General features: G+C 41.5%; 3 protein-coding genes across 4 annotated transcripts in view; all 3 read right to left on the bottom strand.

The window, feature by feature from the left end:
- Positions 1 to 11,955, bottom strand: part of LOC115205114 (leucine-rich repeat, immunoglobulin-like domain and transmembrane domain-containing protein 3) — a 24,338-nt gene extending 12,383 nt beyond the window's left edge. Inside the window, exons 1-2 of the mRNA XM_029770781.1 lie at positions 11,590 to 11,955; positions 9,546 to 10,012 (exon numbers count right to left, since the gene is read on the bottom strand). Of these exons, the coding sequence (XP_029626641.1) occupies positions 9,546 to 10,012; positions 11,590 to 11,705 (583 nt within the window). The 5' untranslated portion in view covers positions 11,706 to 11,955. The remainder of the gene's footprint in view (positions 1 to 9,545; positions 10,013 to 11,589) is intronic.
- An 8,346-nt stretch (positions 11,956 to 20,301) lies between these two features.
- On the bottom strand, positions 20,302 to 46,215 carry LOC115205113 (neuronal membrane glycoprotein M6-a). Its single transcript, XM_029770779.1, has 7 exons — positions 45,887 to 46,215; positions 30,585 to 30,777; positions 25,189 to 25,345; positions 24,568 to 24,721; positions 24,220 to 24,296; positions 23,879 to 23,944; positions 20,302 to 22,445 (listed from the first exon to the last, which is right to left on the bottom strand). Exons 1-7 carry the CDS (start codon positions 45,921 to 45,923, stop codon positions 22,293 to 22,295), a joined length of 837 nt encoding a protein of 278 aa, XP_029626639.1. The 5' UTR covers positions 45,924 to 46,215; the 3' UTR covers positions 20,302 to 22,292.
- Positions 46,216 to 63,658: 17,443 nt separating this feature from the next.
- On the bottom strand, positions 63,659 to 68,331 carry asb5a (ankyrin repeat and SOCS box containing 5a). Of its 2 annotated transcripts, XM_029770777.1 has the most exons (7): positions 67,990 to 68,329; positions 66,171 to 66,250; positions 65,972 to 66,079; positions 65,608 to 65,758; positions 65,141 to 65,275; positions 64,604 to 64,795; positions 63,659 to 64,448 (listed from the first exon to the last, which is right to left on the bottom strand). In XM_029770777.1, exons 1-7 carry the CDS (start codon positions 68,204 to 68,206, stop codon positions 64,321 to 64,323), a joined length of 1,011 nt encoding a protein of 336 aa, XP_029626637.1. In that variant the 5' UTR covers positions 68,207 to 68,329; the 3' UTR covers positions 63,659 to 64,320. The 2 variants fall into 2 exon arrangements, with proteins under 2 accessions (XP_029626637.1, XP_029626638.1); XM_029770778.1 differs by lacking the exon at positions 65,972 to 66,079 and having other exon boundaries at positions 67,990 to 68,331.
- Positions 68,332 to 72,089: the final 3,758 nt, after the last annotated feature.

Here is a 72,089-nt window from a genome sequence, read left to right as displayed (position 1 = left end):
ATTGGATTCCACGCTACAAGATTGCTTCGATCATGTGGGCTGGGATATGTTCCGGATAGCCTCAGACAACAACATTGATGTATATGCTGACTGGGTGAGCGAGTTTATTAGCAAGTGAATCGGAGATGTCGAATGCACAGTGACAATTAAAGCCTTTCCTAACCAGAAACCGTGGATTGACGGCAGCATTCACGCAAAACTGAAAGCGCTAACCATCGCTTTTAATCAAGGCAAGGCGACTGGAAGCAGCTATTCCAACCCAGGGCAATCAAACAAGCAAAGAGTCAGTATAGAGACAAAAGAGTCGCAATTCAATGGCTCAAACACGAGACGTATGTGGCAGGGTCTGCAGTCAATCACAGATTACAAAAAGAAAACAAGCCCCATCGCGGACATCGACGTCTTGCTACCACGTACCCTTTTGGGGCCCCAGTGTTGAGGATCAGCAGGGTGGAGATGTTGTTTCCTACCTTCACCACCTGGTGGAGACCCTGGGTCTCGACCCCGCCCTGTGCAACTGGGTCCTGGACTTTCTGACGAGCCACCCCCAGGTGGTGAAAGTAAGAAACAACATCTCCACCCTGCTGATCATCAACACTGCGGCCCCACAAGGGTGCGTTCTCAGCCCTCTCCTGTACTCCCTGTTCACCCATGACTGTGTGGCCAAGCACGGTTCCAACTCAATCATCAAGTTTGCAGACGACACTACAGTGGTAGGCTTGATTACCAACAACAACGAGACGGTCTACAGGGAGGAGGTGAGGGCCCTCGGAGTGTGGTGTCAGGAAAAAAACCTCTCACTCAACGTCAATAAAACAAAGGAGATGATAGTGGACTTCAGGAAACAGCAGAGGGAGCACATCGATGGGACAGTAGCAGAGAAGGTGGGACGTTTTAAGTACCTCGACATACACATCACGGACAAACTGAAATGGTCCACTCACACAGACAGCGTGGTGAAGAAGGCGCAACAGCGACCTCTTCAACCTCAGCAGGCTGAAGAAATGTGGCTTGCCCACCTAAAACTCTCACTAACTTTTACGGATGCACAATCAAGAGCATCCTGTTGGGCTGTATCACCACCTGGTACGGTAACTGCACCGCCCTCAACCGCAAGGCTCTCCAGAGGGTAGTGCGGTCTGCACAACGCATCAAACTACCTGTCCTCCAGGACACCTACAGCACTGATGTCACAGAAAGGCCAAAAAGATCATCAAGGACAACAACCACCCGAGCCACTGCTTGTTCACTCCACTATCATCAAGAAGGCGAGGTCAGTACAGGTACATCAAAGCTGGGACCGAGAGACTGAAAAACAGCTTCTATCGCAAGGCCATCAGACTGCTAAACAGCAATCACTAACTCAGAGAGGCTGCTGCCTACATTGAGACCCAATCACTCGCCACTTTAATAAATGGATCACTAGTCACTTTATACAATGCACTCTAAATAATGGCACTTTAATAACGTTTACATATCTTACATTACTCATATCCCATGTATATACTGTATTTTATACCATCTATTGCTCATCCATATACTTACATGTACATATTCTCATTCACCCCTTTAGATTTGTGTGTATTAGGTAGTTGTTGGGGAATTGTTAGATTACTTGTTAGATATTACTGCATTGTCGGAACTAGAAGCACAAGCTTTTCCCTACACTCGTATTAACATCTGCTAACCATGTGTATGTGACAAATAACATTTGATTTGATTTGCAATATCTTAGGTCAATAAGTGTTCAACCCCTTTGGAATGGCAAGCCTAAATCATTTCAAGAGTAAAAAATGTGCTTAACAAGTCACATAATAAATTGCATGGAATCACTCCGTGTGCAATAATAGTGTTAAACATGATTTTTGAATGACTACCTTACAGTATGTCTGTGCCCCACACATACATTATCTGTAAGGTCCCTCAGTCGCGCAGTGAGCTTCAAACACAGATTCAACCACAAACACCAGTGAGTTTTTCCAATGCCTCTCAAAGAAGGGCACCTTTTGGTAGATGAGTAAAAATAAAAAAAGCAGACATTGAATTTCCATTTGAGCATGGTGAAATTATTAATTACACTTTTGGATGGTGTATCACTAACATAGAGAGGCTGCTGCCAATATACAGACTGAAATCTCTGGCCACATTAATTAATGGACTTAATAAAGGTATCACTAGTCACTTTAAATAACGTCACTTTAATAATGTTTAAATATCCTACATTACTCATCTCATATGTATATACTGTGTTCTATACCATCTACTGCATCTTGCCTATGCCCCGCGGCCATCGCTCATCCATATATTTATATGTACATATTCGTATTCATCCCTTTACATTTGTGTGCAAGGTAGTTGTTGTGAATTTGTTAGATTACTTGTTAGATATTACTGCATTGTCGGAACTAGAAGCACAAGCATTTCGCATTAACACCCGCTAACCATGTGACCAATAAAATGTTATTTGATTTGGAAACCTTTCAGGTAATTTGCATGTCTAGACGGCCTCTTTGTTTTGATTAAAGTAGTCTTAATAAAGTTAAGCGTCACGGAAATCCCCAATGATTGCAGCATCTAGTTAGCTATCTATCTATAATTAATTGCAAATGCACACCAGCCAGCGAGTTAGTTGACCGTCCAGACAGCTGGGTGGGTGTACAGGTGTACAGTCAACCAACCAGACGGCCGGGGTGTGATAACTGATAGGCTATAAAAATGCAATACCGTACCCAATTACTTTATAATCAGTAAAATTGTTATTTATGCATGTTTGTAATGAGCACAATGTGAGACAGAGCTGGTTTAAAGTGCAGGGCGCAGCAGGTGTTTATTTGTAAAGGACCACAGGAGGAGGCAGGTAGCTGGGTCCAGGAGCAGGCAGGTCATACACAGGGGGTCCAAAAAGGCAACAATACGGTCAGGGAAAAGACTAGTAACGTCGTCCGGAAGATCAGGCAATAGGTTGATAACAGGAAATCCCAATAGGCTAAAGTACAGGCAGGGAATAGGTAAAAGACGTTGTTAGTGAGGCAGGAAAAAACTATTATCCACGGGAGGATCAAAACTACGGGGAAAAACAATACCTCACAATGATGGGGGGCAAAGAACGGAACTAAATAGTGTGTGATAATGACATACAGGTGTGGGAACAGGTGATCAGAATTCAGGTGATTGGGATCTAGAGCGTGAGCTGCGTTCAGGGGATCTATGTGTTTGAGATTGTGGGCTGGAAAGTGAGCTGCGTTAAGGGGATCTACGTATTTGAGAGTGTGTTGGAAGCAGACGTTACAACGTTATACAGTAAGTACTGTATATTATTTATAAGGCCCCTTATCTATCAACACTTGCCACAAAGGGCACATAATTCAAATGTAGCCTACATTGTGAACAGTAAGACTATAATGAACAATAGATAATTGTATCATTAATAATTGCCTCTGTGTTACAGTGGTGAAGGACAAAACACTAATATGACAGAATCCAATTTTGTTTTGTTTTTCAGATATTGTGTCTGTAGGATTGAAGCCTGTAGGATCGCATGTTGGCCTTTCTGTGGCTGTTGGCCAAACAGCAGAGTTTTTGTGGTGTTTCCGACCTCTTTGCAAAGGGATTTTGCTCCAGTAACTGCTCCAAATAGTAGATGGCCTGAACCAGCTGAAGACCACCTACATAAAGTGACAAACACCCACCCAGTTTCTAGTTCTGGAGGCTCAGAGGGTTCCCTGGTGTGATTGGGTGCATACATGTTGATGGCACTCACATTCCCATCAGGGGACCTTCCGAAATACGGGATGCCTACATAAATCGTGAAGGCCAGCCCAGCTTCCAGCTGCAAGCTGTGTGCGGCATGGCTATGCGGGCAACGCTGGTTCTGTGCATGATGCATGCTTGTATAGAACCAGCGACGTAAAGGCCCACCCTCTGCCAGAGCAGTACCAACTCTTGGGCTACTGCTTATCCCCTAAGCCTGGATCTAAATGTGCCATTCAGGGACAATGGTCAACTATTGGACGAGCATAAGAGATTGAAGCAGATCCACAGCTCCACCCGAGTTCAAATTGAGACGTCCTTTGGGCTCTTAAAGTGCAAATGGAGGAGGCTCCAACTTCTGAACACGCTGCTGCTGGAGAAAATCACAGATACCATCGCCAATGCTTGAGTCCTCCACAACATTTTTAAATGTTTTTATTTAGCCTTTATTTAACTGGTTCACATTCAACATGGTCCTCATCCATTAGGGCAGTACCAGTCTTACAGTACCAGTCAAAAGTTTGGACACACCTACTCATTTAAGTGTTTTTTCTATTTTTACAATTTCCGACATTGTAGAATAATAATGAAGACATCAAAACTATGCAATAACACATATGAAATCATGTAGCAACCAAAATAAGTGTTAAACAATTCAAAATATATTTTAGATTCTTCAAGGTACTGTAGCCACCCTTTGCCTTAATGACAACTTTGCACATGTTTGGCATTCTCTCAACCAGCATCACCTGGAATGCTTTTCCAACAGTCTTGAAAGAGTTCCCACATATGTTGAGCACTTGTTGGCTGCTTTTCCTTCACTCTGCGGTCCAACTCATCCAAAACCATCTTTTTGGGTTGAGGTCATCTGATGCAGCACTCCATCCCACGTCTTCTTGGTCAAATAGCCCTTACACAGTCTGGAAGTGTGTTGGGTTATTGTCCTGTTGAAAAACAATTGATAGTCCCACTAAGCGCAAACTAGATGGGAGGGTGTATCGCTGCAGAACGCTGTGGTAGCCATGCTGGTTAAGTGTGCCTTGAATTCTAAATAAATCACTGACAGTGTCACCTGCAAAGCACCCCCACAACATCGCACCTCCTCCTCCATGCTTCATGCTGGGTACCACACATGCAGAGATCATCCATTCACCTACTCTGCATCTCACAAAGACACTGCGGTTGAAACCAAAAATCTCAAATATGGACTCATCAGACCAAAGGACAGACTTCCACCGGTCTAATGTCCATTGCTCGTGTTTGTTGGCCCAAGCAAGTCTCGTCTTCTTATTGGTGTGGTTTCTTTGCTGCAATTTGACCACAAAGGGCTGATTCACGCAGTCTCCTCTGAACAGTTGATGTTGAGGTGTCTGTTACTTGAACTCTGTGAAGCATTTATTTGGGCTGCAAATTCTGAGGCTGGTAACTCTAATGAACTTATCCTCTGCAGCAGAGGTAACTCTGGGTCTTCCTTTCCTGTGGCGGTCTTCATGAGAGTCAGTTTCAATATAGCTCTTGATGGTTTTTGCGACTGCATTTGAAGAAACTTTTAATGTTCCGCATTGACTGACCTTCATATCTTAAAGTAATGACAGAATGTCATTTCTCTTTGCTTATTTGAGCTGTTCTTACGGACTTGGTGTTTTACCAAATACGGCTATCTTCTGTATACCACCCCTACCTTGTCACAACACAACTGATTGGCTCAAACGCATTAAGAAGGAAAGAAATTCCACAAATTAACTTTTAACAAGGCTCACCTGTTAATTAAAATTCATTACTGGTGACTACCTCATGAAGCTGTTTGAGAGAAAGCCAAGAGTGTGCAACGCTGTCATCAAGGCAAAGGGTGGCTACTTTGAAGAATCTAAAATATACTTAGATTTGTTTAACACGTTTTTGGTTACTACATGATTACATATGTGTTATTTCATAGTTTTGATGTCTTCACTATTATTCTATAACGTGGAAAATAGTAAAAATAATAGGTGTGTCCAAACTTTTACTGGTTCTGTAGACGAAGACCATGTTGTGGCATATAACATTGAGCCAGTCCCTGATCCTGCAGACAACAGAGTGGCCCTCCGGAACCAGGCTGTCCAGAAGAGGGACAACATAATGCACCTGCTCTACAAAAATGTATAATTGTTGTTACATTTTTTCTGGTGTCTATGTTTAAAGAAATAGCACTTTCAATGGTTGAGGTGCTTGGCATCCTGTAGAATGTAATGGAATATAATAACTTTTACAGAAATAACTCTATTTTGCAGAGGGAGCAAGATAAGAACTGACAGGGAAAACAGACAAACATTTTCTATGAGATTGCATACATAAAATTGAAAAACTATCAAATTGAAAAACATAAAATAATTGATTTAATTGACTATAAAATTGAGAAACAATGATCGACTTCAATTAACAATCACTGCTCATAAAAAAAAATACGTATTTACTTCAATTTCACAAACACTGTTTCAGGCCTACAATAGATACTTCTATAATCTAACAATATAATGCTTATCTTTATACAAAATATTCGTATAGAAAATTTACAAATTAGCCTCCTTCTGTACATCTACATCTGTATGACAGATGCAGTAGCCATCTGACATAAATAAATGCATGTCGGTGTCGTAGCATGCCACCAGCATATCTCTCTCTCTTTCCTTAACTCTCTGGGGTTAGGCCTAAGCTTCTCTTCCTTTATATAGGCTATATATAATACATGACCAAAAGTATGTGGACACCTGCTCGTCAAACATCTAATTTCAAAATCATGGACAGTAATATGGAGTTGGTCCCCCCTTTGCTCCTATAATAGCCTCCACTCTTCTGGGAATACTTTCCACTAGATGTTGGAACATTGCTGCAGGGACTTGCTTCCATTCAGCCACAAGAACATTAGTGAGGTCAGGCACTGATTTTGAGCGATAAGGCCTGGCTCGCAGTCGGCGGTCCAATTCCTCCTAAAGGTGTTCTATGGGGTCCAAGGTCAGGGCTCTGTGCAGGTGTCACGTCCTGACCAGTAATATTTTTTTATTTTTTATTATAGTTTGGTCAGAACGTGGCAGGGGGTGTTTGTTTCATGTGGTTTGGGCTATGTATTTAGGTAGAGGGGTATTTGTTTTATATGGTTTGGGGTGTGTGTGTATGTAGAGGGGTGTTGGATTTATGTGTTCCGGGGTTTTTGGTTTATGTTCTTGTTTTGTATTCTAGGGTTTCTATGTTGTGTATTTCTTTGTTGGCCTGGTGTGGCTCTCAATCAGGAACAGCTGTACATCGTTGTTTCTGATTGAGAGTCATACTTAGGGAGCCTGTTTTCCACCTGTCCCTTTGTGGGAGATTGTTTTTGCACTGCTGTGTATAGCCTGCGACACTGTCGTTCTTTGTTTATTGTTTTTTCGTGTTCACCTATAAATAAAATAATGATGAGCACGCAACCCGCTGCGACTTGGTCTTTAACCTACGACAACCGTGACAGCAGGCCAGTTATCCCACACCAATCTCGACAAACCATTTCTGTATGGACCTCACTTTGTACAGCCGATTTTTATGCGCTATGCTCTTCAGCACTGGGAGGTCCCGTTCTGTGAGCTTGTGTAGCCTACCACTTCGCTGCTGAGCCGTTGTTGCTCCTAGACGTTTCCACTTCACAATAACAGCACTTAGATTTGACTGGGGCAGCTCTAGTAGGGCAGAAATTTGACGAACTGACTTGTTGGAAAGGTGGCATCGAATGCCATCATTGTAAATAAGATTTTGTTTTTAACTAACTTGCCTAGTTAAATAAAGGTTAAATTACAATAAAAATGACGGTGCCACGTTGAAAGTCACTGAGCGCTTCAGTACGGGCCATTCGAATAACAATGTTTGTCTATAGAGATTGCATGGCTGTGTGCTTGATTTTATACACTTTTGGCTGAAACAGCCAATACACCAATTTTAAGGGGTGTCCACATACTTTTGTACATATATTCTTTAAAATGTAACACTCCGCTTGAGCCCCCCCCCCCCAATACTTAACTAAATACAAATCTATAAATTGTATAGTTAACACTGCCCAATAATTGTGGGATGTGTTCCTGTTATTAGTGGTCTGTGTTGGACATAGGGACTGGTCTGAGACCTGTGTGCCTGGACAGGTTCAGACCTGAGGAGGTCCAAGTCTCCCCTAACCACTGATACAGGATCAAATTTATTCAACTTTCTAATGGTTAACCTTAGGATTGTGTGAATGTTTCTAATAATTGTGGGAGTAGTTACATGTGTCCTTACGAAACAAGATTGCAATTAGAGTGCAGTATAACTGCGGTATGGTGCAAATACTGTGTCCAAAATAACATTAAAAAAATAAATAAAATAAAAATTAGTTTTTTTTTTACTGCAGTAATTTTGCTGTGTAACTGAAGTTGGAGTGCAGTATAACTTATTCCACAATTACTGCATCCAAAATGCCAAAGTCGACTGCAGTTAATGCACTTGTACTGTAGTTTCAAAACTTCGCTTTTTTTGAAAGGGATCCCCCTTTCAAAGGGGTGCAAGGTAACTGAGATGATAAATACTGTGTTGAAGACAGATAAAGTCATTCATGTTTCCTACTAGCTAACTATGGTGTCTGTCTCCTCACTTCATAACAATAATAACTAGGATTATCTTGTAACACCTAACCACAGATTAAATGGGAAACCATTAGCTAGCTAGGTTAACTTTTACTGTTAGCTAGCTAGCGTTAGCTAGATCACATAACGTTGAATGGCTAACTTTATCTTCAGCTAGGCTATCTCATTACCAATATCCATATTTGTTGATCAACTAGAAAATGAACAGATGGGTATCTAGATAGCTAGCTAAGTAATTACACACTATACTGTTACTGTTTTGTGATAGTTAGCTACAAGTTGGCTTACCTTTTTCTCCAGTAGCCCCAAAACCTTGTTGTACATCTCTCTCACCTGTAATGTTACAACAAGTCAAGAGGGTCAAAACGATGGAAAACCTAAACAAAATAATATGAAAGATCAATAGACGCAAAGTAGAAAAGCCATACATGTTGAATATAATGTCTATAACATTTAGTTCTTTAATAGATATGTAAATAATATCGACTTACTTGAATCCATCTCGGCGAAGTCCATTTTCTCTTCGTCGCCCGCTACCTTTTTGAGCTTCATTTACACAAACTGTATATATTCATTTTACGTCCGCGAGCATTTGCTAACGTTAGCGAATGTTCGCAAACTATTCTCCTTGTTGAACACGCCTCCGGTAACCTGTAGGTACTGGACATTAAAGTCCACTTCCAAAAGTTGTAGACATGATATTGATAGTCTCTTGATAGTTTTTTGAGTATCTATAGTAGGACTTTCCAAATAAAGAGTTACCCAAATAGGTATTGGAACCTCAATGTGAAGATTGAAATATGCCTTTGGGTTAAAGTTAGGAGTCACCAAGTATACACAATGCATTTATGGGCTACGTAACAACCAAAAACTCTACACACTCCTATGCAGGTAAATCCCATCTTCTGTTATCTCTGAATACCTGCTTTGCTGTAGGGTTGGCCAACCCACCTCCTAGAGAACCACTGGGAGTGCAGGGTTTTGCTCCAGCCCTGCTCTAATACAACTGAGTCAGCTAATCAAAGTCTTCCTGAAGAGCAGCTGATCAGTAGAAGCAAGTTTGCTAGAGATGGGCAAAAGCATGCATAACCAGTAGCTAGTGAGGGTGTGTTAAGTCCTAACCTTAAACCCTCATCTCCATGTCACCCATTCACACCCTATTCTCAGTTCTCTTACCTAGCACCACTTTCTGGGACAAGTTGGAGGAGACGGGCATTCCGTTGAAAGGCGGCCAGATATCCACGAAGTCCGAAGACAGAGTGGTCAGCTTGTTGCTGGAGATATCCAGATAGGTGATGTTGACCAGGTATGGGGTAGCCTCCACGGCCACAGTGGTCAAGCGGTTGTTGTGAAGATCCAGCGTCCTCAGACTGGGCATCTCCTTCAGGGACTTCCAGGGGAAGATGGAAATCAGGTTCCCGTCCAGACGCAGTTCGTGTAGGACCTTGAGGTTGTAGAAGGCAGCGGCGTCCACAGAGGAGATAGAGTTATAGGTGATCCACAGGTAGCGCAGGTCGTTCAGGTAGTAGAAGGCCTCTGTGGGGATGCGCCGCACAGCCGTCTTCTCCACCCGCAGTTTGACCGTATCCACAGGGACGTTGACGGGGATGTCGGACATGTCTGGGTCATTGCAGAGCACCGATCTGAGAGGAACAGAAAACATGGACTTGGTTACATATGTTTGTTTATGTGTAACTCTGTGTTGTTGATTTGTTGCACTGCTTTGCTTTATCTTGGCCAGGTCGCAGTTGAAAATGAGATCTTGTTCTCAACTGGCCTACCTGGTTATATAAAGGTGAAATAAATAAAATACTAAAATTATGCATTCAAAAGAATGTGGACAACCCTTTAAATTTGTGGATTTGGCTATTTCAGCCACACACATTGCTGACAGGTGTATGAAATCGAGCACATAGCCATGCAATCTTCATAGACAAACATTGGCAGTAGAATGGCCTTACTGAATAACTCAGTGACTTTCAACAGAGTGGAGGCTCTTATAGCATCAAAAGGGGGGACCAACTCCATATTAATGCCCATGATTTTGGAATGAGATGTTCGACGAGCAGCTGTCCACATCCTTTGGTCATGTAGTTTGCATCACAAATCTTTCCTCTCTCCGTTCCATGGAGTTATCATTTTTATGGATTGGTCAAATCTATGGATCCATTACATAGCTTCGGCCTATCCAGTCTAGTCAGATAAGTGATTACAATCCCGGGGGGGGGTTCAGTCTGTGTCCTTGAGAACCACAGGGTGTGCAGGATTTTGTTTCAGCCCAGTAGCCTAATAAACTACCTGATTCATCTGATAATCTAGCACTTAATATGTTGAGTCATGTGTGTTAGTGCTGGGCTGGAACAGAAGCCCAGACAACGGACCAGGATTATAGACCTCTGAGCTGGATGGCGTGTAGGCTTATACTTTGTGCTTCCACCTGCACAGTTAATTTCTTACTTACTTGTGGAACTTTAGAAAAGTTGTTCTATCATCCTTTTCCTTTATCTACTTGCAAACAGACTGTTTTTCAAGACTCCAAAAATGTTCCGAACTCTTGAATTCCGGTCATCCTAAACGTGTGATAGGTATTGAGAGAAAAAAAAGTACTCCGCTATTGAACTCCCCTATTGAACTAAGTCTAAGAGGGGCATTATGTGAATTATTAGAGAGCTTTGGATCATATGTTCTAATACTGTATATCTGTGTATTCAATCAAACCTACAATTCAGTTTCCAGGGGAAAACAAACAGCAAACCTCCTACACGTCTGCTAGAATGAATTTGATAAAAATTTAAATAAATACTGAGAAGGACCCACTGTCTTGACATAATAATTAATCAAAATGTACATGTTTCGTAGTTGCCAGATGGCAAAACAGGTAAAATAATCATGATAAAACTCAATATGAATTATGATCATTATTATACATACATGGACCATTTAAAAAGATAGTGATGCTGTATATCTGTGGAAAAGGGCCCAGATAAATTCCCAATCTGGCACTCATACCATCACGGCTGTCTAATCATCCCCAGCTTACAATTGGCTCATTCATCCCCCTCCTCTCCCCTGAAACTATTCCCCAGGTCGTTGCTGTAAATGAGAATGTGTTCTCAGTCAACTTACCTGGTAAAATAACGGTAAAATAAAATAAATAAATAAAAATTACACTATAATAAATATCTATAGACACCGTCCTCTATGAAACAATTGTAAATACCTGGTCCCCGTTCCATCACTCCGTCCGTGGTAAACACAAGTGCACTGGGAAGGACAGAAGGAATGGGCCACACTGAAGCAGCACAGGAAGACATGGGCGTAGAGAAGACGATGCATGGTTCACCAAATCAACCCAAAGTGCTCACATCACAAGGTCAGGAGAAAGAGGAGAGGAAAACACATCCGAATTCATTTCGAAAGGTCAAAAATAACTCATCTTAGAAAGGGAAAAATATGAATAGTCACGGAGTCCTGAACACATAAGAAGTGCTTACAGGTGATCCATTATTAGGATGGGAGAAGGGGGAGGGGGAGGACAGTGAGACCAGATTAGCGTAGGATTTTACGGGGCCGACTAGGTCACGCAAGCCAGGACAGGGAGGATGGAAATTAGCCTTGGGGTCATGAGCGCTAATCGGCTACCACACTTCTGCAAGGGGAGATCCCCCCCCAACACACACACACACACACACACACACACACACACACACACACACACACACACACACACAGCCTTTGTCGCCCCAGTCTATCCAGCCCTGGCCTGCCGCTATGCCTTTACACTGCTGACTCCTCCCTTACAGCTCTTCTAACCTACACTGTTACGGCACTAGCCGTGCTCGTGCTGACACTGGGCTGGGCCTTTTCCTAAAGGTTGCGTGAGGGAGCTCCAAGTGACACAAAGGTGCAAGCTGTAGTCTGGGGAGTGATTTATCTCCCTGGAGGGGATGATGGGGGTGGCTTGGGAGGCCAGACTGTACTGGGCATGGACTGACAGCTCAACAACATGGCCTCCAAGAGCACACACACACACACACATACACACACACACAGGAAACTATAACATAAGTAGTGCTTGAGGTTCCATATTCAACTCAGTCTAGACTTAATTTTACACTGTTAAGTAATGTAGTTGATGGACCACAGGAGACAATTTAAGTTTGTATTTGATGTAATTGCATGTTAGATGCATGGTAGAATTGGTTGGTTGGGTAGTACTTTTGCCTACCTGTGTGGGTAATACATACATACATACATACATACATACATACATACATACAGTGCATTCGGAAAGTATTCAGACCCCTTGACTTTTTCCACATTTTGTTACTTTACAGCCTTATTATAAAACTGATTAAATAATTGATTTCTCTCATCAATCTACGCACAATACCCCATAATGATAAAGTAAAAACATACATTTTTTTATAAAAAAAATGAAATATCATATTGATATATGTTTTCAGACCCTTTACACAGTACTTTGTTGAAGAACCTTTGGCAGCGATTACAGCCTCAAGTCGTCTTGGGTATGACGCTACAAGCTTGGCACACCTATATTTGGGGAGTTTCTCCCATTCTTCTCTACAGATCCTCTCAAACTCTGTCAGGTTGGATAGAGTGTAGCTGCACAGCTATTTTCAGGTCTCTCCAGAGATGATAGATCGGGTTGAAGTCCGGGCTCTGGCTGGGCCACTCAAGGACATTCAGAAACTTGTCCCGAAGCCACTTGTCATAATCGTGTATGTAGGTGGCAGGGAAGTCAAGCGCAGGAGAAACCAAATTGGTTAGACTGGAGTATTTAATGACAAAATAAACTCCAAATCCAAAGTACAAAATAACATGGGTAAACATAACCCGTCACACACCGATACAAAAAACACACGTAACATAACATCACAAATAATCACCGACAAGGACATGAGGGGAAACAGAGGGTTAAATACACAACATGTAATTAATGGGATTGGAAACGGGTGTGTAGGAAGACAAGACAAAACCAATGGAAAATGAAAAACTGATCAATGATGGCTAGAAGACTGGTGACGTCGACCGCCGAGTACCACCCGAGCAAGGAGGGGCATCAACTTCGGCAGAAGTCGTGACACCACTCCTATGTTTTCTTGGCTGTGTGCTTAGGGTCGTTGTCCTTCACACTAGTCTGAGGTCCTGAGCACTCAGGAGCAGGTTTTAATCAAGGATCTCTCTGTACTTTGCTTCGTTAATCTTTCCCTCGATCCTGACTAGTCTCCCAGTCCCTGCCACTGAAAAACCTACCCACAGCATGATGCTGCTACCACCATGCTTCACCATAGGGATGGTGCCAGGTTTCCTTAAGACGTAAAGCTTGGCATTCAGGCCAAAGAGTTCAATCTTGGTTTCATCAGATCAGAGAATCTTGTTTCTCATGGTCTCAGTACTTTAGGTGCCTTTTGGCAAACTCCAAGCAGGCTGTCATGTGCCTTTTGCTGAGGAGTGGCATCCGTCTGCCCACTCTACCATAAAGGCCTAATTGGTGGAGTGCTACAGAGATGGTTGTCCTTCTGGAAGGTGCTCCCATCTACACAGAGGAACTCTGGAGCTCTGTCAGAGTGACCATCACGTTCTTGGCCACCTCCCTGACCAAGGCCCTTCTCTGCCTATTGCTCAGTTTGGCTGGGCGGCCAGCTCAAGGAAGAATCTTGGTGGTTCCAAACTTTTTCCACTTAAAAATGATGGAGGCCACTCTGTTCTTGGGGGGGGGGGGGGGGGGGGGGTTTGGTACCATTCTCCAGATCTGTGCCTCGACACACTGGTTTTTGCTCTGAAATGCACTGTCAACTGTGGGACCTTATATTGACAGGTGTGTGCCTTTCCAAATCATGTCCAATCAATTGAATTTACCACAGGTGGACTCCAATCAAGTTGTAGAAACATCTCAAGGATGATAAATGGAAACAGGATGCACCTGAGCTCAATTTCGGGTCTCATAGCAAAGGTTCTGATTACTTATGTAAATAAGGTATTTCCATTTAACACGTTTTTGTCATTATGGGGTATTGTGTGTATATTGATGAGGAAAAACATGTATTTAATACATTTTAGAATAAGACTGTAACGTAACAAAATGTGGGAAAAGGGAAGGGGCCTGAATACTTTCCAAATTAACTGTACATGCTTGCTCAATAATAATACATTTTATCTGTAAAAAGCTTTTCAAAAACCCAAAGTGCCACAAAAATGTAAATAATAAAACATCAAATCAATAAAAACACATATGGCAGCTCTGCTTCTAGCTCCTAAGCAACTTTGCAGTATTTGATTTTTTTGTGAGTTATTTCTTACATTATTAGCCCAGAATTGTTATTGTGTTAATACATACAGCCGGAAATAACTTTGGATCCTTTGCTCGTACCCCCCAGGGTAATTTAATCTATTCCAGAGGCTGCTCCAAAACACTGCTGGCGGAGAAGTGGTATTCGGAGTGGACTTCTAGTCTGACTCAGGAGGCGTGCACACCATCCACCGCTTCAGAGTAAATGACTCGCTAAATGTTAATTATCTGGATAATAAAGTAGACGAGCTCAGAGCGATGATCTCCTTTCAGATAGTCATCAGGGATTGTAACATACTCTGTTTTACGGGAAACATGGCTCTCTCTGGATATACTGTCCCCATCCATACAGCCAGCTGGGTTCTCAGAACATCGCACAGACAGGAATAAAGAACTCTCCGGGAAGAAGAAAGGTGGGGGTGTATGTTTCATGATTAACTACTCATGGTGTGATTGTGATAACACGCAGAAACTCAAGTCCTGTTCACCCATCCTGTCCCCATACTTGCTCATAATCAAATGCCGACCGTATTACCTCCCTAGAGAATTCTCTTCGGTTATAGTCACAGCCATGTACAGTATATTCCCCTGAAACCGATACCATAACGGCACTCAAAGAACTACACTGGACTGGAAACCCCATATCCTGAGGCTCAATATATTGTAGCTGGGGATTTTTAAAAAGCTAATTTGAGGAAAACGCAACCAAAGTTCTACCAACACATTGACTATAATACTCGCGCAAGGAAAACATTGGACAACTGCTACTCAAATTTTCGAAATGCCTACAAGGCTCTCCCCCGCCCTCCCTTCAGCAAATCTGATCACGACTCCATTTTCTCCTCCCTTTCTATTGGCAGAAACTCAAAACAGGAAGTACCCGTGCTAAGGTCTTTCAATGTTGGTTTGACCAATCGGAATCCATGCTTCAAGATTGTTTTGATCATGTGGTCCGGGATATGTTCTGGGTAGCCTCTGAGAATAACATCCGACCAATACACGGATGCAGTGACTGAGTTCATCAGGAAGTGTATAGGAGATATTGTACCCACTGTGACTGTTAAAGCCTAGCCAAACCAGAAACCATGGATAGATGGCAGCATTTGCACAAATCTGAAAGTGCGAACCACCGCATTTAACCATGGTAAGGTGACTGGGAACATGGCCGAATACAAACAGTGTAGTTATTCCCTCCGCAAGGTAATCAAACAGGCAAACCATCAGTACAGAGAGAAAGCGAAGTCGCAATTCAACGGCTCAGACACGAGACGTATGTGGCAGGGTCTACAGACAATCATGGACCACAAAGGGAAAAGCATCCGCGTCGCAGAGACCGACGTCTTGCTTCATGACAAGCTTAACACCTTCTTCTCCTGCTTTGAGGATAACACAGTGCCAACGACGCGGCCCACTACCAAGGACTGTGGGCTCTCCTTCTCCGTGGCCGACGTGAGTAAGACATGTAAGCGTGTTAACCTTCGCAAGGCTGCCGGCTCAGGCAGCATCCCTAGCCGTGTCCTCAGAGCATTCACAGACCAGCTGGCTGGAGTGTTTACGGACATATTCAATCTCTCCCTATCCCAGTCTGCTGTCCCCACTTGCTTCAAGATGTCCACCATTGTTCCTGTACCCATGAAAGCAAAGGTAATTGTACTAAATGACTATCGCACCGTAGCACTCACTTCTGTCACCATGAAGTCCTTTGAGAGGCTAGCTAAGGATCACCGCCTTACCTGACAACCTAGACCCACTTCAATTTGCTTTCCACTCCAATAGATCCACAGACGATGCAATCGCCATCACACTGCATACTGCCCTATCCCATCTGGACAAGAAGAATACCTATGTAAGAATGCTGTTCATTGACTATAGCTCAGCATTAAACACCACTGTACCCTCCAAGCTCATCATTAAGCTCGGGGCCCTAGGTCTGAACCCTGCCCTGTACAATTGGGTCCTGGACTTCCCGACAGGTCGCCCCCAGGTGGTGAAGGTAGGAAAGAACACCTCCACTTCGCTGATTCTCAATACAGGGGCCCCACAGGGGTGCGTCCTGAGCCCCCTCCTGTACTCTCTGTTCACCCAAGACTTCGTGGTCACGCACATCTCCAACTCAATCATCAAGTTTGCAGACGACACAACAGTAGTATGCCTGATTACAAACAATGACGAGACGGCCTACAGGGAGGAGGTGAGGGCCCTGGGAGAGTGGTGCCAGGGAAATAACCTCTCACTCGACATCAACAAAACAAAGGAGCTAATCTTGAACTTCAGGAAACAGCAAAGGGAGCAAGCCCCTATCCACATCGACGGGACCACAGTGGAGAAGGTGGAAAGCTTCAAGTTCCTTGGCGAACACATCACTGACAACCTTAAATGGTCAACCCTATCATCCAGAAGGCGAGGTCAGTACAGGTGTATCAAAGCTGGGATTGAGAGACAAAAACAGCTTTAATCTCAAGGCCATCAGACTGTTAAACAGCCATCACTAGCTGGCTTCCACCCAGTTACTAATTAAACTAAAGTAAAAAAAAATAAAAAAATAACACAATAAAATTACAATAATGTGGCTATGTGCACGGGGTAACGGTTTTGAGTCAATGTGTGGGGGAGCAAGGTAGTAGTGGTCATTTGTACATGTACATGTACAGTTGAAGTCAGAAGTTTACATACACTTAGGTTGGAGTCATTAAAACTCGTTTTTCAAGCACTCCACAAATTTCTTGTTAATAACAAACTACAGTTTTGGCAAGTCGGTTAGGACATCTACTTTGTGCATGACACAAGTAATTTTTCCAACAACTGTTTACAGACAGATTATTTCATTTATAACTCACTGTATCACAATTCCAGTGGGTCAGAAGTTAACATACACTAAGTTGACTGTGCCTTTAAACAGCTTGGAAAATTCCAGAAAATGATGTCATGGCTTTAGAATCTTCTGATAGGCTAATTGACATCATCATCGTAGTGTACCTGTGGATGTATTTCAAGGCCTTCCTTTAAACTCAGTGCCTCTTTGCTTGACGTCATGGGAAAATTCTAAGAAATCAGCCAAGACCTCAGAAAAAAAATTGTAGCCCTCCACAAGTCTGGTTCATCCTTGGGAGCAATTTCCAAATGCCTTAAGGTCTCACGTTCATCTGTATAAACACCATGGAACCACGCAGCCGTCATACCGCTCAGGAAGGAGACGCGTTCTGTCTCTTAGAGATGAACGTACTTTGGTGCAAAATGTTAAAATCAATCCCAGAACAACAGCAAAGGACCTTGTGAAGATGCTGGAGGAAACAGGTACAAAAGTATCTATATCCACAGTAAAACGAGTTCTATATCGACATTACCTGAAAGGCCGCTCAGCAAGGAAGAAACCACTGCTCCAAAACTGCCATAAAAAAGCCAGACTACGGTTTGCAACTGCACATGGGGACAAAGATCATACTTTTTGGAGGAACGTTCTCTGGTCTGATGAAACAAAAATAGAACTGTTTGGCCATAATGACCATCATTATGTTTGGAGGAATAAGGGGGAGGCTTGCAAGCCGAAGAACTCCATCCCAACCGTGAAGCACAGGGGTGGCAGCATCATGTTGTGGGGGTGCTTTGCTGCAGGAGGTACTGGTGCACTTCACAAAATAGATGGCATCATGAGGTAGGAAAATTATGTGGATATATTGAAGCAACATCTCAAGACATCAGTCAGGAAGATAAAGCTTGGTCGCAAATGGGTCTTCCAAATGAACATTGACCTCAAGCATACTTCCAAAATTGTGGCAAAATGGCTTAAGGACAAGAAAGTCAAGGCATTGGAGTTGCCATCACAAAGCCCTGACCTCAATCCTATAGAACATTTGTGGGCAGAACTGGAAAAACACATGCGAACAAAGAGGCCTACAACCTGACTCAGTTACATCAGCTCTGTCAGGAGGAATGGACCAACATTCACCCAACTTATTGGGGGAGCTTGTGGAAGGCTACACGAAATGTTTTACCCAAGTTAAACAATTTAAAGGCAATGCTACCAAATACAAATTGAGTGTGTGAACTTCTGACCCACTGGGAATGTGATGAAAGAAATTAAATCTGAAATAAATCATTCTCTCTACTATTTTTCTGATGTTTCACATTCTTAAAATAAAGTGGTGATCCTAACTGACCTAAGACAGGGAATTTTTACTAGGATTAAATGTCAGGAATTGTGAAAAACTGAGTTTAAATGTATTTGGCTAAGGTGTATGTAAACTTCCGACTTCAACTGTAGGTAGGGGTAAAGTGACTATACATAGATAATTAACAAGTAACAGCAGTTTAAAAACAAAGCATCTGTACTTAAATCGAGACATGTTACCTTTCGTATAGTATTCATTTGTGGATGTCCATCATCCGTTTAGTATGCTATGTTACAAATTACAATTCGCATGATATGTTACAAATTGCAATTCGTACAATATGTTACGGATATGGAAAATGCACAACATGTTACAAATTTGCAAAACGTATGATATGTTACGAATTCCAATTTGTTGTGGCTAACGTTAGCTAGGTGGCTAGGTGGCTTATGATCATTTTAGGTAGCTGGTTAATGTTAGCTCTAGGGGTTAGCGTTAGTGGTTAGAGTTGAGGTTAGGGTTAGCTAAAAGGGTTAAGGTTAGGGTTAGGATTAGCTAAAATGCTTAGTTTCAAAGAAGCTAAACAGTAGTAAGTAGTTGCATAGTTGCTAATTAGCTCAAATGCTAAAGTTGTCCGTGGCATTCACATTATATGCCCACCCCGCCCGACCAACCGCCCTCTGTTCCTTTTTTATTTAACCTTCCATCTTATGTATCCATACCAAACGTAACATACATTATCATACAAATATGAGTGTCCCCGATTTACATTTTTTATAGTCTATCAGACCAGTCTGGATGATTTGACCAGAGGGAGGGGATGTAGCCAGTCTGCCGGGAGGTGTTTGTGGTTGATATTGGGAGGTGTTTGTGGTTAATATTTGCTGGGGTTGAGTGGGAAAACTCTCTGCCAAGGTCCCTGACCAAACAGGTGTGTGCAGAGCAGACTGAGCAATAGTTGTATTTCCCTCAAGTTGGATGCAGGGGGTAGGTTCAGCAGTGTTGGTAATTAATGTTTCTGGGTCTGCACACCACTTGAGCATATGTCAACCTGCATCGGTGAGGCTCCTGTTGCAGGGTTGGGGCTGTCATGGAGGGCAGCAGTGGCCCAGGCTTGTCCTGTAGATAGGCCTGGGCCAAATGATACCTCGGGTCATTGATATACACAAAATACTCTATAATGTTAAATTGAAAAGAACGTCTGACAAATATTAGCAGATAAAAAAATATTCAAAAGTAAAATATATTTAAAAAATGTAGCCTCCGTCTGTCACCAGGCCTCGACGAGTCTCCCCCTGGTGGCTTCTCTGCCACAATACATACTATTTTTTGTTGTAATTACTCAGTGTTACACTGTACTGTACTTACTGCATTAACCCTAACTCTTACCCCAACCCAATTGGACTTTGGATATTACAATACTTGTTACATTGTACTTACATGAATAGTTACAGAGTATTACCAACACTGCAAAGTGTTAACAGGGAATAAACACACAAGACCCACAAAGTATTTATTAACAAGTACACAAGTGATTTTTATTTATGCAAGCACATTTTTTCAATTGAAATCCTGATACTATGTAAGTAAGCATTCTTGTGAAAGTACAAAAGACTAATACGAGGATAAAGCCGAAAGCATTGTCAAGTCATTTACTGTAGAAGCAACGTTGGCACAAGAATAAGTTTAAGACATGGTTGATAGCTCATCACAAACTAAACAGAGACAACTCAAACAATACAGTCTAATATCAGTAGTATAATGCTGTTAGCGTGGGGGGTTTAGTACTGCACATAAAGGGTTGACACAGCAAGACAGGCAAAGTGTAAATAAAATGACTTTTGAGTTAATAATTCTATACCATTAACGCATGTCCATGCCACGAAAAACATCTAAATTCACAGTCTTTACCTAACATTACAGTTATCCAACTCTGAGTTGAACATCAATGCGCTTACACATAGAGAGAGCACAGAAATGGTCAAATAAGTTCCCAAAACTAGCTCTTAGAAATACTGATAAAACAAATATTGCCAGGCAATGAAATGGTAGGCCACCTTCGGAGTACTATGGCATAAGAATGTGTAAGCAAGACAATCAAACTTTTAATGTCATAAACAAAATAACTTACTGTGTGACACACACTTTTCTTACATCTGATGAATCCACCAAAAAGTGACATGTTACACCAACAACTTTATTTAGCATCAAGATTTTTGTAAGACTGAGAGATCAGTAGTGGATTCAACCACAGCAACTTATTTTTATTATCTTCTGAATTGTCCTGAATTTGTAGTGCTAAACATATAAGTATGCATTTATATCTCAATATATACAGCGCAGAATCTGCAAAAACTTGTTTTATACTAGTATTTATAAAGTTCAACTTTATGAAATAAAAAAAGAGGGTATGAGAACATATTTGCATGTGCTTGTGTGGCGTATGATTAAAGACAATCGAATCATTCCGAGTCCTTGGAACAGGGTTCTCCAACCCTGTTCCTGGAGAGCTACCCTCCTGTAGGTTTTTTTTTCAACCCCAGTTGTAACTAATCTGATGCAGCTGATCAACTAGCTAATTATTAAAATCAGGTGTGCTAGATTAAGGTTGGAGTGAAAACCTACAGGACGTTAGCTCTCCAGGAGCAGGGTTGGAGAGCCCTGCATTACAGTGGATACACAGCTTTAAATTCGCAAGATGCCTCATATAGTGACAAAATAATTAATTGTTTATTATTTTGGGGACTAATTTCTTCTTTGAAATTGACCTAAGTGTTTCCTGTTTAACAGGCTTGGCACAGCTATTAAATAATATTTTTTTAAATAAAAATTTGGTAACACTATCGTGTAACAGGAGTAAAAAATAAAAATAAATTATAATAGGATTCAAATTTCTTTCACTTCAAAGTTATTATTTAGATCCCTGGCAGTACTGGTATGTAAAGGCTTCAGGAGCTTTAAAAGTTCCCCTTGTGTGATTGAAAATATTGAAGTCTTCAAAACTGATCACCCACCATCTACATAGCTCTTTTAAATGAGATCTAAATAGACACACAAACACGAGAAATGTGCTTGAAACCCTTTTAAGCCCCAACTGACCACCTCAAAAATGAAGAGAAATAAATAATACAAGGCGAAAAAATAATGACACTTGATAAAATCCAAATAAAAGTTCTCCAAGTAAAAACGTATACGAAAAATACTGCTGCTAGCTACTTCTAATTCTACTACGTACTAAACTACCAAATACTATAAAAAACACAATAATACAGGTGATGATAATAATAATAATAATAATAATAATAATGCAGTCCATGAGAGTGATAATGGGGCTTGTCATCTGAAATGCTGTTTGGGGGGGTTATATGAGGGTCCCCCGGACCACTTTGTCATATGATGCACCAGTGACATCAGAGGGGGCGAGGACCCCGGTCGCCACCCACCCCCCTTTTTAGGAGGGGAGGGGGGGGCAGGGTGGCAGGGCCAGGCCTCATGCTGGCCTTATGTGTAGGCGTTGAGACGCTCCTTGGAGCGGGTGGAGTGGATGTCGTGGAGCTCCTGCTCTTCTTTGGACTTGATGTCCTCATACTTCTGCATCCTGCACGCGTCCTTCACGTAGGCCCAGTTGGCCGACAGCACCATCAGGTAGTGGATCTGAAACAGAGATAAGTCACCCATAAGTTCATTCAGGGAGAAAATAAAAAATGCAGAAAATTATTGGTCTTTCAATTCTCCACTGTCATTTATTTGGGAAAGAAGAATGCCTGCCATGAAATGGAAGAAAGTGTACCCTATTTTCACCATGTACTTAATTGGAATTTTGGGTCCATTTCTCTTTCAAATATGGAAAAGTCTTCATGAATGAATATACCCCTCTAATCAAGCTCCATACTCTATCAGAAGAGAGATTTTCACATCATGACATCAGCAGAAATATAAAGCGCTATAATTGTGGCCCACAGCTTTTTTTCAAGCTGAAAAAAAAGAGTTACAATAGGTCTTCTCGAGGCGAAAAACAATGTATTGATTATATATTTTCTTTTTTTTTATGTACAATTGTGTAATTTCACTGACATGCCAGCAGGTGGCAGTACATTAGAAAAAGTGGGCGGTATGCAGGGTTTCCGTGGCAGCAAAGGATCCTTTGAGACACTGCCATTGTGAATGTATTGTGCTTAAATGACTGTGGTTGTTACATTGCCACACCTTTCGAATTGAATCATGGACATTATTAGCAGCATGCTAATGGTTTTAAGTCTACACAAAGACCAACTGGTCTCTAAAGGATTCAAACAAAAGCTGCAGTCCTCAGCTGTGAGGACTGGAATAGTGGAAACACTCTACATTTACATTTACATTTAAGTCATTTAGCAGACGCTTTTATCCAGAGCGACTTACAGCCATTCCGTTTATCATCTCGTCTTAGTATTTTGTTTTATTAATCATTTAAATAATCATTGATCGGTGTCTGTATCTGTGTGCCACCACTATTTAATTTTCCCAGCAATTTGTTTAGTTAAATGTTACGCTGCACTTTGCACCATCATCATTGTCTAACGACCACATTCCCTTTCTTAGAAAATGGCTCCTCACAAATTACTGAGTGATGTTTTCACCAAGCTCTGGGCCTTTCTTCTCCCAGTTTCCATGACAACGAGGTGACATGCCTTGCATCTCTGAGAGAGCGAAAAATCTTCTCTCTCTACTCCGCCAAATACAGCCTCACTAGCCATTCCCACAGGCACATAGCAAAACATAGATTTTTACTGTAGCTATAGAAATCAACCCAGTTAACGCTTGTACTTGACCTATTATTGTCATATATAAAATGGCCACGTCAAATCAAAACCTTGTACTTCCATTTGTAAGCCTATAGACTAGTTCAATAAAACAGACATGTCTGATTCATATTTTCTCACATGAGGAACATGAGATATAATCTACACAGCGGCTTGTACAGATGTCAGCGGTTCATACAAATGACATGGTCCATTAGATGTGATATTGCCTTCAAATGGATATGAATCAACGCTGTAATGTCAGATATATCAACAGAGATAGAAAAGTAATTGGTTTTTGTGTCTCACCATAGCAATGACAGCTGCTCCAGCACCAGCCAGGGCACAAATGAACAGGTGGAATGTCATGTCCAGCTGTATTAAAGACAAAGGAGAGGACATGCTAGTCAGGCTTCCCCATGAAACTCACCTTTTACGTTGTGGTCAAATGAATTACTTGAAAAACAAAAGCCTTCATGTAAATGGGAATGTTTTTAAATGCATGGTTATTATGGCTTTCAAACATCAATATTTCAATATTACTTGAGATGTTTTATTACTTTGGAAGCAAGAATCACATATTGCATAAACAAACATATACTGTACTCACATGGTATGTCAATGTTTGTCAAGTGTTTTATTTGATATACCTCATTTGATTCACACATTTTGTAAAACTTCTCAGAACCAGCGCATACAGTTTTCCCCTCCCCAATTGGCACAATACCTGAAATGAGAGGAGAACAAAGGCCACTTAGATATTTGCACCTGTTATTTCTACTGTGGCAAATACAAGACCAAAATCAAACTAAACCATGAAGCTGTCCTTTACACATCATGCCTCCCCAAAGCTGTATTTCACCTTTACAACCCATTTATGTGCAACAGTAACAACACTTAGTAAATCTGTCCATCAGTAGCTCACCCCATGGACAATACTGTATGTAGGAAAAACCCCAGAGAGAAGCATCAGACCAAGTTATGTCCTGATTCTTTACCATACTGGCGCGGGTCCAAGCACAGTGTGGCTCCCTCCAGGATGGTGGTGTTTTGGCAAATGGTCCAGATGTTGAAGTACATGAAGACGGGGAGGGAGGTGAACGCTGTCACCCCGAGCCAAGCCAGCATGAAGATGTACGTCAGCATGATAAACTAAGACAGATAGAGGAGACTCATTAGATTCCAGGTTGCAATTGTTATACCGTGCTCCAAAGAACGATTTAGGAATAACATTAGCGTCCCACCAATTTCCTATCAGGATTTATTGAGACCGAGTCTATATCGGTGTTTCCCAAATCTCTCCTCGAGTACTCCCCATTCCACTTATTTGATCTATTCCAGTACTAGCAAACCTACTTAATTTCATCATGGACTTGATGATTGACCACTTGAAACAGGTGTGCCAGTACTGGAATAGAAAGTGGTATGGATGGGGCTACTCGGGAGACGTTTGGGAAACATTATGCCCGTTAACCTCTAAAATATGACAATAATTGTGATATATGGCAATACAATTTTAAAAGCTACTTTGCCCCTAAGGGCCATCGCATTACATACAGGTCATTCATATAAAACATTACGAGATACTCTTTAATGTCAATAAACCAGTTATCCCTTACCCAAGCACTGACGCAACGTCCACAGGTGGTGATCTTAAAGTCTCCATACAGGTCCTTGATGGCTCCGCTGGTAAAGAAGCCCTCCACCATCAAGAGAATGCCGTAGACAAAGAACGCTGAGGCGATGCCATAGATCACGTACTTGATTATGTCAATCCTAGAGGGAAAAAGGCACATGTGTACTTTTTTCAATCTCTGAAACTTCTGCTTAGTCAAACTTATCATGAAGTTGTATAGATAACATGTACTTACATTGAATAGTGTATTTATACAGTAATTATACAAGTGACTTATTCTTCCCCACAATGAAATCGGGGAGGGGACAGTGGATCTGTTCTCCGTCTGTTAGTACATTAGTACGGTCGTACATTTGTCACACGATATATCTCAGACAGCACTGGACGGATTTTTACGAAACTTGGGTGAATGACTTGGGTGTCTTGCCATAGAGATTCGTAATCTACAAAATTTCGCTGATTGGAATAAGATGGGTGCTATAGTATTCAACTGAAATTCCAAAATTACACCAATTGGCCCAAGGGAGGGTGCTATAGTAATCAACGGAAATATCAAACTTTGAACAAACATGTCTCCTGTCATGTTTGAGCTATTGTCATGGAAATTGGTTCATATACAATACAATTCAAAGTTTGGACACATCTATTCATTCAAGGGTTTTCCTTTATTTGTACTATTTTCAACATTGTAGAATAATAGTAAAGACATCAAAACTATTAAATAACACATATGGAATCAGTTAGTAACCCAAAAATTGTTAAGCAGATCAAAAGATATTTTAGATTTTTCAAAGTAGCCACCATTTGCCTTGATGACCACTTTGCACACTCTAGGCATTCTCTCAACCAGCTTCATCTAGAATGCTTTTCAAACAGTCTTGAAGGAGTTCCCACATATGTGACCCGTTTCAGGAAACTAGGCGTATGTCGCGGGTCACTACTTTGCAGGAGAGGCATTTTTTTTTTAATCAAAATATCTTTTTGGGCAGAAATGCCTTCTCGAAACGTGAACTTTCATGTGTTTAAAAACAAACTTGTATGCCATCGGTAAATATGAATAAAATGGTTAAATTACAAGCCTAGATCGTTAAACCACAGAAAAAGTTAGCAACCTTCACGCTAGCCATGATTGGCTGAGATAATGAGTGGGCTGGACATGCCGAGAGATGAGTTTGGGTTGGTCTGCCATATAGCACGCTTCTGTCTATTTGAGCTGGTCAGTATATGTAATTACTCCTGTCTAACGCAGCTTTTTTTATGTATCGTGTAGTAAAACTTAACAAAAGACTCCCCTATGCAAGTATCCATTGCAATAGAATGTCACTGCAACAACTGTTTCAGAGCACTCTCGTCTGAGTGTGCCAGAGCGCAGAATAACTGATGAATTTATGTTGGAATGTACAGTACCAGTCAAAAGTTTGCACACACCTACTCATTCACGGGTTTTTCTTTATTTGTACTATTTTCAATATCCTTCCAGGATAGCCGGGCCAGGTCGATTAGAAAGGCCTGTTCGCTGAAGTGTTTTAGGGAGCGTTTGACAGTGCTGAGGGGTGGTCGTTTGACAGCGGACCCATCACGCACGCAGGCAATAAGGCACTGATCGCTGAGATCCTGGTTGAAGACAGCAGAGGTGTATTTAGAGGGCAAGTTGGTCAGGATGATATCTAAGAGGGTGCCCATGGTTACAGATTTGGGGTTGTATCTGGTAGGTTCCTTAATCATTTGATTGAGATTGAGGGCATTTAGCTTAGATTGTAGGATGGCTGGGGTGTGAAGCATGTTCCAGTTTAGGTCACCTAGCAGCACGAACTCTGAAGATAGATGGGGGCAATCACTTCACATATGGTGTCCAGGGCACAGCTGGGGGCTGAAGGGGGTCTATGACAAGCGGCAACAGTGAGAGACTTGTTTCTGGAAAGGTGGATTTTTAAAAGTAGAAGCTCGAAATGTTTGGGCACGGACATGGATAGTATGACAGAACTCTGCAGGCTATCTCTGCAGTAGATTGCAACTCTGTGCCCTTTGACAGATCTATCTTGTCGGAAGATGTTATAGTTAGGGATGGAAATATCAGGATTTTTGGTGGCCTCTCTAAGCCATGATTCAGACACGGCTAGGACATCAGGGTTGGCGGAATGTGTGCTAAAGCAGTGAAAAAATCTAACTTAGGAAAGAGGCTTCTAATGTTAACATGCATGAAACCAAGACTTTTAAAGTTACAGAAGTCAACAAATGAGAGCGCCTGGGTTATGGGAGTGGTGCTGGGGGCAGAATAGATTCAAGGCATGATGTACAGACAAGAGTATGGTAGGATGTGAGTACAGTGGAGGTAAACCTAGGCATTGAGTGACGATGAGAGAGGTTTTGTCTCAAGAGGCAACAGTTAAGCTAGGTGAGGTCACCGCATGTGTGGGGGGTGGAATAAAAGGGATATCTAAGGCACATTGGACAGCGCTAGGGGCTCTACAGTGAAATAAGACAATAATCACTAACCAAAACAGCAATAGACAAGGCATATAGACATTAGGGAGAGGCATGTGTAGCCGAGTGATCATAGAGTGCAAAGAGTAGCACTAGATGAGTCAGGGAGCCAATTTCGTAGTCGCTGCTTCGCTAGGCGAGCTGGAGACACGGCGATTCAGACAGCTAGCAGGCCGGGGCTAGCAGATGGACATCCGGCAACATCGCAATGGAAGAGCCTGTTGAAACCACCTCGGACGGTTACGTTGGCAGAACAGTCGTGTTGGATTGGCGGGGCTCCATGTCGGCAGTAAAGGGTTCAGGCCAATTGGCAAAAGAGGTGTTGTAGCCAAAGAATTGGCTGGTGGACCTATTTGGCTAGCTGGGAGATGGGCCTAGCTCCAGGCTAGCTCCAGGCTAACTGGTGCTTGCTTCGGGACAGAGACGTTAGCCAGGAGTAGCCACTCGGATAGCAGCTAGCTAGCTGCGATGATCCGGTGTAAAGGTTCAGAGCTTGCAGTTGGAAGATGTGGTAGAGAAAAAGCAGTCCGATATACTCTGGGTTGATATCGCGTTGTGCAGACTGGCAGGAATTGACCGGGTTGAGGCTGGCTGATGTCCGAGTTAACAGTGAGGACCGCTAGCAGTGGCTAACTGAATACTAGCTAGTAGCTAAACTCAGCAAAAAAAGAAACATCCTCTCACTGTCAACCAGTTACTATTTTCAGCAAACTTAACATGTGAAAATATTTGTATGAACATAACAAGACTCAACAACTGAGACATAAACTGAACAAGTTCCAAAGACATGTGACTAACAGAAATGTAATAATGTCTCCCTGAACAAAGGGAGGGGGCAAAATCAAAAGTAACAGTCAGTATCTGGTGTGGCCACCAGCTGCATTAAGTACTGCAGTGCATCTCCTCCTCATAGACTGCACCAGATTTGGCAGTTCTTGCTGTGAGATGTTACCCCACTCTTCCACCAAGGCACCTGCAAGTTCCCAGACATTTCTGGGGGGATGGCCCTAGCCCTCACCCTCCGATCCAACAGGTCCCAGACGTGCTCAATGGGATTGAGATCTTCGCTGGCCATGGCAGAACACTGACATTCCTGTCTTGCAGGAAATCACGCACAGAACGAGCAGTATGGCTGGTGGAATTGTCATGCTCATCTTGACATGACCCTGCAGGAAGGGTACCACATGAGGGAGGAGGATGTCTTCCCTGTAATGCACAGAGTTGAGATTGCCTGCAATGACAAAAAGCTCAGTCCAATGATGCTGTGACACACTGCCCCAGACCATGACGGACCCTCCACCTCCAAATTGATCCCGCTCCAGAGTACAGGCATCGGTGTAACGCTCATTCCTTTGAGGATAAACCCGAATCCGACCAACACCCCTGGTGAAACAGAACCGCAACTCGTCAGTGAAGAGTACTTTTTGCCAGTCCTGTCTGGTCCAGCGATGGTGGGTTCGTGCCCATAGGCGACGTTGTTGCCGGTGATGTCTGGTGAGGACCTGCCTTACAACAGGCCTACAAGCCCCCAGTCCAGCCATTCTCAGCCTATTGCGGACAGTCTGAGCACTGATGGAGGGATTGTGTGTTCCTGGTGTAACTCGGGCAGTTGTTGTTGCCATCCTGTACCTGTCCCACAGGTGTGATGTTTGGATGTACCGATCCTGTGCAGGTGTTGTTACACGTGGTCTGCCACTGCGAGGATGATCAGCTGTCCATCCTGTCTCCCTGTAGCGCTGTCTTAAGCGTCTCACAGTACAGACATTAAAATGTATTTCCCTGGCCACATCTGCAGTCCTCATGCCTCCTTGCAGCATGCCTAAGGCACATTCGCGCAGATGAGCAGGGACCCTGGGCATCTTTCTTTTGGTGTTTTACAGATTCAGTAGAAAGGCCTCTTTAGTGTCCTAAGTTTTCATAACTGTGACCTTAATTGCTTACAGTCTGTAACCTGTTAGTGTCTTAACGACCGTTCCACAGGTTCATTAATTGTTTATGGTTCATTGACAAGCATGGGAAACAGTGTTTAAACCCTTTACAATGAAGATCTGTGAAGTTATTTGGATTTTTACGAATTATCTTTGAAAGACAGGGTCCTGAAAAAGGACGTTTCTTCGTTGCTGAGTTTAGTTAGCTGGCTAGCTTCTGATGGGGTCTCGGTTCTAAAGTATTAAAATAGCGGATCCGTACCTCATTGGGTGAGGCGGGTTGCAGGAGAGTATATTCAGTCCGTAGATGGATAGTGACATTAAAATAGATACATAAGAAATTGAAACATATATGATGAAAACAATGTAAACACAGAACAGGACGGGACAAGACAAATACACACGTCTGACTCCTACGCCATCTTGGAAGTTATCAATGTAATGATGTCACAGTCAATTCTTTGAGATCAACCATTATGTTACTATCAGTATAGTCCGGCAAGACTACTATCAGTATAAATGTCTGCCCATAAAATCAAATCCTCTTTTATATCAATGCATCTCCCTTTCAAGCAGTCTAGTCCATTCTCTAACATACCGCCCATAGTCAGCTATCAACTTTACATTTCCAGCAAGGGGAAAAAAATCTAATACTTTTTTCTCTCTCTCATTAATCCATTAATCCACACAACATACGTTGGAATAATTGTCACTAATTGGAACAAGAAGGAGCGCTACATCATTTGTGGGGGACATGTTTGTAGACTTGTTTGAGACAGTGTTCTTTTACCAGAATACAATGTTTGTCTTTTCTACCCCGTCTGCAATTACTGTACATTTAGGTTCCTTAATGTCAGGTTCCTCAAAGTACATAGCAGCTACTTGGTATAAGAGTAACTTTCAGTTGGTACACAGCCGTATATCTTGAATGTTTCCAGTGTAGCTCCTAGGTGTGTAGCCTACTCACATGGTGAACACGTCCAAGGAATCCACGGGTCCCCGGACCACCTCAAAGTAGTTCTGTAGGATGGTGACGGTCCCGGAGAGGGCCTCGTGACCGCAGCCGCAGAACAGTGCCACCCCAGCGTACAGCAGGATGGTAGCGATGAGCGACGGGTATGGGATGCCACCTAGGCATTTGATGCAGCACTCCAGGCATCCTGAGCACCCACAGCGAAGAGAGACAGAGAAGGTCAGACATCACTCATGAAAGATAAAAGGGAATTGTCACTATATGCAGGAAATCACAGCCATGGGACAACAAAGGGTTGGAGAAAAACATGATTGAGAGTATTGGTTGAGAGTGCTGGACAATAATCTTGAGAGGAATCAATCAGACTAAGCTGGGGTCAGTTCAAGGCCTTTTTTTGACCACGACAACCACTAAAATGTTATGATAGTTGGTAACCATAGTAGTAGTTATCATAATCAATATGGTAACTGTTTCTAAACATTAATATTATGTGACTGGGTGGCACACCTCATGGGGTTTCGACACAGGAGATTCTTCACCTAACAACGTGGTACAGTATGGTATCTTTATACACAGTGGTCATCCTCTACACATTGGTGGTGAACTGCAGTCTAGGTCCAGAAATTTATATACAGCTTAGTATGAGGAATGAGATGAACTCAACTGAACCCCTACTGAACCCAGCAAAGCCCTGGTGCAGTTGACCCTTTCAGCCTTAGCCCTAGGTGAAGTCTGACCTCTAGGCATTCAGGCCATCCACTCTGTCTGGCCACACATCCCAGGGGATCAGGGGGAATAGTTAATAGAATTCACCGTTCCTCAGTCTGTGTCTTTGTGTCTGTGAATGGAATGTAAGGATGTAATTGACTGGATTATTGTGTTTCGTATGTGTTTCGTAGGAAAGCATCACACACCCATGGAAATGTTCCTGTATGTTAGTGCTTGTGTATGTATCTGGACAGTGAGTTAATCCTATGAGTAATGGCTGCTATGCCAACATACTCTACAAATACATTTTGTACATGCATAGCTTTCTTTCAGGCTAACGCAATATGCATCAGGTTTGTCCCCTTTCAATTTTATTAGTGAACCTCACTCTTCCACGGTCAGATATAAACTGATATTGAGTCAAATAGTATTTCATCTCCTCCCACTGCACTCTGAAATATGCTCCCCAAATCAATGAACAGTGCTATTGAAATGCACAAATGTAATTTCACGCTCATACGACTGGAGAATTTCCTCCAGTGCATCTACATAACTTGATGAATTCTTCCCCATTCATCCTTATTCAATCCCTGCTCTCGATTCCCATTCAAAAAGAAAAAGTCTATAAACCAAGCCGAGTCCATTTTTATTGTAATTCTCAAAGATACAAATCAATTACATCTCCATCATCGCAGCCAGGCAGTCATTTCCTCTATCACGCCTTGTGTTGATCTTCCCTTTCTCTGCGATGCGAAAGCAATAGCCCTCTTCTTCCTCCCTCCTCCACGCTCTGCTTATGTTTCTATACAGACTGTGAATGGAATACCAAGTAGTCTAGCTAGCTATCTCCGCCACAGCCTGCTAGGTTGGGGAGGGCTGAGAGTTTCAGACTGATCCTCATCCTAGGCTAGACTTTCTGCATCCTCACAGTTGTAATCCAATGCCAGCCTGTATCGTCTTGTCGTCATGGCCGATTCACATCATTTCCCAGCTATGACATGTCTATTTAGGGGCTCTCTTCACTTTCAGTGGGAATTGGTGACAATAAGAGAGTGTCAAGTGTGCCTAGCTGTAACAGAGAACTCTCTGTTGTATTGAGGGCATGTGACTTAATTGCCCATTGATGTTAATGACTCATGTCATGTTCGTTAAAATGGTTTTATTAGTCTTGTGCATTATTCAGATATGTCACCCATAACTGGAGGACACATTTATTTGAGTTGTATTTTAAAAGGGTAATCTGAAACTTTGTAATGCTTTACACTAAGTTGTGTCTATTTATCATTACAAACCATTAGTGTGTAACAACACATGTAAACTACACAGGTTTAAAATAGGAACCTAAGGTAAACATATATATATATAGTATATATAAATGTTTGTCTTCTTTTCATAACTACATTTTTTGGCATAGCTTGGCTTCCACACTTCCATTGCAGAAACGCTGCAGGAACTCACATTAGTGTAGATGTCTGCCATTGGACTCAATAATGAAACACTGTGGCTGCTTATGACTGGACAGAGTTAATAGGCGGTGGTGGGATTTATGGATCACTAGCCACGACAAATACTGTTATAATATCCCTGGGACCTGACAATGAAGACTAAAGCTATATGGGATAGTGTTGCCATGGCAACTGGGACAGACATGGGTTGATCACACCAAACTCTGTCTCGAGGGATAGGGAATTCATGATTGGCATGTAATTGAGGTTACGGTATGCTTTGTCAGTATAAAGGAAATTGATGGTATCATATAATGACAAGGTTCGGTAGCAAATTAGCATTAGACCAATAGGCCGATAATATACATTATGTCATCAATATATTGTATAAATAATTTCAACGACCGTATGTATGACCAAAAGATAATATGGCCATATTTTCATTACTCATTCATTATAAGAGAAGGAGACCATATATTGACATTAACACAGATTTACATGGCACTTTTGTCTTCTAACAAGTTTTCAATCTCAACAACTCTCCACTGGAAAACCACAGCTACTCCTCCCATCATCACAGTCTAATTTCACAGCACTACATTGATCTTGAGATTCCTGACTCAATCTTTGTGTGTTGATGTTATGTTAGGGAAAATAACAACTAGTGTGAATAGCAAATAGTCTGGGTAGCCATTTGATTACATGTTCAGGAGTCTTATGACTTGAGGGTAGAAGCTGTTTAGAAGCCTCTTGGACCTAGACTTGGCACTTGTCATGAAGTAACAGAGAGAATAGTCTATGACTAGGGTGGCTGGAGTCTTTGACAATTTTTAGGGCCTTCCTAGGATACCGCCTTGTATAGAGAGGTCCAGGATGGCAGGAAGCTTGGCCCCAGTGATGTACTGGGCTGTACGCACTGCCCTCTGAAGTGCCTTGCGTACGGAGCCCGAGCAGTTGCCATACCAGCCAGTGATGCAACCAGTCAGGATGCTCTTGATGGTACAGCTGCATAACATTTGGACAATGTAAGTTTGTCGGTGATGTGGACACCAAGGAACTTGAAGCTCTCAACCTGCTCCACTACAGCCCTGTCAATGAGAATGGGGGCGTGCTCAGTCCTCCTTTTCCTGTAGTCCACAATCAACTCCTTTGTCTTGATCACGTTGAAGGAGAGGTTGTTGTCCTGGCACCACACGGCCAGGTCTCTGACCTCCTCCCTATAGGCTGTCTCATCGCTGTCGGTAATCAGGCCTACCACTGTTGTGTCATCGACAAACTTGATGATGGTGTTGGAGTCATGCCTGGCCGTGCAGTCATGAGTGAACAGGGAGTACAGGAGGTGTGTTGTTACAGCGTGCAGATGTGTTGTTACCTACCCTTACCACCTGGGTGCGGCCCGTCAGGAAGTCCAGGATCCAGTTGCAGAGGGAGGTGTTTAGTCCCAGAGTCCATAGATTAGTGATGAGCTTTGAGGGCAATATGGTGTTGAACGCTGAGCTGTAGTCAATGAATAACATTCTCACATAGGTGTTCCTTTTGCCCAGGTGGGAAAGGGCAGTGTGGAGTGCAATAGAGATTGCATCATCTGTGGATCTGTTAGTGAAGTATGCAAATTGGAGTGGGTCTAGGGTTTCTGGGATAATGATGTTGATGTGAGCCATCCTTTCAAAGCACTTCATGGCTACAGACGTATTACATCTGGAATCCTGGTGAAACTGCCATGTCATATTACAACAACAAAGAAGTTAATGCTAACAACAAAAACCTTTTTTGTCCCTCTGACATCAATGCATGCGGATAGAACAGCAGCCTATGTAGGGGAGAGTGGTGGAAATAAAACAAGAAGGGTTTGTAGGAAACCATACACAAAATGTAGAATTTTACCAAATATTTAGGAAGAGGTGAAGTAAGAAAGGAGAAAGTTAGGTAAAAAAAAAAAGATTTTCACAAAGTCAAATTCATTTGTGTTAAAGGTTTCATAATGCTTGTATCTAAACCAAAGTAGATACTTTTAAGATTGTTCTATACATCAGTTGGGGTCTCAATGATCTTCGATATGAGGTCCAAACCTAGCATGAAAGTGCATCCTTGTGTGGGATAATATAATCAAAATATTTGCCTTGGGGTAAGTTGAGCCAATGGTTGAGACAATGGAAAGCTGAGACAAAAAGTTTTCTTCCCAGGCATAATGCAAGGCGTCGCTGGGATAGGAGGTAACAACAGGCCTGGCCTATGTTAAAAGTGTTAAAAAAAAGTATAAAGTGTTTGTTAGGCGTTAAGCCTGTGTTAAAAGATGCTTAAAAAGAGCAACTGCCCCTAAAAAACAACTAATCCCTTTGAAAACGGCCTAAGTGGCATCGATATGAGTCAAAAACGTTTATTCTACCGTCAAAATTGGCTACAAAGTGTAAATAGGATAATTTTGGTCATAAAGTCAGTCTCGTCTAAAACAAAGTTTGGAACAGTGCGTCCAAATGAGTAATTGAAGGTTGGGTTTGGATTATAATTATCTCAACAAATCATGCCCCCACGCCCACTTTGCTTCCCTTCGTTGAATGGGGAACTGTTGTTTCATCACCCCCAACCAACGTGTACAAAGGACCACTGCCGTTTGAGACTGAAAAGCCCTATATGGATTGAACATGCAATGTATGCTTCCAGCAGGATGCACAGCCAACAACTATGGTTGGAGCCTGTCATGATGCGGAATAGGTGGTTGGAGTTTGTTGGTCCACCACATACCAGCAGCTAGACCATAGACTGCTGGTTATGTATTTGGAAATTGTATACACCTGTCAGCAACGGGTGTAGCTGAACTAGCCAAATTCACTAATTAGAAGGGGTGTCCACATACTTGTGTATATATGATGTTTTTTTTTACGAATTCTGCCAGTAACAGTAATGGCAACATTGCCAGTTAATGTAAATTTGACCACATTATATGGCAAAGTTGTTTCCTACTAATTATTTGCCTACTTTAGCAATGTCATCATATTTCCATGCCACTGTAACTTAGTGTAATTTAGACTAAACAGTCACCAGCATCTGAGGTGCAACCCATGTCTATGGCACAAATAAATATTGGATGCAGCTATGGTGGTACTAGCTAACTCATGTCTGACTACTGTTGAACAGTGTACTAACCAGCAGCAACAAACTCAAACCAACCCAGGGCTATAGCAAAACATGTCACAGTTGGTTGCATACTGTAACGTATTCACTGGCCTGAATCAAATTCAATCTGGAGCCAGCCAGTCTACATCTGGCAATATGGTCAAATTTGCCAAATGGAGGGTGAGGGACAGCTTTGTATCCGTCTCTGTGTGAAGAGAAATGGTGGTCTAAAGTTTTTTTTCCTCTGCTTGCACATGTGACATGCTGGTAGAAATGAGGTAAAACTGATTTAAGTTTGCCTGCATTAAAGTCCCTGGCCACTAATTGTGCCGCTTCTGAATGAGCATTTTCTTGTTTGCTTATGGGCTTATTCATCTCGTTGAGTGCGGTCTTCGTGCCAGCATCGGTTTGTGGTGGTAAATAGATGGCTATGAATAATATAGATGAGAACTCTTTTGGTAGAAAATGTGGTCTACAGCTTATCATGAGGTATTTTAACTCAGGCGAGCAATACCTCAAGACTTCTTTAATTTTAGACATCGCACACCAGCAGTTATTGACAAATAGACACACACCCCCGCCCCTCGTCTTACCAGACATAGCTGCTCTGTCCTGACGAAGCACATAAGATGTTACAGTTTTTAATGTCCCGTCGGTAGGACAGTCTTAATCGTAAATCGTCCAGTTTGTTTTCCAATGATTGCATGTTGGCCAATAATATGGAGGGTGGTGGTGGTTTACCTCCTTGTTGGCAAATTCTTACAAGGCACTCCCCCTTTTTCTCCATCTTTTCTTCACGCGGGTGACTGGGATTTGGGCCTTGTCTTGACAAAGCAGTATATCCTTTGCGTCGGACTCATTAAAGAAAAAATCTTTGTGAAGTTTGAGGTGAGTAATTGCTGTTCTGATCTCTTTTCGGTCATAAGATACGGTAGCAGCAACATTATGTACAAAATTAGTTACAAACAACCGGAAAAAACAAACAAAATAGCACAGTTGGTTAGGAGCCCATAAAAAATATGGGACACCACACAGGAAGGTATGACCATTCTGACATGTTTCCAAGGTAGCCCTATTACCACAAGACAAAATGCCGATAGTCTTTGTATCGGCTGGGAATGACAATGAAAGATGAAATGTGCACATTGTTATATTAGCAGAACACTGCTTCTATGGCATTATGTAAGGGTTGTTTATTCTACATGGACCTGTTACTACATTTGACAGTTATCAAAACTATAGTAAATAGTAAAAATAAAGAAAAACCCTTTAATGAGTAGGTGTGTCCAAACTTTTGACTGGTACCATATATACTGCTCAAAAAAATAAAGGGAACACTTAAATAACACATCCTAGATCTGAATGAAAGAAATAATCTTATTAAATACTTTTTTTCTTTACATAGTTGAATGTGCTGACAACAAAATCACACAAAAATAATCAATGGAAATCCAATTTATCAACCCATGGAGGTCTGGATTTGGAGTCACTCAAGATTAAAGTGGAAAACCACACTACAGGCTGATCCAATTTTGATGTAATGTCCTTAAAACAAGTCAAAATGAGGCTCAGTAGTGTGTGTGGCCTCCACGTGCCTGTATGACCTCCCTACAACGCCTGGGCATGCTCCTGATGAGGTGGCGGATGGTCTCCTGAGGGATCTCCTCCCAGACCTGAACTAAAGCATTTGCCAGTTCTTGCTGTGAGATGTTACCCCACTCGTCCACCAAGACACCTGCAAGTTCCCGGATATTTCTGGGGGGAATGGACCTAGCCCTCACTCTCCGATCCAACAAGTCTCATACGTGCTCAATGAGATTGAAATCCGGGCTCTTCGCTGCCCATGGCAGAACACTGACATTCCTGTCTTGCAGGAAATCACTCACAGAGCGAGTAGTATGGCTGGTGGCATTGTCATGCTGGAGGGTCATGTCAGGATGAGCCTGCAGGAAGGGTACCACATGAGGGAGGAGGATGTCTTCCCTGTAACGCACAGCATTGAGATTGCCTGCAATGACAACAAGCTCAGTCCGATGATGTTGTGACACACTGCCCCAGACCATGACGGACCCTCTACCTCCAAATCGATCCCGCTCCAGAGTACAGGCCTCGGTGTAACGCTCATTCCTTTCACGATAAATGCGAATCCGACCATCACCCCTGGTGAGACAAAGCCGTGACTCGTCAGTGAAGAGCACTTTTTGCCAGTCCTGTCTGGTCCAGCGACGGTGGGTTTGTGCCCATAGGCGACGTTGTTGCCGGTGATGCCTGGTGAGGAACTGCCTTACAACAGACCTACAAGCCTCAGTCCAGCCTCTCTCATCCTATTGTGGACAGTCTGAGCACTGATGGAGGGATTGTGTGTTCCTGGTGTAACTCGGGCAGTTGTTGTTGCCATCCTGTAACTGTCCCACAGGTGTGATGTTCGGATGTACCGATCCTGTGCAGGTGTTGTTACACGTGGTCTGCCACTGCGAGGACGATAAGCTGTCGGTCCTGTCTCCCTGTAGCGCTGTCTTAGGCGTCTCACAGTACGAACATTGCAATTTATTTCCCTGGCCACATCTGCAGTCCTCATGCCTCCTTGCAGCATGCCTAAGGCACATTCAAATCAAATCAAATCAAATTTATTTATATAGCCCTTCTTACATCAGTTGATATCTCAAAGTGCTGTACAGAAACCCAGCCTAAAACCCCAAACATCAAGCAATGCAGGTGTAGAAGCACGGTGGCTAGGAAAAACTCCCTAGAAAGGCCAAAACCTAGGAAGAAACCTAGAGAGGAACCAGGCTGTGAGGGGTGGCCAGTCCTCTTCTGGCTGTGCCGGGTGGAGATTATAACAGCACATGGCCTAGATGTTCAAATGTTCATAAATGACCAGCATTGTCAAATAATAATAATCATAGTAGTTGTCGAGGGTGCAACAAGTCAGTAACACAAGAGTAAGTGTCAGTTGGCTGTTTCATAGACGATCTTTGAGAGTATCTCTACCGCTCCTGAGAGTTGAAAACAGCAGGTCTGGGACAGGTAGCACGTCCGGTGAATAGGTCAGGGTTCCAGCAGGTCTGGGACAACAGGTCTGGGACAGGTAGCACGTCCGGTGAACAGGTCAGATGAGCAGGGACACTGGGCATCTTTCTTTTGGTGTTTTTCAGATTCAGCAGAAAGGCCTCTTTAGTGTCCTAAGTTTTCATAACTGTGATCTTAATTGCCTACCGTCTGTAAGCTGTTAGTGTCTTAACGACCTTTCCACAGGTGCATGTTCATTAATTGTTCATGGTTCATTGAACAAGAATGGGAAACTGTGTTTAAACCCTTTACAAATGAAGATCTGTGAAGTTATTTTGATTTTTACGAATTATCCTTGAACGACAGGGTCCTGAAAAAGGGACGTTTCTTGTTTTGCTGAGTTTAAATTATGAATACAACTCTCATCTGCTGTCAACATCAGGATACGATTTGAGAGCAAATTAACTCCAAAGTGGTTAATAGCTTTGACTGTATGCTTACAGTGCAATTGTAATAACAGTCCACCACAACATACCCAAGAATCTTCTGATTAGCAAGGGGTAGTCCGTGTTTCATTTCACTGTGTAATACAACCACAATTTGAGATCATTGAAGAGGGGTTTTCTCTCATAGTTTTAATGAGGAATTGGGTTTCAGAGAGAAATGTTGTCTGATGTTGCAACAGTAACCAAGGGGGGCGGGCTTAGAGAAGGATCAATTGTCCCCCGCACAAAAAGCCCCTCTTCAAAAGTGTAAGCCTGTAATTTGGTCGTGACCCGTCTCTCCAGTCCAATCAACAGAAGGCGTCTCTCTCTAATACAAAGAGAAAGGACACCCCCTTCCCATGCCCCCTCCCCATTCCCACCTCTCTCCCATCTGTCTGCATCATGTCCGACAGGCAAAAGGGGTACACAGACACACACACAAATGCACATAAGCACACAAACGTGCACGCATGCACAAACCCTCAGCAACCCATGACTCATATAAATGGCTGAGGTTGCCATCATATAATAGTCACCTCTCATAAAACATTGATGATGGAAAGTTTGATGATGAAGAGGTGAGGGGGAGACAGAGGGAGATCTTGAGAGAGAAGGAAAGAGAATACATGAGAGAAAGCAAATGAGTGCGGTTGGAGTGGCTTGTGGTGTACATAAAGTACATTTGCACATTTATTTTTCACTAGATCTGGAAGCCTGGAGACTTCCGCTAAGCAGTGGGGGGGTATGGTTGGATGTTTTAGTCTGTGAATGTCGGAAGAGTACGTGTCTTGATGCTGACGCTCGCTTTCCATATACCGTTCGTTCGGCCTCTTCCCCTGCCTGGAGCAAGCAGGTTTTCAGAGCTCTCCACGCCCCTTATTACTCTGCGCAAGTTTAATCAACCAGTATGGTTGCCATGTCAACCACGGTGCAAAATCTGAGAATAGACAGGGTACTTCAGAGCTGTGACCCAGTTACTGTGTGTCAACAAATTCACTAGGACAATGGGTGAATGAGACTCATTACACAGATAACCCTCTGGGGTGAAGTACAGTACAGGCCCAGGTCAGGTCTGAAAGCCCAGGCATTGGTTTTGAAAGGGACTGAATTAATCAAGCCCCCAACCGATGTACATGCTTCTGTAATGGTGGTGAAATATTTAACCATGCAAGCAGGTTTCGTGCAGTTGTCTCCAATGTGAGATTTTAAGTTCAGTCCAAAATTATAAGATTTACCATTAAAATTACGTTTTTAGATGCTCAATTCATATTTCTGTTAATATGATCACATCATATAAAATCATATAACTTTCGATAAAAGATAAGACATTCCCGACCGAAAAGTTATTGAAATATGTTGTCGTGTTTTTTGAGCACCTGCTAGACATTATTGTGAGAACAATGAGAAAACCCTCAGACGTTGGCCACTAGGGGAGAGTGGGGTTGGTTGAGCCACCCTTTATAGGAAACAATATACAAAATATATACTGCTCAAAAAAATAAAGGGAACACTTAAACAACACATCCTACTACTTTCAAGAATCTCAAATATAAAATATATTCTGATTTGTTTAACAATTTTTTGGTTACTTAATGATTCCATATGTGCTATTTCATTATTCTACAATGTATAAAATAGTAAAAATAAAGAAAAACCCTTGAATGAGTAGGTGTGTCCAAACTTTTGACCGGCACTGTATGTAGATATCTTTGTTAGAAAGTGTATCATATTTCCCTTGGCGGAGTGATGCTGAATGTAAAAGATGACTCAACTAACCCCACTCTCACCTAATAACTGACAACATTTTGGGGAACATTTGGGAACAATTTGTGGAATTCCCTTGACCACCATAGGATGGAAGGATGCAGCTGGAGTCCAAAACAATGGAAGTGGAAGAGCAGGTCAGCTGTCAGTGGAGAAAGCCAGAATTCACTGTGTGAGAAGATTAACTCCATATGGATAATCAGTTCAAGATTTTGGGAGAGGGAAAACCATGTATCAAAGCATGAAATATCACAGCCCATGTTAGAGGGCCTCGAAATGTGCAATGCTGCATTATAACACAAATGTCCAGTTTATAGGGGACAATAGAGCATATGATGTGTGATAATGGTTCCAGATTACACATTTCATTAGTTTAAATGTAATATACTACAGCAATACAATACCTGAATGATATAGCTTTTCTACTTCAATTAATGTTTTAGGACAGATCTGATAGGTTCCAAGAATTTCTATTTGCCGTGGAATTTTCCCTCTATTGAGCCTTGACTCCTGAGCACATTATCACACATTGGCAATAAAACTTGATCAACCGAGTTGAACAGAAGGAGAACTAATTCCTTCCCTTGGCTCAGGTAGTCTTAACAGGTGGGCCTTACTACATTTTTCCTTTCATTCAGAGCTGGAGCGGTCACAGCAGTATGTCATTACAATTGCTACCTAAAGTGGAATTGATTCCTCGGTATCAAGCTAGGACAGATGTTTATGACTTCATTTAATGTTTTGACATAACAAATTCGTTTTGATTAAGCCATTTTATTTTGGTGAATTAGGATTGTCCGCTGTTGTTGTTGGTGACTTGTGGCACGCGGCATGAAGCGCTACATTTGACTAACAGATGAAGAGAGCAGCTTGTGCATCTGACTCACAATCTGAGATTTGCAGTCTGAGGAGGAGGACCATAGAGATCCCATAATACAATATTTTCCAATATTTGATCAGTTTCTTGAACCCTAAAAGAATTGCAAGGCCCAATCTATAACTCTGCAATTTACATTATTATTAAGAAGTACCCCTCTTCCATTAGAAAGCTAAACTAGATCTGTAATATCAGTAGCAATATAACAGAAGATCAACACTAAGATGATCAATTCCTGTCACATGACAATTGAAAGTCCCTTAAAATAGACCTTGTAACCCTTTGTTAATGGTAAAAAAAAAAAGAATGTGATTCAAACTATTTGTGGGTGTTTATTGTTATTTTGAGGATTTACAAAGCAGTACTGAGAGGTATAAAATACGCCCTTTTACAATGCATGTACAGTTACGTTGTGTCTGAAAACCATTAGATGTCATGTTACGTACAGTAGGTGCATTACATTTTCTCTTCTCTCATGTTAGCCCCCTGGCTAGTCCATGGTGCCCCTAATGCCAGGAAAGGGCTACAGATGACCTATAGAGCTCTGGTCCACATATAACAGGTGACCTCATAGGTGACAGTTGATGGAGTAATGACCCCAGAGAAAGTGCACTTACAAGTGATTGTCCTCTTAAATACATCATGGACTCAGGGTTCTCTGAGGTGGGGGGTCAGATTGTGACCAGACACCCCAAAATGATAGGTTAGGTCACATAGACTATTAAATAAAAGCATAACTGTTTAATGACGCTTCTTCCTGAGAGTTTGCTCAGATTTCTGGTTACAGCACAGAGCACATAACAACACTGTATATATAAGTGGGGGAAAAAAGCATGGTAAAAGCTAGGTGGCATGACTAGTGAAAGATCAACGACTTCAGTTCAGACTAAAATCAATGCTACAGTAGCAGTTCCCATTCATTGTTTTCAACAATGTAAAATAATCTCCACAACTCCAAAGAATGTAAAACAGAAATAAATTTGCCATCCAAGAAAACACAAAAAAACATAGAACATTAAATATAGGCATCAAAAAGCCATTTGAGAGGCCCTCAAGGCAGGGACTCCAAGTCATTCATTGTCCTTGCTCCCAGGAGGGTTTTAAATCTCCGCTGTCATGTGCTCTTAAGCCAGTCTTTCATAACAGCAAGGTGACCATGCTGTTCTTTTCATGTAGCACCAACTTAGTACAATTTGCAGTGGTCATGTGAATAATTGTCTCATCCAAGCGACAAGAGACTTAGAACTCGTAATATAAGAATAAGGCCCAATCTTCCCTTTATGAGGGGTTGTAGTTTTATAGGTAGTTTATAGATCATTATTAGATAATATGTAGTGTATTAATCATTATTATATAGTTATAACTCATTGTTGTTTTGGTGCTTGCCAAATAATAGGTTTATTTATGGCTGCACTGTGGATTATTACTGTTATTAAAAAAAAGTACAACATAAAACACAACCACTGTGAGGATAATACTGTGAGACCATACCCAAGTCCCCCTCAATATGGCTACTCTAGCTGTGTATAGTCAAATGTATTTTCCTTGTGTCAGTACTTGAAATGTCATGACAGTTTTGGGGCAATTTTCTGTTTGTTTGAGGTTGTTGCTTTTTCTGTTTGGGGGGGGGTGCTTTTCTGTTTGGGGGGGGATTAGGTTTACAAGGTGGAACCAAACTGCAAATATTATACGAGAACCAAAATTCCATTCTTTTCTAGTGGGCAAGACACACTGCATATACTATACTGTAGCAGCATGTAGGCCAGCCTATTACATTGGCACTTACATTATTCATGCTTTCGGACCTCATAATTGCAAACAGGAGCATCAAATCATCTTGTTTCAAGCACTAGACATCTAGCTAAGTGTTCCTAGATGAAGTTCTAGCATGTGTAACAGTGTTGCTTCCGTCCCACTCTTTAGCCGAACCTGGGCTCGAACCAGGGCCCCTCTGAACACATCAACAACCGCCACCCACGAAGCTCCGTTACGTATCGTTCCACAAAAGCCACGGCCCTTGCAGAGCAAGGGCAACAACTTCTTCAAGGTCTCAGAGCGAGTGACATCACCGGTTGAACACCACTAGCACATACCGCTAACTAGCTAGGCATTTCACACCGGTTACACCTGGTCCTGGACCTGTTTGTGCTGTATCCAACTCCTATGATCATTGTCATGGTTTAGCATGACGTAAGGCCATAGGCGTTGGATATACAGCACAAAAAGGTCTGGGACCAGGTTACTGAAGTTCATCAGTCAGTGTGTTGATTCAGTGAGGAAGCAATAAAGATGAACGTTAATGTGGAGCAGCACTCAGCCAAACTGCTTTAGTGCCGTGTTTTATGTATAACTTTCCAGATTTGATGGAGAAGATATGTGCCAGTTAGCCACATTTGGGCCAGTGGGGCCACAGAACCAGTAGTGGAAAGCTTGATTGGCTAAGTAATTATAGCTGTTTTCTTCAGCCAAATGAATGGACGTGGTGTACTACAGACATGCATGTAAAGCCTGGGTGCTAGTCTCTTTCAGATGGATGAACATGGGGAGAGTGCCAACTGTATGATGTGACAGATTGGGATTCAAGGATATAGAATTCACACAGAGTGCCCACTTAGTAACGGTGACTGATCGGTATTTAATCAACACTGCTATCCAGAAGTTTCCGGTAGTCATCCCACAGGTTGGAGACATTATAGTCTTATAAAGGCATGAACCATACTGTGAAAATAGAATTCCTGAGCCAATGTCATATTGCAGCCGCTAATGGTATTAACACCTTACCAGACAATAAAGGTATGCCACTTTGCAATAAGTATTTCTAGGTAAACTAGCATCCATGACACTCACACACACAAACACACTCACGTGCACACAGACACTGAGTAAACTGATTGGCCAGGGGACCAAAATGTCATCTGCAGGAACGGAACAGAGAGCAGAGAGTAGCTACAGGGATAATGACTAGACTTGGCCAGTGCCATGGTAACGGTTTCAGCTCTCACTCATGCCTGTGAAGCGCTCACTGGTTTTCAGGGATGAGAAGAAGGAGGGTGGGAGGGACGGGGAGGAGGGAAGAAAAGAAGCACAGACGTATGAAGCCCTGTCACGTGCACAGAACTTGGGATGGAGGGAAAAAAGGAAGGAAGGAAGGAGGAGTGAAGGGGGGAGACACACCTCAGAGAATGATAGCATCCTTTTTTCATACAGTGAGCAATTTTATTAATATGGAGGAATGCAAATTCAAACTAATGGCAGCGCCTGGTAAACATAAATGTATTTATACAGTACACAGCTATTTACCCCTCAAGCATACACTTAAACACTGGTTTGGTGGGAGGGGGTGGGTTTGCATTATAAATAGCATGCACATGAACAAGAGAGAAATTCTGACATGCATGAAATCCTGATTTTTTTTTTTTGGGGGGGGGTTTGTTAAAATAATAAAAGAGCTTTGATTTAAATACAATAGCTGGACATGTGGATAGTCTGGATACAATGGTTTTATAAGTGAACGGAGCTGGCTCGAGGTCTCTTGCCTTCAATGTTCCTCTGAGCCATCTCGACAGGCATGCGAGAGCCTTACCGAGACGCCTGTGAACAAAGACAATTGTCCCTGCGTTTTCACAGTCAACGCTCATAGAAGCAGTTCACACCACTCTCTGACTGTCTCGACAGCAGACAACACACAAACACACTTCAGTCAAGCAGACACTCAGTGGACAAAGGAACAACCAAAACAGATGCTCTTTTATACCCAGAGTATTAACCAACTATTTACCCAATCCTTTATGAATAAATAGTCCTCTGACAGACAGACAAAGGAATTAGGGGAAGATTTTACTCAAAGGGAATCTCAATCCATCCACTAAAAAATACTCTTTCTCTTTTCCTTACCTTTCTGAGTCTGACCCTCATCCAAATCTTCTTCCATCTTGGCTATTCTAGATGTAGAGCAACTAGAGATGTGACAGAAGCTCCTTGGTTTGCAGGTTCAAAACCCTGTTTCTTTGTGTCAAAGATAGTCCACAGAGCTCTCCTTCTCTCTCGCTTTCCCTCTTGCTCTCGCACTCTCCTTCTTGGTCTCTCGGTTCTGTGTTAAGACCGCTTGTCAGCAGTGATTTCATTCAAGTGGTCGTGCCGTGAAAGAGATCATTGCATCTTCACAGCGCTGTCCATTGCGAGCAGCTCTGGCAAGTGCTGGAAACCTGTTCTCTACAGTGCAGAAAAGGGGGGGGGGGCTCAGTAGGCAGTATGTTTGCAAGAGGGCGGGCTAGCAAGCGCAGGTGCTCAGAAAGCAGAGAGAGGCAATGGTAGAAACATAGTCTCAACCATGAAAACTGACCCGAGCAGGCGGAGGAGTTGCTTCGTTGGGTTGAATATGTCCTTCGCTATCAAATAATGTTTTAAAACATGTTTTTATTCAGGGTCCCTAATTTTCCACCTGTGGGCTGCCATTGTAGTACTCCATTCAAATACTGGTTCACTTTAAGACATAAATATCTGGAAAATTATGGTCATACAAGAAAGAATAAAACTGTATTTAGTATATAATATCAGTTTAGTTGTTTACCTTAGGACGTGCATTAACCACAGTGATAAAATAATAAAATCCCCAAATTAGCCTGCGGCATACAATCATAGAAAACAGGTGCTAAGTAGAACCAAAAAGGGTTCTTCTGCTTGTCTCCATAAATATATACAGTGCCTTCAGAAAGTATTCACACCCCTTGACTTTTTCCACATTTTGTGATTTTGTGTCACTAGCCTACACACAATACCCCACAATGTCAAAGTAGAATTATGTGTTTAGATTTTTTTTTACAAATTAATAAAAAATAAAAAGCTGAAATGTCTTGTGTCAATAAGTATTCAACCCCTTTGTTGTGGCAAGCCTTTAATCAATTCAGGAGTAAAAATGTGCTTAACAAGTCACATAATAAGTTGCATGGACTCACTGTGTGCAATAATAGTGTTGAACAAGATTTTTGAATGAGTACCTAATCTTTGTACCCCACACATACAATTGTCCTTCAGTCAAGCAGTGGATTTCAAACACAGATTCAACCACAAAGACCAGTGAGGTTATCCAATGCCTCGCAAAGAAGGGCACCTATTGGTAGCAGTCACTGAATATCCCTTTGAGCATGGTGAAGTTATTACCTACACTTTGGATGGTGTATCAATATACCCAGTCACTACAATGATCGAGACATCCTTCCTAACTCAGTTGCCGGAGAGGAAGGCATTCGGTCAGGGATTTCACTATGAGGCCAATAATGACTTTAAAACAGTTATAGAGTTTAATGGCTTTGGTAGGAGAAATCTGAGGATGGATCAACATCATTGTAGTTACTCCACAACACTAACCTAAATAACAGCGTGAAAAGAAGGAAGCGTATTTACAGAATCATTTTTTGGGGAAAACATGCATTCTGTTTGCAATAAGGCACTGAAGTATAACTGCAACAAAACCAAATATGGCAGAGAAATACACTTTATGTACTGAATACAAAGTGTTATGTTTGGAGAAAATCCAACACAACACGTCACTGAGTACCACTATCCATATTTTCAAGCATGGTGGTGGCTGCATCATATTATGGGTATGCCTGTGATCGGCAAGAACTAGGGATTTTTTTTGTTGATAAAAAGAAACAGAATAAAGCTAAGGCACAGGCACAGACAAAATCCTACAGGAAAACCTAGTTCAGTCTGCTTTCCAACAGGCACTGGGAGATTAATTCACCTTTAAGCAGGACAATAATCTAAAATACAAGGCCAAATGTACAATGGAGTTGCTTACCAAGATTACGTTGAATGTTCCTGAGTGGCCTAGTTACAGTTTTGACTTAAATCGGCTTGAAAATATATGGTAAGACTTGAACATGGCTGTTTAGCAATGCTCAACAACCACGTTGACAGAGCTAGAATAATTTTTTTAAGATGAATGTGCAATATTGTACAATCCAGGTGTGCAAAGATCTTAGAGACTTACCCAGAAAGACTCACAGCTGTAATCACTGCCAAAGGTTATTCTAACTTGTATTGACTCAAATAAATACGTTGAAAAACCCTTTTTGCCTTCCAAAGAATCCATCTTGCCTTCCAAATAATCATCACGTAACCCTTTCTTACAAAAACAGTTCTTAGGATGAAAACGTTTCTAGTCACAAACCCTTCCCACATGAAAATATACTACAGTATACTATGGTAGAAATACTATGGTATTCACTGTAGTGAATAAAGTCCTCAAAAATACTACCGTGAAAACGGTAGTATTTACTGTTGTATACTGTAATATTTATAGATAACTAAATACTGGATTGGATTGATGGGGTGGATTGATGGATGGATGGATGAATGGATGGATGGATGGTAGACACTTGATGGATGGTAGACACTGAAAGTCCCCCAAGAAATGGTTGATGCTTTTAAGTCAGGGAATATGTCAGTATCAGACAGGAAGAGTATGACGTATTGTGTTATTGTATCATGCTATGAAAGACAACCCTGAAGGGGTGTAATGACGACCCAGAACATATTCCAGTCCTCGTGATCAAAACAGACTTGACCACCAGAACTTACCTCTTCAGTTTTTGTTTGTTGGTGGGGAGGAGCAAAATGGAGTCATGGTCAGATTTACCGAAAGGAGGAAAGGAGAGGGCTGGTAATGTTCTGGTAATTATGTGAGCTGGCTAGCTACAGATGTAGGATTATAATTTGAGCCAGTTTGCTACAGCAGGAAACTAACCCTGCTGCAAAAGGAAATGTGAATTATTATGTGGAATATAATGAATTGACATTTTAGCAGGGGTTGATACATTTTCACAGACTGTTCTCTCTGCTACCGCATGGCAAGCGGTACCGATGCACCAAGTCTGGAACCAACAGGACCCTGAACAGCTTCTACCCCCAAGCCATGAGACTACTAAATAGTTAACCAATTAGCTACCCAAACTATCTGCATTGACCCTCTTTGCACTAACTCTTTTGACTCACATACGCTGCTGCTACTGTTTATTATATATCCTGTTACCTAATCAATTTACCCCTAACTACAGTTCCTTCAGAAAGTATTATCAACACTTTACATTTTCCACATTTTATTGTGTTACAAAGTGGGATCCAATTGATTTGTCATTTTATGTCAACGATCAACACAAAATACTCTTTTAATGTCAAAGTCTGAAAAAAATCCACAATATGTAAAGAAATTTGTGAAAAATTAAACACTAATATATCTTGATTAGATAAGTCTTCAACCCCCTGAGTAAATACACCTTTGGCAGCGATTACAGCTGTGAGTCTTTCTGGGTAAGTCTCTTACAGCTTTCAACACCTGGACTGTGCAACATTTGCCCATCATTCTTTTCAAAATTATTCAAGCTCAAATTGGTTGCTGATCATTGCTAGACAACCATTTTTAGGACTTGCCATTGATTTTCAAGCAGATTTTAGTCAAATGTGTAACTCGACCACTCAAGAACATTCATTGTCTTCTTGGTAAGCAACTCCAGTGTATATTTGGCCTTGTGTTTTTGGTTATTGTCCTGCTGAAAGGTGAATTAATCTCTTAGTGTCTGGTGGAAAGCATACTAAAACTAGGTTTTCCTCTAGGATTTTGCCTGTGCTTAGCTCCATTATGTTTATTTTTTATCCTGAAAAACTCCCCAGTCCTTAACTATTACAAGCATACCCATATCATGATGCCCAAAATATAACACCTTGTACTGAGGACAAAAAGTAAATTGCTTTGCCACATTTTTCGGGGGCAATATTACTTTAGTGCCTTCTTACAAACAGGATGCATGTTTTGGAATATTTGTATTCCTGTACAGGCTTCCTTATTTTTACTCTGTCAATTAGGTTAGCATTGTGGAGTAACTACAATGTTGTTGATCCATCCTCAGTTTTCTCCTATCACAGCCATTAACTCTCTAACTGTTTTAAAGTAACTCTCTAAATGTTTAATGCCTGTAACTTTGTAGTGACTGGGTGTATTGATACACCATCCAAAGTGTAATTAATAATTTCACCATGCTCAAAGGGAAATTCAATGTCTGCTTTTTTTATTTTTACCCATCTACCAATAGGTGCCCTTCTTTGAGAGGCATTGAAAAACCTCACTGGTGTTTGTGGTTGAATCTGTGTTTGAAGTTCACTGCTCGACTGAGGGACCTTACAGATAATGTAGGTTTGGGGCACAGAGATACTGTAAGGTAGTCATTCAAAAATCATGTTTAACAGTATTATTGCACACGGAGTGATTCCATGCAATTTATTATGTGAGATGTTAAGCACATTTTTTACTCTTGAACTTATTTAGGCTTGCCATTCCAAAGGGGTTGAAAACTTAAGATATTTATTATTTGTCACATACACATGGTTAGCAGATGTTAATGCGAGTGTAGAGAAATGGTTGTGCTTCTAGTTCCGACAGTGCAGTAATATCTAACAAGTAATCTAACAAACTCTTCCTGGGGTCCAGCAAAATTAAGGGGCAGTTATACAATTTTAAAAACATTACAATACATTCACAGATTTTACAACACACTGTGTACCCTCAGGCCCCTACTCCACCACTGCCACATATCTACAATACAAAATCCATCAGTTACTTGATTTGGAATAGAGTTCCCTGTACTCATGGCTCTATGTAGTACTGTGCACCTCCCATAGTCTGTTCTGGACTCGGGGACTGTGAAGAGACCTCTTGTGGCATGTCTTGTGGCGAGGTAATTGAGGTAGATATGTACATATACAGTGCCTTCAGAAAGTATTCACACCCCTTGACTTTTTCCACATTTTGTTGTGCTACAGCCTGCTACAGCCTGAAGTTAAAATTGATTAAATTTAGATTTTTTTTGTCACTGGCCTACACACAATAGCACATAATATCAAAGTGGAATTATGTTTTTCAACATTTTTCCAAATTCATTAATAATGAAAAGCTGAAAGCATGCGCAGACCAGCTGGCTGGTGTGTTTACAGACATATTCAATCACTCCCTATCCCAGTCTGTTGTCCCCACATGCTTCAAGATGGCTACCATTGTTCCTGTACCCAAGAAGGCAAAGATAGCTGAACTAAATGACTACCGCCCCGTAGCACTCACTTCTGTCATCATGAAGTGCTTTGAGAGACTACTCAAGGATCAAATCACCTCCACCTTACCGGCCACCCTAGACCCACTTCAGTTAGCATACAGCCCCAACAGGTCCACAGACGACGCAATCGCCATCACACTGCACACTGAATATCCCATCTGGACAAAAGGAATACCTATGTAAGAATGCTGTTCATTGACTACAGCTCAGCATTCAACACCATAGTACCCTCCAAGCTCATCATCAAGCTGGAGGCTCTGTGTCTCAACCTCACCCTGAGCAATTGGGTCCTGGACTTTCTGACGGGCCACCCCCAGGTGGTGAAGATAGGAAACAACATCTACACTTCGCTGACCCTCAACACTGGGGTCCCACAAGGGTGCGTGCTCAGCCCCCTCCTGTACTCCCTGTTCACCTACGACTGCACAACAGTAGTGGGCTTGATTACCAACAACAACGAGACAGCCTACAGGGAGGAGGTGAGGGGACTCGGAGTGTGGTGTCAGTAAAACAATCTCTCATTCAATGTCATGATCTTGGAACAGCAGAGGGAGCACCCCCCTATCCACATCGGCGTACATATCAGCCATAATAAATACAAATAACTCTGCACTTCGACTCGATACTGGTACCCCGTGTATATAGCCAATTTATCATTCATTATTGTGCATGTATTCCTTGTGTTATTATTATTGTTGGGAAGAGTCCTTAAGCATTTCACTGTTAGTTTACACTTGTTGTTTACGAAGAATGTGACAAATAACATTTATTTTGAAGCTTAAATTTCAAAGTGGAATTTACAAACTTCAGACATCTTTTTAAACCTCAAATACACTACAAGATTAGTGTTTCCTGCATTGAAGGAAAGTTCTTCTGCAACAGGGTGATCAAATTAATATCCTACATCTGTAGCTAACAAGATAGTAATGAACAAAACATTGTGTAGAAAATAGCTTTTAGTTGCCTGGCTTGTCCTAAATACATTTTGAAACAGATCAGGGGGTTTTTTGTGTGAAGAAAATAGAGCATGTCATTCCGTTTCTGTGTTTATTCTTAGGACAAGTTTGATGTCGGACAACAACAATAGAATGTTCATGATTTATTGCGTGCCAAAAGCCAGTAAGATGAAAGCAGATGCTTATACTGAGGTGTTAGCGGGACTTTTACATACAGTATATTACCGCAATCATGACTACCTCGGTTGGCGGAAATTAAACTATAGGCTTTTTTACTTTTCAGATATCAACAAAAGGTGGCAAAAAGTTGACAGATTGGTCAAATTGGTGGATTTTCGTCTTGGTTTGAAAGGGGTATAAGATCAGTCCCACTGTCCATGTAGTCTTATTCGTGGTGATCTAAAAGGCAAAACTGATCCTAAATCAGTGATCCTACACTGAGTAGCTTGATACATTTGGGGAAAAAGACACCTTCTGTGAATGTTCTATGAGTGAAATTCAAACCATTGGTCAATGATGGGGAACATTTATTTAAATAATCTAACAACATATTCATATATTTGTTCACATCTCTGATGAAATTTCAAAGAAAAAAAACAACAATTGCAGTATCTCTATATTTCATTGTGGTTATATTCCACTCATATCTATTCCCAGTATAGGTTAACCTGTCTGGGCTAGGGGGCAGTATTTTCACGGCCGGATGAAAAACGTACCCAATTTAAACAGGTTACTACTCTGGCCCAGAAACTAGGATAGAAAACACTCTGAAGTTTCTAAAAGTGTTTGAATGATGTCTGTGAGTATAACAGAACTCATATGGCAGGCAAAAACCTGAGAAAAAGTCAACCAGGAAGTGGAGGATCTGAGAATTGTAATTTTTCTAGTCCCTTTCGAAACTACAGTATCAGTGGGGTTTACGTTGCACTTCCTAAGGCTTCCATTGGCTGTCAAAAGCCTTCAGAAAGTGGTTTGAGCATTTTCCTGTCACTGGGCAGAGTATAGGAGCTCAGTTACTGAGTGGTCTGCCTGGCAACAAAGTGATTGGATATGCGCGGTCACGCGAGCTCACCGTTCCTTTTTTTTCTTCTTGAATGAATATGCTATTGTCCGGTTGGAATATTATCGCAATTTTACGTTAAAAATACCATAAAGATTGATTTTAAACAGCGTTTGACATGCTTCTAAGTACGGTAATGGAACATTTTGAATTTTCGTCTCTGGTTCCGCGCTCGCGCATTATGCCTTTGGATAAGTGATCTGTACGCACGAACAAAACGGAGGTATTTGTACATAAATATGGATTATTTCGAACAAAAACAACATTTCTTGTGGAAGTAGCAGTCCTGGGAGTGCATTCTGACGAAGATCAGCAAAGGTAAGAGAATATTTCTAATACTAATTCTGAGGTTAGGTTGCCCCGAACTTGGCGGGTATAGCTCTCTGTGATGGCTGAGCTATGTACTCAGAATATTGAAAAATGTGCTTTCTCCGTAAAGCTATTTTAAAATCTGACAAAGTTGTTGCATCAAGGAGTAGTCTATCTATAATTCTTTAAATAATTCTTATATATTTTGTCAACGTTTATGATGAGTATTTTTGTAAATTCATGTGCACATTCACCAGAAGTTTTGGTGAAAATACATTTTCTGAACATCATGCGCCAATGTAAAATGTTGTTTTTGGATATAAATATGAACTTTATCGAACAAAACATACATGTATTGTGTAACATAATGTCCTAGGAGTGTCATCTGATGAAGATCGTCAAAGGTTAGTGCTTCATTTAGCTGTGTTTTGGGTTTTATTGACACATGTCCTTGCTTGGAAAATGGCTGTGTGATTATTTTTGTCTATGTGCTCTCCTAACATAATCTAATGTTTTGCTTTCGCTGTAAAGCCTTTTTGAAATTGGACAATGTGGTTACATCAAGGAGAAGTGTATCTTTAAAATGGTGTAAAATAGTTGTATGTTTGAGAAAGTTGAATTATGACATTTTGTTGTTTTTGAATTTGCCGCCCTGATATTTCACTGGCTGTGTCCCGCAGGTGGGACGCTAGCATTCCACGTATCCCATAGACGTTAAATGGGGGGTAGATCTGCTCCACTGTCTTTTCACAGTGATATGCTATATTTAACTTCTATAGAGAGAATAAAAAGGGATCAATTTAGGGCCTGGTGTTATAGTGTATGTATGGGGCCCTGTCAAAGGGCATTATTAACATGGAGTTATCTAAGGTTAGATACAGTGGCAATACTGGTAGAGCGGTGGGAGGCTGCCACTAAATGTCACAAGATAGCTGATAGGAATTAATTACATTCCAAATGTCACCATATTACCCTTTGTAGTGCACTACTTTTGACCAGGGCCTGTATAGGGAATAGGGTGCCATTTGGGGCAAAGCCGTGTCCTCCCACTACATTACTTTTTCATTGGACTGTCATTGGCAGTTTGGTAATTGCTGTTTAAATTTTTATCTCAGGGATAAGGGAGAATGTATTTTAACCAGCCTTATGAGAATTTAGCATGTACAGTAAAGTAGCTGACAGCTAATTAGTCATGAATGCATGTTTTTTTTACCAAATTTAATAAAATATTAAATAAGCAAGTGTGGTTCATTGCCTACACAGTTATAGAACACTATATTAGCATCTGCTATAAAGGATGCAGCTCTAAATACACACACGCACATACACACACACATGCGTACAAACACACACACACAAAGTGCCCCACCCTTGGCTTGGATACCATTGCCTCACACACACAGGCCTGCCGTCGCTGCTTTGCTAATAGGGCTGGGAGATTTGCTGTTGGGGGTTGCCGTCTTTTCTGGGGGAATCCTTAGCTCGCAAGCCCCCGCAATACCACCCTGGCTAGTCATGTTCCTGTCTGTGCTTTCAATGAGGGGGCTGACCTCCTCCCTCCTCCTCGTGCCCACTTCCCTCCCTCTCATCCCCCCATCCCTCCTGTTTAGCACTGTCGGTATCGATGGATGGAAAGAGAGAGAAAAAACGGCAGATGGCGAAACGCTCCGTGAGGGCATCTAGGCAGTATACATCCCTCGTCAGTTGGCTGGCACTGCCAAGCCCTGTATGACAGGATGTGTAAGAGTTTGTGTGTGTTTGTGTGTGTCAGTGTGTGAGTGTGTGCGTGAATGTATTTGTGTATGTGTGTCCATTTGAAATGATATGCCGGCGTTTGTTGCTCATCACAAACAGAAGGAGCCAAAGAAGCTCACAGTAAGCTTATTACTGTCCCTGGTCGCTCTCCAGTTTGTGCTCTATGTGCTCACATGTTGCCATAGCAACCAGCCCCAGATATTGTTCAATAGGAAAGATGAACAGGTATGGAATAAATAAAAATAGCTCTTCTGTAACCTCAGCCACTTACTCTATTCATCATTATGGTTTATTCCTACTCATTTCAGATGAACACATTTAAAAAATTCACAATATGTGTTTGTACAGTGCCATTTTTTTCTCTCCATTGAAATCTACTGTATTATTTGCTCAACCTTGAAAACCCAGCAATTCCAATACAAATCACTAGGCAACCGAACAAGCCAAGAGAGTTGCTAATGTGTGTTCACGCCCAGTCGAGCTGAGAGAAATCAACAGAATCTGAAATATTCAAGAGGTCAAAGTTTACAGAACACCAGTGAGGAGGTTAATACTTGAATAGGGCTTTGGTTCTCTTTGACAACCATGGTAACAAGACGGGGGTTGTTTGAATGAAGCCATGGAGAGAGAATTTATGTTTCCTTTTAGGGAAAGACACTACAAAACCACTATGGGGAGTTATTTACTATGACTCATGTTTGCTGCATATCAACTAACATGCAGCTGTCACTTAAGAAATGCTGCTAGTAGTTTGCATATGATTTGTCGATAGACATCATCTGTGGGCGAAAGGGTAAAAGCCCACATGCATGTTCAACGGCTTTGAGCAGATGCTGGATATCATATAGCCTCAATGTTGAAAGGAAAAAACAAGACTTGCCAGTATATTGTAGCAACATTTTGACCTTTAGATTTACCTGAAACATTGGTGCAATAAACACACTAAGCTATGTACAGTTATTGTATAAAATCTGAAAATGTATACATTTTCTTAGAGAAAATGGTAACACATACACTGAGTGTACAAAACATGAATATTGAGTTGCACCCCCTTTTGCCCTCAACCTCAATTTGTCGGTGTCAAAAGGTGTCAAAAGCATTCCACAGGGATGCTGGCCCATGTTGACTCCAATGCTTCCCACAGTTGTGTCAAGTTGGCTGGATGTCCTTTGGGTGGTTGACCATTCTTGATCAGTGGTGAAAAAAGTACTCAATTGTCATACTTGAGTAAAAGTAAAGATAACTTCATAGAAAATGACTAAAGTAAAAGTGAAAGTCACCCAGTAAAATACTACTTGAGTAAAAGTCTAAAAGTATTTGGTTTAAAATATACTAAAGAATCAAAAGTAAATGGAATTGCTCAAATGTACTTAAGTATCTGTCACGTCCTGACCAGTAATAGGGGTTATTTGTTATTATAGTTTGGTCAGGATGTGGCAGGGGTGTTTGTTTTATATGGTTAGGGCTATGTATTTAGGTAGAGGGGTGTTTGGTTTATGTGGTCCGGGGTTTGTTAGTCTATGTTCTATGTTAGTATTTTTCTATGTTCTATCTAGTCTATTATATTTCTATGTTCTATCTAGTCTATTATATTTCTATGTTTAGTTAATTGGGGTTGGACCTTCAATTGGAGGCAGCTGGTTATTGTTGCCTCTGATTGAGGGTCCTATAATTAGGAGTTTGTTTTTCATGGGTTTTTGTGGGAGATTGTGCTTGTTTAGCTGTGTGCCTGACAAGACTGTCCAGTTCGTTTGTGGTTTTCTGTATACGTAATTTGTGTTTTCCTTCTTCACCAATAAAAAAGATGAGTATATATTTTCCTGCTGCGTCTTGGTCTTTACCCTACGACAACCGTGACAGTATCAAAAGTATAAACCATTTCAAATTCCTTATATTAAGCAAACCAGACGGCACCATTTTCTTGTTTTTTTGTTGTTGACATTATTTTCTTTAGTAATGTAGTGAAGTAAAAGTTGGCAAAAATATAAATAGTAAAGTAAAGTACAGATACCCCAAAAAATGACTTAAGTATTCCTTTAAAGTATTTTTACTTAAGTACTTTACACCTCTGTTCTTGATACACACGGGAAAATGTTGAGCGGGAAAAACCCAGCAGCATTGCAGTTCTTGACACACTCAAACCGGTGCGCCTGGCACCTACTACGATACCCTGTTCAAAGGCACTTCAATCTTTTGTCTTGCCCATTCACCCGCTGAATGGAACACATACACAATCCATGTCTCAATTGTCTCAAGGCTTAAAAATCCTTAATTAACCTGTCTCCTCCCCTTCATCTACCCTGATTGAAGTGGATTTAACAAATTACATCAATAAGGGATCATATCTTTCACCTGGATTAACCTGGTCAGTCTATGTCATGGTGTTCCTAATGTTTTGTGCACTCAATGTATATCACAGTATGCAGTCTCTCCCTTTCTTCACATTATCTCCAGGAGATCTCTAGCCAGATAGATGGGTGTCAAGACTGAGGTACCAGACTACCAGAGCATTATCCTATCTGCTAAACCACAGGCTTCACAGACCACATGAAGGGCTGGGCACACAGACAAAAACATGTATCAGGCTGTCATCCATAAAAACAAGTTTACAGCTCAATTGTAAATTGCGCATCAAGGGCGCAGGCTGCGGTGAGATTTAGGACCTACAGAGCAGCCCATCGGGAGTTAGAATTGGCTTTCAGTGTAATCTGACTACTCTCAATCGAGGTAGAAAGCAAACAGCAACAGCAGCAAGCGCTGAAGATTCTAAAAAGGGGTTTGTCACAAAATATTCCCGAATTATGCAGGATAAGAAACTCTTCCAAACAAAATAATATAAGTGGTTATGAAGGTAAATCTTTACTTTAAACGTTGTACTGTACCAAATGCTGTCATACAATGACAGCAGATGTCATGACAGTAGACAGTGTAGGGAATTGCCGTGACACACTTGATGCAATGAAAATCGTTATGATGATGCAATGCCAGCAGTAAGCAGGCATATTAGCTGACCTAACAAAGGTTTGAAAGCATCTGCTAAATGGCACATTTGAAATACAATTGTAACAAGTGTATAGTCAGTTGATATGAGCAGACACCAGCTCTGGCAGTTGAAATATCAGATCAGTTCCAATCAACTAAACAGTTGCGTAAAGAAAATACTGTCCTAATAATTAGCAGCATGGTTCTGTTCATAGCCGTGGCAAGTAGGAGTGCTGAGGGTGCTTTTTTTTTTTACAAAAGTAGTGCACTGGGCCTTTACTACTCCTGTATTCAGGGCTGGTCCTCACCATTCTGCTGCCCTAGGTGATACAAAAATATTTTTGTCCCAAAAAACTAGAATAGTTTCAGTAAGCAAAATGACATTGAAGCTAGGTTCAATTTAGGTTCGGAATGAAAGGTGAAAACGTTGAAATCAGGTTCATTTTCGGTTCTGAATGAAAGTTGAAAATCTAGATTTTCCATTCATTGAAAATACATATTTTCCGGACAATGAAAAAATACATATACTGCTCAAAAAAATAAAGGGAACACTTAAACAACACATCCTAGATCTGAATGAAAGAAATAATCTTATCAAATACTTTTTTCTTTACATAGTTGAATGTGCTGACAACAAAATCACACAAAAATAATCAATGGAAATCCAATTTATCAACCCATGAAGGTCTGGATTTGGAGTCACACTCAAAATTAAAGTGGAAAACCACACTACAGGATGATCCAACTTTGATGTAATGTCCTTAAAACAAGTCAAAATGAGGCTCAGTAGTGTGTGTGGCCTCCACGTGCCTGTATGACCTCCCTACAACGCCTGGGCATGCTCCTGATGAGGTGGTGGATGGTCTCCTGAGGGATCTCCTCCCAGACCTGGACTAAAGCATCCGCCAACTCCTGGACAGTCTGTGGTGCAACGTGGCGTTGGTGGATGGAGCGAGACATGATGTCCCAGATGTGCTCAATTGGATTCAGGTCTGGGGAACGGGCGGGCCAGTCCATAGCATCAATGCCTTCCTCTTGCAGGAACTGCTGACACACTCCAGCCACATGAGGTCTAGCATTGTCTTGCATTAGGAGGAACCCAGGGCCAACCGCATCAGCATATGGTCTCACAAGGGGTCTGAGGAGCTCGTCTCGGTACCTAATGGCAGTCAGGCTACCTCTGGCGAGCACATGGAGGGCTGTGTGGCCCCCCAAAGAAATGCCACCCCACACCATGACTGACCCACCGCCAAACCGGTCATGCTGGAGGATGTTGCAGGCAGCAGAACGTTCTCCACGGTGTCTCCAGACTCTGTCACGTCTGTCACATGCTCAGTGTGAACCTGCTTTCATCTGTGAAGAGCACAGTGCGCCAGTGGCGAATTTGCCAATCTTGGTGTTCTCTGACAAATGCCAAACGTCCTGCACGGTGTTGGGCTGTAAGCACAACCCCCACCTGTGGACGTCGGGCCCTCATACCACCCTCATGGAGTCTGTTTCTGACCGTTTGAGCAGACACATGTACATTTGTGGCCTGCTGGAGGTCATTTTGCAGGGCTCTGGCAGTGCTTCTCCTGCTCCTCCTTGCACAAAGGCAGAGGTAGCGGTCCTGCTGCTGGGTTGTTGCCGTCCTACGGCCTCCTCCACGTCTCCTGATGTACTGGCCTGTCTCCTGGTAGCGCCTCCATGCTCTGGACACTACGCTGACAGACACAGCAAACCTTCTTGCCACAGCTCGCATTGTTGTGCCATCCTGGATGAGCTGCACTACCTGAGCCATTTGTGTGGGTTGTAGATTCCGTCTGATGCTACCACTAGAGTGAAAGCACCGCCAGCATTCAAAAGTGTCCAAAACATCAGCCAGGAAGCATAGGAACTGAGAAGTGGTCTGTGGTCCCCACCTGCAGAACCACTCCTTTATTGGGGGTGTCTTGCTAATTGCCTATAATTTCCACCTGTTGTCTATTCCATTTGCACAACAGCATGTGAAATTTATTGTCAATCAGTGTTGCTTCCTAAGTGGACAGTTTGATTTCACAGAAGTGTGATTGACTTGGAGTTACATTGTGTTGTTTAAGTGTTCCCTTTATTTTTTTGAGCAGTGTATTTCCGTACGTTGAAATTAGGTTCATTTTCGGCTCTAAATGAAAGTTGAAAAGACATTAATGTCTATATTTCAACCAAATCAAGGCCCGTTTAGACCAATTCTGAACCAAACACAGAGGTGTATGTTTGGGCCAAATCAAGGCTGGTCTAGACCGGACCAAAAACCAACATCCGTGGAAATCAAGGCTGGTCTGAACAGGAACAAAAAAATATGTCCAAAAGACTTTGGCTTTGGTCCGTGCTTACTGGGGTGTAGCCTACTGGTGTCGGCCTGCAATGGAATTTTATGAATGCCCATCCATGTGTTATGCCCACCATTTGTAAAACAGTCTGTTGCATTGACTTTATTAGTCCTGATTCCTGTAACTAATCAATTTGGCTATTTAAGCTCTGAATATCAGCTACCCCACTTTATCAGGAGTTATCCTGAGCCTATTTGCAATGTGTTTACACAGCGCGAAATGCGTAAGTATTTTATTTTTTGCTATGATCAGCTCATACAAACTTGAAACCATTGATCATGACATCATGACATTTGATTGGGCGCCATTTAGGTTGGGCTATTTGATCGGAGAAACCTGCATGATATAAAACATGGCTGTCTCATTACATTGTTATACATTTTATCTCCAGCCTGTAGGCTACAGAAAAGGGCACATATTCGTTCTACCATATACTATATCTGCTACATGATTTATGCCTCTCTCCAACAGCACCCTGGAGCTCTGGGAATGGACAAGCAACATGTTTTGTGCCTCTGCCCTTGACAAAGTGGCACTGCTGATCACAGGGCGGCATCAGCGCTCACCCCAAAAGCCCATATGCCACTGGTTGAGAGAAATTGTCATTGGGCTGAATTATGTGAGGTTTTATGTCTTGTTGGAGGTGCGTCTTGGTCAGTTAAGTTCAGAAAATGTCTTTCTCTTCAATCTGCCACCATAGGCGGCCGCCTAATCCTGACTAAATAGCGTGCCTGCCTTGCCTGTATTAGCGGACCGATATAGCCCATTGTATAAGCTGTGCAAACAAAGCACACAATGGATTCAAGACAAGGTCGTTTTTATTGATCCCAGATTCTAAGTTTGTCAGTATCAAAGTAGCCTGTCATTTTGATAATTTGTGAGGTATTAAAAAAAGATTCTACTAAAGTCTGGAGTCATCTAAAATTACGTAGAATTGTGTGAAATGCATTTCTAAAAGTCAACATTTTTCCTGGACCCCTAGGCTACAAGTTCAAATATGGTTACTATTCATTTCAATTTTTGTAATGTTCTGGGAACGTTCTCCAAATGGTTTGACATTGGGAATGTTCTCAAATGGGTCAGAGAATATTAAGAAACAACGTTGTTCTGTGAGAATTGTAGTATTTCAGCATAACAGTTTTCCTCATGGTTCTATTTAAAGTCATGTTCTCAAATTGTTATGACAATGTTAAGAAACCTTTCCATATAAACCATAAGAAAACTTTAGTAATGTTCTGAGAAAGTTCTGAGAATGTTTTTTAAAAACATATACATTCCATTTTCAGCATCAACAAAACTATCTCTATCCTCGATCTTGTTAAGTGTGCTCAGATGTGTTGGCTGCACACACTAATTGACCACACCTAATCTTAATGAGTGCTTGTTTCCTTTGAAATGGGGTTTGTTTGAATAGACTAAAAGTAACAGCTTTGTAAGCATAAAAAAACGGTCAGATGTGAGCTCCATCCTGGTGGTGCAGTTGAGTAGGGGACTAGCGTAATTCTATGATTCGAGTACAGAACATTATAGGTTCAAATTTTACTGAAGCCGTGTCACAATAAAAAATATGTGTATATACATAATTAATGTGTAAGGAAAGGTGTGTCCTATCTGTGCTTGGAGTTCAAAAAGGTTAAGCTAAAATAAGCGAGCAGTGTTATTATTAAGTCTTATTCAAACATTCAGTGAAAGTTGTAAGCACGTTATTTAAAAACCTCCAAATAACCTATAATTTCCATATTCAGAGTGTTAATAAAACCTCCCGACCAAGCTTTCAAGGAACCAGAGTAAAGCGTTCTCCGAAACTCCATGCAACATAAGAATAAACGTTCCCAGAACAGGCAAAACTTTCACGACTGTTCTCTGAATGTTTAGCAAACCTTTTACCTGTCAAGAAACGTATGGCTTCGTTTCAACAACTCCCAGGGAACCAAATGTGTTATCTGGGTAGTCATTATCAACCTGGTTGAGATAGACGCACTAGGCATATTATTTAGCACTAAAATATATTGTAGTAACGAGACTTGACACTCCAAATGAAATGAGGGAATTGGCAGACAGACAAGAGAGGCTGACAAATGTCCTATTCACATTATTTTATTAAACGATGTGTATGTTATACCTGGAATGTTAATAGATAGCACGGAGCTATAATACAGCATGCATTTTTCAAAACTGCCGTTGGTCGTGCTTTGATTTTCAAACTCCCTTGCCCATGATTTTAAACCAGTCACAGCACCGCCACCTGCTGGTAATCAGCTGAAATTGTACTTTTAGAGCAAATACTAATGATTGAGCTACTCTAAGTGTAATGGACTAGTGAATAACTAGATAATACCTTCCATGATAGTTATTAAGAACTGATGTGCTTTTATTAGTTCATAGAGGTATAGAGGTACTTTTATTAGAGCTATCGTGTCAGAGGCAAATCAGAGGCATCTTTCACAAATACACACCAAACGGCTGCATCTCCTGGCCTTTTAATTTGTAATCAGCGAGTGTCTGTCTGATTGCACCTCAATCTCCCAGAAACAGATGACTTCGCTCCCGATGGATGATTCACATGACTCTAAAAAAGGGAAAGTGAGTAGAATTGAAAGAAAGCCTACAGTGAAGACCTTACTGTAAAAATGGCGGTGGGAGAAAAATCCTAATAAATGTACACTCACTTGCGCATATTCTTTGGAGGAAATGACAAATCCAGGCTTTGCAGCCACTTGAGAACTTCTCGTGGCAATTCTGTCTTTTTGGTAGGCTGTGCATAAGCCATTGTTAGCTAGCCAATCAGCTGTAGCTAGCTTCTATGAACCAGCCACATGTTTATGACATGACACGAAAATATTATTTATTGTCGCTGTTACTTTTCCTATTCAGTATTTAGCTAAAGTTGTTGCTATAAAATACTGAGTCTTGTAGAAATATGTTGGTAAACGAGCAGGCTAAGTTAACCCACTTACTAGCCCATATGATATGATACATTTCACATGTTGATCAGAAGTTCTATGGCAACGGCCCTCCTTCTTCTTTCTCCCGGGAAAGTGAATGTTTTCATGGGAAGGTACATTGTTGCAACCCACTGGAAATGGAAAATGTTGCCACGCACTGAAAGCAGCTTGCTTTTGAAAGACTTGCGTAATGCAAACTAAACCTTGAATTCAAAGCGTTTTAATAAGATAATAGCTCGCAGCTCAGACAATGATATTGCACATAATAAAACACATCAAGCAAGCAAATGTATCTCTATATTTTGGAGGATATGAATGCATGAGTGAATTGTTCTCCATAATGGTAAGGATTTTGGTGAATTTCAAGTTTTGCCAATGCATAGGTCTAACGTAAATCACAGAACAAGGTGATAAACCATTATAGTGTAATAATAAAAATTAAGCACATTTTTTCTTAAAACGCATGCACTTTAAATTGTGCTATTGTACAGTATGAGCATATGTGCCAGCCATTTTTATTGACTAAATAGCGGAAAGAGGCACTCATTTTCTAAGTGTGTTTAACAATAATTGTTAAATTATTATTCAATTATTGAGCTCCGGATTTACATGAATCTCTCCCTTGAAAATGTTCATAGCAAACAATGGTTGTTGGTCATTGCTCCAATCCCAAATTTGAGTATTTGATCTTGTGAACCATACTAAAATCAAGTATAAGCTAAATCAAGTATGTATTTCATTCCTTAAAGTGCCAGTTGTGTCAAAAGTGCTCCTTCAACCATTGCAGGCTGTTGAGTTTCCATGAATGATTGACACATGGAAGAAGCCACCACCACAGCGTATGAAATTGTGATGTTCTCTGCTTATCATCTGTACTGGAGGTAGTTCTTGAGGGGATTGGGCAGGGGTAGATGGTTGATGAGGTGAAACCTGTCGCGGCCCACACAGTCACGGATGCGCTGTCGACACAGCTGACTCAGTGGTTGGGGCGTGGCTGAAAAAAGGAAAAAACATATCATGATGGTTTTGTTTAAAAAATATAATGAAAAAGCTAGTTGGACTTGGGTAATGAAGCAAAAACACTATGAGACTTTGGCTATAGGAATGTACAGATTTCAAAAGATGACTGGATAAGCCTATAGAACTTACCCTCATAGACCAAAAGGAACCCCTCTGTCAGGCTGCTGGGGGGAGCGGCCTCCACAGGTCTCTGGAACTCCATGTTCCTGGCGTTGATATCTGCCCCAAAGTCCAACAGCAGCTTAACAATGGCTGTGCAGTCCTTTTCAGCGGCAGCATGTAAGGGAGATTCCATATATATACCTTTCTGTACATTTGCTCCTGTGTGGAGGGAAACCAAGGTAAGCATACTATGGATTTGATACACATTTAATAGTCCTTGGTCATTCAGTTACAGGAATTGAGTACTCTATCGCTGGTATAACATGATGTATTTAGACTTGTGTACACTTTTAAGCAGGTGGGTGCAACATATTAGTGGTGTAGAAAAGAGCAGATGCTCCGAGCTATCCCACCCAGGCCAAGCTACTACTGCATAGTGAGAGTGTTATACATATACTATACATTTCACTACTTTGGGAGACAGTAATAATCTTACCACTAGTTTTCACTCCTCCTCTCATCATACTATGGTGCTTTGGCAGAGAAGAGGTGCACGTGCCTCACCTTCCCTCAGCAGCCTCCGGACACACTCTATCTCCTGAGAGACACAGGCGGTGTAGAGGGGCGTTCCCAGGTGAGGAATTTCAAAGTCCACATCTGCTCCCCATCTGACTAGAGTCTCCACACACTCACTGCTGCCTGCCCACAATGGGCACATACATGGAAGTCATTAGGATCGGCTTTCCGATTAATGCGGTGGGTGTCTTAGCTAATTATTTCTGCACCCGTAATATCCTCTAAGCATTATGGGACATACTCTGACTTGAATTATGTTTGTGTATCTCAAACTTGCACTGTTATGTCAAATACTGTACTCTGATTGGCGACATTTTGATTCAGATTTTTAAGTTTAATGTATTTGCCTCAATCCCAAGTTAAAATACAGCCCAAAGGTCAGTGAAGCATACTTCAAGGTTTGTACTAGATTAATTAAGATAAGGATGTTGGAGTGATACAGGTACTGAGCATACCTTTACTGCTGGCTTCATGAATGGGCGAGGGCTGAAATACCAGCGCCTCGGGTTTGGCCCCGTTCTCCAGAAGGACCTCTGCACATGATACACTACCCACTGAGCACGCGTTGAACAGGGGAGTTACCCCGTCAATGGTGGTGACGTTCACCTGCACAGAGTCTCATGTTAAACTCTGACCGCTCAGCTGAATAACATAGCACCATTTTGGGGCAGAGGAAAAAATAACAAATTACAGAGAACAAGAAGTATTTTCAGAAGCCTTATTGACACATTTCTTAATTCATTATTAACTAATAATTATTATTGTTTCATAAAAAATATAGTATTCTTGATTATAACTGTATCTTCTCCAGTGACTCACGTTGGCTCCTGCAGCGACCAGAGCTCTGGCACATGCTACATGGCCTCCAAAGCAGGCCTCGTGGAGAGGACTCACATGGTCTATAGTGACCGCATTTACATTGTGGCCCTGCGGGAGCAGCAGAACACAACCATAGTACATTGCAGAAGGTAAGCAGTGGGTGCACACACTGAATTGAATTGGATTACCTTTGGCTCACCTGTAAAAGGAGATTCCTCAAGGCGAAGAGATGACCTTGGCATGCAGCATCATGTAAGGGTGAGCGGTCTGCCCAGGACCCTGCAGCAAACATAAATGCTTATGTCACTCATAACAACTTACAGTCTTACAGTTTTGATGAACGATTCCATTTCACTGGGCAAACACACACACCTGGGTCAAACGCCAGATGTGTTCCAGACTGCCTCATCATTGTTGCCTCCCTCCATATCACTGAACAATAACACTGCTGAAACTATTGTATTCTATTTCTCTTAGTTTGAGGTAAAGTACTAAAGTTCCATGCAGTTCAATCGTGGGATGAATATATACTGAGCCAATATGTCTACACTGGGAATAGCAGTAAAATCGCTTGACTCTCGGTTCAAGTTATCTTGAAATAACCTGCTTGATGTAGCAATCAAAGACCAAGCCACTGTAAATCAGAAACAAAACTTGTTCTGTGAACTACATCTAGCTACATCACTGACCTTTAATGACGCACAACAATATTTTACTTTGTGTTGCTGTTTGCTGCATTGGTGCTCCCTTTCCATGGACCAAGCATGTTGGCACACTGTCTGTCACTGACACTGAGAAGTTTAAGTGCTGTTTTGGTGTGCAGGTCTGTCTGCAGTACACATACCTTATTCGTAGACGCTAACTGCTTTAGCGCCTATTGACGATAGTATCTTCTGACTGGGGGAGTTTTGTTAAGAGCCTTGAAGCTTGCTCTAAACATTAACACGCAACGCTTGCGGTACATTTTTGGAAACATAAGGAATGTATCTTGGGCTCCCGAGTGGCACAGCGGTCTAAGGCACTGCAAGAGGTGTCACTACAGTCCCCGGTTCAAATCCAGGCTGAATCACATCCAGCTGTGATTGGGAGTCCCATAAGGCGTTGCGCAATTGGCCAAGAATTGTCTGGGTTTGGCCGGGGTAGGCTGTCACTGTAAAATAAGAATTTGTTCTTAACTGACTTGCCTAGTAAAATAAAAAATAAATAAAATCTTTCATATCAGCGAGAAATAATTTTCTAAAGACAAATAATTTTCTAAAGACAAACATTTCTAAATACCTTCATAGGGTTAGTGTTCCCACACAGCCATATCTCCATGATACATCATGGGCCACCAGTTCTAGTTAGCTATCTAGCGTGCTCCGAACACCTGCGTGGAAGCGTAACAGGGAGGAAATGTCGTTTGTCAGCTGGAGGACCACACAGCTTGTGGATCTGTGCACAACTTCTACAGTAAGTGTCTTTTTTTTTATTTGAAAGATTATTTCTCGCTGATTTCAAAAACTGTTTTGAAGCGATGATTATTGACTTTTTTAAACGTTAAAACACAGCGTCGGAATTGTAGTTCTCATGGAGCCAAATGTGGCCGAATGTAACCGCTGAAAACCCTACCTAAGGAGAATGGTTTTCGAGAGCTATAGTACATGACAGTCAGGAATGGAAACTAGGGCAAGGGGGTGGGGAGGCACCGCGTGGTCCCGTTCTATTAATACAGCAGGGTAGAACTTGAACTGACCAGTATGTACTGTGTATGCACAGTCACGTTTCAGGTACTTTTCATGTTAAGGTCAATAAAGTGAGATTATGTGTTATTCTCAGTATTCAGGGTGTAGCCTAATCATAAAACAAGAGACCATTCCATCAGTTAATCTCATCCTAAATATGAACTCTTCAGTTTACAAGGCAAAATATGCAATGGCAAATATAAATAGCATAATCATTTGAATATAGTCAGTTTTCCAATGTTCCAATTTTTTGGGGACAATAGATCAATGTAATAGAGAGATGTGTGTACTCACTGTGTCCTTGACCAAAATCATAGAACTCTGCAGATATCCTGGCTGCTTCCTTGCGGTTCCCTCTGATGATGTAAAAGTAGGAGAGGCAGTTGAGGCTTATCTTAATAAAGAGCTTGAAGCAGAACAGTGCCAGTATGGTGAGGTAAACATTGGAATAATGCAGCGAAGCAAACGGATTCTCTGTTGCCTCTGTCATATTGCCCCCTCTTTTGAACATGGCTTTGCTATACTGAGGGGATCATATGCCACTCTCAAGCAGTCCTCGCTGAACTAGCTGATATAATATTGTCCAGCTGCTGTTTCTGTGCCTGTATTAAAATAGTGGCTCTCGTTGTCATTGTGGTGTTGTGGAGTGCCATTTCTATGACGGAAGTCAATATCATCCTGTAATCATGATAAAAAATGTTTGAACAGTCAAAGCATGGAGCAGTGTCCACTATTGGTTGCAATTCATTTTAGGGGCTAAATGCATTGCAACTTGTAAACCAGATTGTAAATGGTCCAAAATAAAGTTATTCCATAAGGAGTAGGGAATGGTAAAATGTCGAGTGCAGTTTTAATCCAGGAACAAGGACAATACCTACATCAAGGCTACATTTCCAACTGTACATAAATAAGACAGATCGTTTTTTGTATGTTGTATATGCAGCAGAGGGCAGTATAGGCTAACGCATGGATTTTGACTAGCTATAGAGATCAGTTTATGTCAAAATTGACCTTTCGTAGCAGGTTAGGATAACTTGCAGTTTAGGAGAATTAACGTAGAAGGTTAGGAGAATTGCATTAAGGTTAGATAAAGGGTTAGGGCTAGCTAAAATGCAAAAAAGACATTTGACATACACTGTATCTTTTCTAGATCCGCTTGAGCGTCCAGAGAGGACAGAAAGTGAAATCATTCAGGAGAAGCTTGAGGGAAAACGCACAACAAGTATTTCAATTGACAAGCTAATGTTAGCTAGCTAGCTGGCTAGCCAGTAAATTCTTTGTTATAGAGAGATTGAAATTTAGATAATGGCTAACTGGAGGAAAATGGGGGAGGGTCATCTCTTTAAAAAAAAATCTAATCCAGGGGAGGGTCATGTAATTTGTTATTTATTACATCTGTTTTTGAATTAGTTGCTTACTAGGCTATATATTGATGTGTGTCCGATGCCACCCCTCATCTCTGATTCTTCGCTGGGCACTCAATATCAGGTGCGCCTATAGGCTATTTAGTGTGGTCTCAATCAAATGATCCATAGCCTATAGGCTATAGGCTACAAAGGGCATGCACAGAGCAAAGTTATATTTCAAAGATAGCTGCTGGGATGGTATAAATTAAACTAGGCTGCATTACACACTGCAATGGATATTACAATCCTGAGCTCCGGACTGTTCAACTTTTTTGTTTGCTGTTTAAGCAATGGCTGTGCTGTGTAGGGCTACGATGGCAGTTCAGGAGGAAAGTCAAATCCTCTTCTGATTTTTTATTTATTTATTAGGCCTAGTCCAAAAAATTCAATATCTTGCGTGCGGACTACCGTATAGCCTATTTTCTGTTCGGTTTGAGAAGGAGAGCATTAAGTGAGAAGGAGGACCGGAGGTCAACTTTGATAGCTTTCTACTACTATAATAGATTTTCTTGCCCATGATGTAGACCTATTTATCCGAGTTATTGACCTCACAATAAGCCAGATTCAAGTAACTTACATTGTGGTGCTGAAACTTGAAGCAATCAATTGGAAATGGACAGCTCTTGGTGATGAAAGTAGGCAAATTCGAGTAGGCATAATTCATTTCAACAGTCTTCATTTTAATCCAACTTTGCTAACAACAAGAAGGCTTTGTGTTGGAGCCTATTTCTTCCTATTTAAGAAATAAGAGGTAGGCCTACCTGTTTTACAGAGGAAATTAAGCTACAGGCTGCTATATCCATAGATTTGTTGGTCAATTGCTGTGTCAGTGAAGGGCTGTTAAGTTAAAACCAAGACTCGATTTGAGGGGGTAAGAGAGGGTATGCCATAGGCCTACCTTTTATTAAAGAAAATGGCAAAAAGCACAGGCTTGTTAGCTTTAGATTTGGAAGAAAATAAAACGGATCCTAATATATAAAGTGATCTATAACAGAGTTTAGGTCCTTTTGATGCTTTATACTACAAACAATATGTAAAATACCCGGGAAAGACGTGACTCTGATACATATGGGGATATCATTGTTTCGTTAACATTCAGAGGCTGATCTACAACCTATAGGTGAGGAAACTAAAAAATGACTTTGCTTTAGAAGTATTCTAATTCTATCACTATCAGTTGATTAAGCCATTCACTTTCTGCGCAATAGAAGATGATTAAACACAGACAGCTTTTAGGGAAACACTTGTGACCTCTTGTTGGGAAGAAGAGTAGCAAGCAGTTAAAGCTTAAATTTTTCTGCATTGGTAGGACTACGCTGTGTGGGGTGGAAAGGTAGGCCAAACTTTTGAAAGTACCATGCTCAGATTCCTAATGAAGTCTCAGATTTAATTATTTGCAAACATGGACAGTTTTGTTGCAAACAAGAAATGCTGATTTGGCATTGGAGAAAAATGATAAGATGAAAACAAAGGCCTATCTCTCTGTCCATTTTTATAGGGAACCCAAACCGGCTGCGTGCCTGCGCCATCGTGCCCACATTTATTTTGTCCCCCCACACCAAATGCGATCACGACACGCAGGTTAAAATATCAAAACAAACTCTGAACCAATTACATTAATTTGGGGACAGGTCGAAAAGCATTAAACATTTATGGCAATTTAGCTAGTTAGCTTGCACTTGCTAGTTAATTTGTCCTATTTCGCTAGCTTGCTGTTGCTAGCTAATTTGTCCTGGGATATAAACATTGAGTTATTTTACCTGAAATGCACAAGGTCCTGTACTCCGCCAAATAATTCACACATAAAACAGTCAACCGAATCGTTTCTAGTCATCTCTCTTCTTTCCAGGCTTTTTCTTCTCTTGACTTTATATTGCGATTGGCAATTTTCATAAATTAGGTGCATTTCAATTTTTTTGGACCAAATACAATGCTATTTCTCTGTAAACAAATTAACAACAGACTTTCAGCATGCTTATAGAGAAGGGCACTCAACATGTACTGCACTGACACAAATGACTGATGATTGGTTGAAAGAAATTGATAATAAGAATATTGTGGGAGCTGTACTGTTAGATTTCAGTGCAGCCTTTGATATTATTGACCATAACCTGTTGTTGAAAACTTAAGTGCTATGGCTTTTCAACCTCTGCCATATCGTGGATTCAGAGCTATCTATCTAATATAACTCAAAGGGTTTTCTTTAATGGAAGCATCTCTAATGTCAAACATGTAATGTGTGGTGTACCCCGCAGGGCAGCTTTCTAGGTCCTCTACTCTTTTCTATTTTTACCAATGACCTGCCACTGGCATTAAACAAAGCATGTGTGTCCATGTATGCTGATGATTCAACCATATATGCATCAGCAACCACAGCTAATGAAGTCACTGAAACCCTTAACTAAGAGTTGCAGTCTGTTTTGGAATGGGTGGCCAGTAATAAACTGGTCCTGAACATCTCTAAAACTAAAAGCATTGTATTTGGTACAAATCATTCCTTAAGTGCTAGACCTCAGCTGAATCTGGTAATGAATGGTGTGGCGTTTGAATAAGTTGAGGAGACAAAATTACTTGGCTTTACCTTAGGTTGTAAACTGTCATGGTCAAAACATATAGATTCAATGGTTGCAAAAATGGGGAGAGGTCTAGCCGTAAAATAGAGATGCTCTGCTTTTTTGACACCACACTCCAAAAAGCAAGTTCTGCATGCTCTAGTTTTGTCTAATCTTGATTATTGTCCAGTCGTGTGGTCGAGTGCTGCAAGGAAAGACCTAGTTAAGCTGCAGCTGGCCCAGAACAGAGCGGCACGTTTTGCTCTTAATTGTAATCAGAGGGCTGATATAAATACTATGCATGCCAGTCTCTCTTGGCTAAGAGTTGAGGAGAGATTGACTGCATCACTTCTTTTTTTATAAGAAACATGAATGTGTTGAAAATCCCAAATTGATTGCATAGTCAACTTACACACAGCTCTGACACACACTTATC

The sequence above is a fragment of the Salmo trutta genome, chromosome 13 (genome assembly GCF_901001165.1).
Source record: "Salmo trutta chromosome 13, fSalTru1.1, whole genome shotgun sequence".
Classification (NCBI taxonomy): Eukaryota; Metazoa; Chordata; class Actinopteri; order Salmoniformes; family Salmonidae; genus Salmo; species Salmo trutta.
Note: the sequence above shows the minus strand (reverse complement) of the source record. Positions and strands in the feature narration are given on the sequence as shown.

Bases quoted from the DNA above. Each gene is read 5' to 3' on its own strand.
- LOC115205113 (XM_029770779.1), bottom strand. From the start codon at position 45,923: ATGGAAGAAGATTTGGATGAGGGTCAGACTCAGAAAG. The intron at 25,346-30,584 runs GTGAGTAGGCTA...TTTTCCCTCTAG, and splicing joins TCCTTGGACGTGTTCACCAT to GATTGACATAATCAAGTACG. The intron at 24,297-24,567 runs GTAAAGAATCAG...CTCTCATTTCAG, and splicing joins CTTGGACCCGCGCCAGTATG to GTATTGTGCCAATTGGGGAG.
- asb5a (XM_029770777.1), bottom strand. From the start codon at position 68,206: ATGTTCAAAAGAGGGGGCAATATGACAGAGGCAACAGAGAATCCGTTT. The intron at 66,251-67,989 runs GTGAGTACACAC...TGTTTGCTGCAG, and splicing joins TGATTTTGGTCAAGGACACA to GGTCCTGGGCAGACCGCTCA. The intron at 64,449-64,603 runs GTAAGTTCTATA...TCCTTTTTTCAG, and splicing joins GTTCCTTTTGGTCTATGAGG to CCACGCCCCAACCACTGAGT.